The sequence below is a fragment of the Macaca fascicularis genome, chromosome 1 (assembly GCF_037993035.2).
Source record: "Macaca fascicularis isolate 582-1 chromosome 1, T2T-MFA8v1.1".
Taxonomy (NCBI): Eukaryota; Metazoa; Chordata; class Mammalia; order Primates; family Cercopithecidae; genus Macaca; species Macaca fascicularis.
This window is the reverse complement of record NC_088375.1, coordinates 128962513-129034601: the sequence shown is the minus strand read 5'-3', so window position 1 is coordinate 129034601 and position 72089 is coordinate 128962513. Positions and strand designations below refer to the sequence as shown.

At 33.9% G+C, this 72089-nt stretch overlaps 1 long non-coding RNA gene across 1 annotated transcript; it reads right to left on the bottom strand.

Annotated features, from left to right (window-relative positions):
- Positions 1-16294: 16294 nt before the first annotated feature.
- Positions 16295-43374, bottom strand: LOC135968681 (uncharacterized). Its single transcript, XR_010583622.1, has 4 exons — positions 43298-43374; positions 32067-32221; positions 30322-30429; positions 16295-16386 (listed from the first exon to the last, which is right to left on the bottom strand). It is a non-coding gene; the product is annotated as an uncharacterized lncRNA (long non-coding RNA).
- Positions 43375-72089: the final 28715 nt, after the last annotated feature.

The following is a 72089-nucleotide window of genomic DNA, read 5'->3' as shown; positions in this document are numbered from 1 at the left end:
GTTTATTCTAATTCTGATTTACTAGCTTACCTGCCGCATTGTTATATTCAACAAGGAAAACAAAATCCATAGAGCTCTACCTGCTACATTTCTATATTTTTTAAATAGCTTTTCGAATCCATTTGGTGATTAGAATTTCTAATTTTACAGCAAGAAAAAGCAATATAAAGTAGATAAAACATGCAACATTGCATTTAGGCCTAGAATGTTAATAATAGAGATAAGTAAATTAGAAAATATGTAGGTATGTGAACACAAAACGTTGTGTGTTTTTGTGTGCATTGGAATTGAAAGTTCTCCACAAATTAATCAGAGGTAAATTTACTTCCACTTCATCAAATGACCTGGAAGGAGAGTCATTATTCCTTCTTTACCCTGCAGAGCAATATATACTGGACTTCACAAAGGTGAGAGATATTTCTATAGGTGTTCCTTCTTTTAAATAACTTGTTGAATAAAACTTCACCAAAGACCAATTTTACACACTTTTAATAAAAATAATTTAATTATTGCATCATTTAGTCTGTAATACTAAATACGTTTATTTTATACATATAGAACTAGTTTATTCAATAAATATTTCCTAAGTATATACATTATCTTTTCATCTGATTGTAAACCAGTACGTTATAATAGTATTCACAGTCCATTTAATGTGCTGAGTGTATTTGGTTTTTGTTTTGAGATGGAGTTTTGCTCTTGTTGCCCAGGCTGAAGTGAAGTGGAGTGATCTCAGCTCACTGCAACCTCCACCTCCAGGGTTCAAGTGATTCTCCTATCACAGCCTCCCAAGTAGCTGGGATTACAGGATTGAGCCATCACACATGGCTAATTTTTGTATTTTTAGTGGAGACGAGGTTTCATCATATTGGTCAAGCTGGCCTTGATCTCCTGACCTCAGGTGATCTGCTCACCTTGGCTTCCCAAAGTGCTGGGATTACAGGCGTGAGCCTCTGCGCCCGGCCCAGTGTATTTGTTAAACAATGTTAACTTCTTTTATGTTTAACCTAGCAATGTGAATGGCAGTGCCTAAAGTAAGAAGAAAAGACATTGTCACTGTCACTGGATAGTTTAGTGATTTTTAATAGTGCAAACCAGTATAGCTAAATGATAGAGTTCTTTACATAATGAGTCTCTGGTTAACATTATGAGTTAGCCTTGGTTTGCTTTAAAATGAAACTTGCCCAAGCAAAAAGCATTCATTTGCATATAGGCTTGCACGCACACTTTTAAGTAACACACTGTATGAAGTGATGTAGATATGGGCCTATTTTCACATTCAGTCATTTGTGTAAAGAGATGACTACTATGGATAATGGCAAAGTTTCTTCAAATAGACGCAAGGGAAGAATGGAACATAGAGTTTAACCATAATTATCGTAGACATTTCAATGGACTGTCACTATATACAGATTTAAAGTTCATTAGGTTCAAGTGGCAGTAACAATCTAAAATTGTATATAATTCCAAATAATAATCTAAGAATGCTGAATTATGCCACTTGACATCAAGAATTGACTAAAATTTATTCGACAATTATAAGCTTAGTATAGAATATTTCCACCTAAATACTGCCTTGCAGCAACAATAAATTAACGTAGTGCTACCAGATGTCATCTTGTACTTAAATTAGGTTCACCATGCCTCTAAACAGCCTGTTCTTACAACAATCTTCAAATGTTATTTTAAACTCAAACTCCTGTGCACGATATCAACAAAATAATCACCTACTCTGCTGGTGAATCATGTTGGAAATTGTTTATTTTATTTCATTGAGCTTTGAAAGTGATCATAAATTCTGTTCAATAAAAGGAGAATGCTAAGAATTTAGATTCACATGCCAGGTGGATATAGTAATAAATTTGACAGCTAGAATGACTACAATAAAACAAATAGATTTTATTGGCAGGACAAGACTCTTGTATTAATATATAAAAGGCAAATGCCATAAAATACCTTATATTTCATGATATGGTATATAAATTTTTTGAAACATGTCATATTCTTTCAGAATCTTGCAATAATTGCTAATCATGAATGTTAACATAAAGTAATTGTATTTTAACACAAAATTACATGAAAATTACAAAGTTATGTAGCCTCATGGAAGAATACAGAGAATCTGAGTAACCAATCTATTGCTCTGAAATTCTTGATATTAAAATAGTCTAAATAAAGGAAAAGCTTATTTTTTTGTCAGCAATTAAAAGTTACTGAGAGCCTGAGTATTCTCTCTTGGCCTTTGTTTAACATGTTTTCCCTAGGAAATGAGTTAGACCTAGAGAATCAGACCTTAGATAATATCTTCCCTTGTTGGATGAAAGGCTAATCTTGGGCTTTCAGTTCATTTCTGGCATGTACAAAACTTCCAAATAAGCACGCAATATCATACTACAAGAAAAATTTGGACAACTTTAAAAGTAATTAATTATATTGTACCCATCAGAGAACTGCGGTTTCAGAGTAAACTACAATTCAGAAATTTGGAGAGACAGGTGAATATGAGTTTCAGCTGAACTTTGATTACTTGCAGCCCAGGCCACCAAGTCATAAACTGATATGAACACTTAAATACTAATTTTGATGAGTAACTGAAGGCTAAGGAAACAGCTGGCAGTCATAATATTACAGGGGACACTTCACTTTAATGACTTACTTTCAAGAATCCTCTCAGGTTCTTCAAGAATAACCTTGTCTTACTCTGTTTTCTATTGCATAAAACAGAGTATCTAAAACTGGATAATTTTTACAGAAAATGAATTTATTTCTTACAATTATGTAGACTGGGATGTCTCAGTTCAAGGAGATGCATCTTATGAGGGCCTTCTTGGTAGCAGGGAATCTTTGCAGAGTCCTAAGTTGACACGGCATCACACTGTAACAAGGCTGTCTGCTAGCTCCGATCTCTCTTACTCTTCTTGTAAAGCCACCTGTTTCATTCCCTTAATAAACTATTAATCCAATAACCCATTAATCCAGGAATGGGAGTATGAAAATTTAATTTTTTTTTTTTTTTTTTTTGTTGTTGTTGTTGTTGTTGTTGTTGTTGTTGAGACGGAGTCTCGCTCTGTCGCCCGGGCTGGAGTGCAGTGGCCGGATCTCGGCTCACTGCAAGCTCCGCCTCCCGGGTTTACGCCATTCTCCTGCCTCAGCCTCCCGTGTAGCTGGGACTACAGGCGCCCGTCACCTCGCCCGGCTAATTTTTTGTATTTTTAGTAGAGACGGGGTTTCACCGTGTTAGCCAGGATGGTCTCGATCTCCTGACCTCGTGATCTGCCCGTCTCGGCCTCCCAAAGTGCTAGGATTACAGGCTTGAGCCACCGCGACCGGCCTGAAAATTTAATTTCTATAATTTTCTTTGAATTAAAACTTTATGAATAGGTTGTGACCATTTTTATCTCCAATAACATATATGCCATACATTTTAATCTATTAATGTGGTTTAATTAGCATTCTTATGGAAACCATGTGTCTGGAACATTGTTAGTGTTTTGCAAATTTTTGTGTTAAGTTATTGTGATTAGATTTAATTGGAATTATTTTAATTGACTTTAAAACATTTTCTATTTTTATATATTCTTTTCAACAATTTATCCTTCTCTTGCCTTACTTAATGCAATGATTTTTTAAACTTTATGCTCATTCTCATCAGATTTGGGAGTTATACACCCTGTTACAAATAATTTTAATGGTGAGCATGGAATACAGTTCATATAACCTAAGCTTCATGTCTTACACAAAAATTAACTCAAAATGCCTAAGCTTCATGTCTTACACAAAAATTAACTTAAAATGGTTTATGGGCTTAAATGTAAAACACAAAACTATAAAACCTTTAAGAAAATAGAAAAATTTGGGGATCTATAGTGAGGCAAAGTTAGGTCTCTGCAGTTTGGCAAAGAGTCCTTAACTAAACAACAAAGCACAACAAAGAAAAGTTTAAAGTGAAATTCATCAAAATTTAAAAAAATTGTTCCACCAAGGACATTTTTAAGAGAGAATGAAAAGACAAGCTAAACAGAGAAAGTATTTTAAAAATATTCACTGAAGAACCAATGTCTAGAATATATAAAGAACACTGATAACAGTAAGAAAACAATCTCATTAGAAAATGGGCAAAAATAAAAGAACAGCTATTTCACCAGAGAATCTATAGTTAGCAAATCAGCTCACAAAAATATGTTCTTTATTATTAGTCCTTAGGGAAATGCAAATTAAAATCACAATGATATGTCATTACCTACATATCATACCGGCTAAAATAAGAACAAGTGCCAATATCAAACGCTAGGAAAGATATGGAGAAACTGAATCACTCAAATATTGCTAATAAGAATGTAAAATTCTACAACATTTATTGAAAACAGTTTGGATGGCAGAGCCTTAAAAGTAAACATGCAACCACTATACAATCCAGCAGCTGCACTCCTGAACATTAATATCAGAAGTAATAAGTAATGTTCATGAAAAATTTGTGTATGAATAATTATAACAGCATTAATCATTATTGCCAAAATCTGGATAAGTCCAGATGTTCATTAACGGGTCTGTGGTCAAACAATCATAAAACAAAATACTATTCAGGCCGGGCGCGGTGGCTCACGCCTGTAATCCCAGCACTTTGGGAGGTCGAGGTGGGCGGATCACGAGGTCAGGAAATCGAGACCATCCTGACTAACACGGTGAAACCCCGTCTCTACTAAAAAATACAAAAAACTAGCCGGGCGAGGTGGCGGGCGCCTGTAGTCCCAGCTACTCGGGAGGCTGAGGCAGGAGAATGGCGTGAACCCGGGAGGTGGAGCTTGCAGTCAGCAGAGATTGCGCCACTGCACTCCAGCCTGGGCGACAGAACGAGACTCTCACAAACAACAACAACAACAACAACAACAAAAAACTATTACTATTCAGCAATTTAAAAAGAAAAGAAAATAATAATCTATTAACACATACAACAATCTGGATGAATCTTGGGGAATTTGCAGAATCATAAAAGTTAATTCTGACAAGTTATATACTACATAAATCCATTCACAAGTTGAAATGCAAAATTACATAAATAAAGAACAGATCAGTGGTTTCCAGAATTTTAGAGTGGAGGAATAGGTGTTACTATAAAAAGACATCATGAGGGATCCTGTTGTGATGGCTCAGCTCTTGACAGTATCAATGTCACTATCTTGTTTATGATGTTGTATTACACATTTCAAGATGTAACCACTGGGGAAAACTAAGTAATGAGTATATGATAATTTATTTTTATTTTTATTTATTTTTATTTTTAAAACTGCATGTGAATTTCTAATTATTTCTATGTTAAAAAGTTTAACTTTTGGAGGAATCTGTTTATTTCTTTTATTTATTTATTTGCTTTGTATTTTCTTCAATTTTTATTTTAGACTCAGGCACCATATGTGCAGGTTTGTTACCTATGTATATTGCATTACAGGTTTAGGATATGAATGATCCCGTCACCCAGGAACTGAGCTCTGTACCCAAATAAATAGTTTTTCTACCCTTGTCTCCCTTCCTCCCTTCTTGTTCTAGTAGTGTCCAGTTTCTATTGTTGCTATCTTTATGTTCAGGAGTACCCAGTGTTTAACTCCCACTTACAAGTGAGAACATGTAATGTTTTGTTTTCTATGTTAATTTATACTTAGTTTTCTGTGTTAAATTGTTTAGGATTATGTCATCCAAGTGCATCCATGGTGCTGCAAAAGAACATGAGTTTGTTCTTTTTCATGTCTGCATATTAGTCCGTGGTATATACATACCAAATTTTCTTTATCCAATCCATCACTGATGGGCATCTGGGTTGATTCACTGTACGGATGTATGTATGTATGTATGTATGTATGTATGTATGTATGTATTTTTTGAAACAGAGTCTCATTCTGTCACCCATGCTGGAATACAGTGGTGAGATCTCCATTCACTGCCATCTCTGCCTCCTGGGTTTAAGCAATTTTCCTTCCTCAGCTTCCTGAGTCGCTGGGACTACAGGTGTGTGCCACCATGCCTAGCTACTTTTTTGTATTTTTAGTAGAGACAGGGTTTTGCCATGTTGGCCAGGCTGGTCTTGAACTCCTGACTTCAGGTGATCTGCTTGCATCGGCCTCTTAAAATGCTGGTATTACAGGTGTGAGCCACCGCACCTGGCCAATTATTTGTCTTTACTATTGAGAATAGTGCTGTGATGAACATGTCAGTGCACGTTGTGGACATTAATCCTAGAGAAGTAAGTAAGTAATGCTCATGCAAAAACTTGTGTATGAATAATTATATCAGCATTGCTCATTATTGCCAAAATCTGGATAAATGCATAATAATAAATTATAAATTATAAATCTGTGATAATAAATCCATAATCCATAAATTCAACTATTGACCCATTAATGGGTCTATGGTTGACCACCCATAAAACAACATATTCAATAATTTAAGAAGAAAAAGACAATCTTTCCATATGATATATATTATATATATGATATATATTGGGGGGTAAATACCTGGTAACGGATTGCTGAGTCAAATAGCAATACTAAGTGTTTTGAACAGTCTCCAAATTTCTTTCCTCAGTGGCTGAACTAATTTTCATTCCCACCAATAACATGTAAGTGTCCCCTTTTCTCCACAGCCTCACCAGCATCTGTTACTTTTTGACATTTAATAATAGCCATTTAGTATCTCATTGTGGTTTCTATTTGCATTTCTCTGATGAATAGAGATGTGGAGCACTATTGATATATTTGTTGGCAGTGTGCATGCATTCTTTTAAGAAGTGTTTGTTCATGTCTCTTTCCCATTATTTAATTGAGTTATTTGGTTTTTTACCCGTTCAATGGTTTAATTTCCTCATAGATTCTGTATATTAAATCTTTTCTGGAGGCCTAGTTTGCAAATATGTACTCCTATATTGTAGACTGTATGTTTTCTGTTTTGATAGTTTTTGTTGCTGTGAGGAAGAGCTCTGGTTTAACTAGGTCCTACTTGTCAATTTTTGTTTTCCTTGGAATTGCTTTTGAGGCCTTAGTCGTGTATGCTTCCCCATGACGAATGTCTATAATTATGTTTCCTAGGTTTTCTTCTAGGATTTTTATAGTTTGGAGTCTTACATTTAAGTCTTCAGTCCATCTTGAGTTGATTTTTGTATGTAATGAAAAGTGGGGGTCCATTTTCATTCTCCATGTGCCTAGCTGCTGTCTCAGCTTCATTTATTGAATAGGTAGTCATTTCTCCATTCCCTATTTTTGTTGACTTTGTCAAAAATCAGATGGCCATAGGCGTGTAGCTTTATTTATGGGTTCTCTATTCTGTTCCATTGGTCTGTGTATCTGTTTATGTACCACAAGTACCATGGTGTTTTTTGCTACTGTATCCTTCTAGTAGAGTTTGAAGTTGGGTAATGTGATGCTTCAATTTTTCTTTTTTTTCTTAGGACTGCTTTAACTATTCTGGCTATTTTGCCCTTTGATATGAATTTTACTATAGTTTTTTTTTTCTAATTCTGTGAAAAGTGATGTGGGTAGTTTGATTAAAAAAAAGTTCTGATTCTAGATTGCTTTGGGAGATATGACCATTTTAGCAGTATTGATTCTTCCAATCCATGAGCATGAAATGTTTTTCCATTTGTTTCTATTATCTATGATGTCCTTTAGTAGTGTTTTGTGGTACCTGTAGAGATCTTTCACCACCTTGGTTATATGTATTCCTAGGTATTTTAGTGTTTTGTTAATATCATAAATGGATTATGTTCTTAATTTTGTTCTCAGCATGAATATTTATGTATATCTACTTGGTATTCTGAAACATTACTGAAATCATTTATCAATTGCAAGAGCCTTTTGGCTTATTAGATTTATACCTAAGGATTTCATCTTTGGAGCGCTAATATAAAGGGTATTGTGTTTCTACTTGTAAATTCCAATTGTTCATTGCTAGTACATAAGAGAGAGTGATGTCATGTAAGACAGTGATAGACTTTGCATCCTGCAATCTCACTGTAATCATTCTATAATTTTTTGAGTTTTTTGTTGATTATTTTATATTCTGCATAGATGATCATGCCATCTATGAATGAAGGCAGCTTTATTTCTTCATTCCTAATGTATGGCTTTTGTTTATTTTTCTTGCATTGCATTAGCTATTTCTTTAAGTATAATGTTGAAAAGGAGTGATGAGAGAGGGCATTCTTGCCTTTTTTCTGGTCTTAGTGCGAAAACTTCGTTTCTCACAATTAACTATGAGGTTAGTATTATTTTAATGTTTGAATTTTTCTATTTTCTTGACAGATATTCATTATCAAGTTAAGGAATTTACTTTTAGTTTCTAGTTCATTAAGAGTTTTTTTTTTTTTTTCTTTTTTAAACCATGAGTAGATGTGGTTTTTCACATTAAAAAAAAAAAATATTCTTAAGTATTTTATATTTTTGATGCTAATTTAATTAGTATTACTTTTAAGTGTCAATTTCTAGTCTTTTTGGTAGTATATACAATATATAAAAATACAATTGATTATTGTCTATTGTTCTTGAATATTTTAACTTGATAAACATAGTTGTTAATTCTCATGGATTTTTGATACTATATCATATTTTTTCAATCCACAAATAAAAACAACGTTATTTCTACCTTTCATACTTGATGCCTGCTACTTATTTTCTTGATTACTGTACTAGCTAGTACCTCTACTATGAAGCTGAATAGAAATGCTGAGAAGCAAAAATCCTTATCTTAATTCTGATGTTAGGAAGAAAATATTTTATTTTTTATTTTTAAGTATATTTTTATCTGTAGGCCTTTCTTAGATGTTCATCATCAGATCAAGACAGTGCTCTTCTACTATTAATTTGCTAAGATTTTTATTAGAAACATATTCTGGATACTATATAATAATTATACACATTAAGACAAATAGTTGTTTTCTTTTTTTAGATTTTTATGAAAAAAAATGAAGCATATTATAATTTTGTAATGAAAAACCAATCTCACACTATTCAGATAAACCCATGTATCTCCTGATGTATCATTCTTTTAAAATATTCTGGCATTTTCCAATTAGCAAATACTAGCAGTCTTGATCTACCTGGATGCTCAGCTCTCTCTTTAACTCAGGCAGTTTGGCAGACTTGCTTGAATCTACCTTGTTGATCATGACTTGGAAACTGGGTCAATGCAGTGAGTTGATAAGGCTCAAGTCCTTTGCTTCCATACTTTAAAGTTTTCTCTCCTTTTTTGTCTCAAATTCTGTTTCTTGAGAACTGACATTTATTTTCTTTTTTTCCATATTTGGTTGTTTAAAATGGGAGGCCAAATATTGTCCCCATTATCTCATTCTAACCAGAAACACATTTTTTCACAATCCATTTTTTAATCTCAGAAATATATTTTTAAAAATTCCACTAGTGATTCTTAGTTGGAAATCAATATACTTTTGCTCCCCCTTGAATTGATAGTTTTGGTGGATATAGAATTCAATGTTGACATCTATTTCTCAAAGCATGTTGAGAATATTCTTTCCCTTTTTTAGACTTTCATTGCTGCTTTTATGAAGTATTCGGTAAGTCTATTTATTACTCTTTAAGTGAGCTATCTTATCATTTTGCTGCTTTGAAGTTGTTCTCATTTTTAGATGACCTGATTTTAATTTTATTGGTCTAATTTGTAGTCCTTTATGTTTATACTGTTTAGAATATAATCGTTTTCTTAACTATACGTATGTTTCAAATTCTGTAAGTTTTTTTAATGTTTCCATCTTTCTCTTCTTCACTTTTAAAAAAAGACCATTTCCAATTAACTGCTCATAAAAAAAGCAAATAGTTGTTTCAGTCTTGTATCATTGCCCTTCATCTTCCCTTATGTCGATATCACCTAGAATATTAGTTCCAGGTTATTTTATCTATTATTTCTATCTTACAAATGTACCTTCTGTTGAATGTTTTTCTTTCCATATGTAAAATACTTTATCAAGATGTGTGATCACATTGATTTCACGTACCCCTACAGAATTTATAAATTTGTTTCCCTTATTTGTTGATTTGAATTTTCAATCAAATCTACCCTATAGCCTCATTTTTATATTTTATACCCTAATTTTTTCCTGTCATAGTTTTCAATTCCTACTTTATTTCTTTATTTCTATTAAATATTGTGTGATATTTAATTTTATGTATAAATTTGACTGGGACAAGGGGTGCCCAGGGATGTGATGAGACATTATTCTGGCTGTAGCTGTGAAGGTGTTTCTTAATGAGAATAATATTTGAATCAAAAGACAGTAAAGCAGATTTCCTTCCCCAACATGGGTAGGTGTCATTTAATCTATTGATGGCTTTAACAATAGGTTGAGTAAGGAAGAATTCACTCTCTTTGCCTGACTCTCCTTGAGATGAGAGTCTTCTCTTGTCTTTGGACTAAGACAGACTGGAACTTATGCCTTCAGCACTCCTTAATCTCAGGGCATCAGACCCAGATAAAACTATACTGTTTTTTTGTTTGTTTGTTTTGGCTCTGCAGCTTTCTGACTCCACATCTTGAGAATTCTCAGCCTCCATAACTACAGGAGTTAATTTCTTATAATACATTTCTTTCTGTATATATGTGTGTATAAATATAGATCCATTTCTCCTGGGAACCTGGAGACATGTTGCTTTTATTTTATTTTTGTATCTGCTGTTCATGTGGGTCTGATTCTGCTATATTCATTTTTACTCTCATTCATGGTACTTTGTTTCTGTATGCTTCAGAGACTGATGTTTAGGAAATTTAATTCTAAATAAAATTATTAAATTTTTAAAAATAATTTTCTCTAAAAATATTTTTAAATTTTTGTTTGCTAGTTTTCTGAATGGTGACAAAGTAGTAGTTTTAAAATTTAAATTATAGAGCCATCGTGGAGCTGCTTAGAGCATAGTGATATTGTAAATTAGGTCCTCAAATCCATGTGAAGGTAAGATTGCTATTAGAATATTGTGTGTGTGAGTGTGTGTGTGCACACATACACTTAGAATTTAAATAAAAATGAATAAGAATTTTATTTTCTTCAGTAGAAGAATTGCATTTTCCTTACATTTGTTAATCCTGGTTTTATGCATATTCTCTGATAAGATCTACTATTCTGCATGGTCTCAAATTTTGTCTTCTGTTTTTAAGCTGTAGGTAATTTAGAGATTGACAGATGACCCGGAGGCATCATCATCTCTAATATTTGAAAATCATTTTTAATTTATGATTTCCCACAGTTTCTGGACTTGACTTTTCTTCATACTTTTCTGCTTAGGGATTCATATAAAAAGTTGTTATTATTATTTTAATTGTCAAGCATTTTCAGATATGTTGTACCAGGAGGTTGCTAATGAATATACTAGAAAACAAGTTACCAGAAAAGTAAGGCTAATAACATAAAATTCTTAAGAAATATAATAAAAGCCTTGCACTATCCTATTCATTTACTAAACATTGCAAAAAAATCAATAGCCTAAGAAAACATAATATGTCTACACATATTGAGCTCATTTTAACTTTTACATAAAGTTTAGAATTAACTGAAATCTTAATAGTTATTAAGAAACTGATTTTATGTGTTAAATATGTATTTTTTTGTATTACATTTTGTATAAGAAATTGTTATTGAAATACCTACATAATCTATGGCTCAGAATAGCTAGAAACAAACAGACAAATGAATAAATGTGATGGGTTCAAATAAAATATTTGGGAGGTTGCAGATAATTGAATTTTCTTTGAGAAAGGTTGAAAAAACTTAGTGAGATTTGAGAAGACAAATAAAAGTTACTGCAACAATAACAACATTATCTGACTGTGGATAAAGAAAATAATGCCTCTAATCTCTCTTCTACCAGTAGGGGAGGGGTGGTAAATGAAGAAAGGCCTGGAAAAGAAAGAATGAACTCTGAAAGAGTATAATGCATCTGGATGGTCCCTAAGGAGGTTTAAGAATCTTCCTTTATTCAATGATGTGTCTGTATTGCCTTTGATAGTAAATCACAGTTGCCTTTTAATAAAAGTTTATATTAAATTCTCTACTGAGCACTTCTTAAATGACAAAAGCAAATGGCAGCATATACTCTCTAGACAAGTGATGTCTTTATTTGTGGAAAAAAGTAATTTTTGTAATAATGGCTGTGTAACCACTCTTCACCAAGCTAAAAGCAGAAGTTTTACACGTGTGCCTCATCGTATTGCCTAGTAGCTGCCTAGTTTATTTTATGGTAGCAGCTCTTGGGTGTTCATCAGATCTGAAGTTCTCAGTGCCCCTAATACTGACAGTGGCCCATATTAGATACTTAAATATATTTATTGCAAGATTGGATAACTGAAGTGTCCTTTGGCTTAGACCTGAGAAACGACAGACAAATACGAAAAATAAAAACATCACTATGTTCAATTCTTCAAAGATAAGTGAGTAAATAAATTATAAGACCACTAAAATGCATTCCTATTATACAAAACCTAGCAGTTATTTAAAATTGCTCTTCCATTCTACATATACTATTTCTTAAGCATAAGAAAACTCGGTAATATCCTTTGAAAATTATTCACAGATGCTTAATATTAAATGTATAGAACACTTTCCTTCTGTGTAAATATAATGTTTAAATAATAAAGTCAAATATGATGTTATATATGAAAAACACTATACGCTTTTGCTTTTTTGGGTCCGCACTTTAAAACATACTGGAAAAACACTTACAAGGTCACTGCATTAAATGTTTTCATTTCCTTTTTTTTTTTTTTTACCACTGAATTGCTCACTTTATTTTTTTTCTTTTATTGACAGATAATATTTGTACATATTTATGGGTACATGTGAATACATTTTACCTGCATAGAATGTGTAATGATCAAGTCAGGGTATTTGGAGTGCCTATCACTTTGAATGTTCATTATTATTATTATTATTATTATTATACTTTTAAGTTCTAGGGTACTTGTGCATAATGTGCAGGTTTGTTACATATGTATACTTGTGCCATGTTGGTGTGCTGCACGCATCAACTCGTCAGCACCCATCAACTCATCCTTTACATCAGGTATAACTCCCAATGCAATCCCTCCCCACTCCCCCCTCCCCATAATAGGCCTCGGTGTGTGATGTTCCCCTTCCCGAGTCCAAGTGATCTCATTGTTCAGTTCCCACCTATGAGTGAGAACATGCAGTGTTTGGTTTTCTGTTCTTGCAATAGTTGGCTGAGAATGATGGTTTCCAGCTGCATCCATGTCCCTACAAAGGACACAAACTCATCCTTTTTGATGGCTGCATAGTATTCCATGGTGTATATGTGCCACATTTTCTTATCCAGTCTGTCACTGATGGACATTTGGGTTGATTCCAAGTCTTTGCTATTGTGAATAGTGCCACAATGAACATACATGTGCATGTATCTTTATAGCAGCATGATTTATAATCCTTTGGGTATATACCCAGTAATGGAATGGCTGGGTCAAATGGTACTTCTAGTTCTAGATCCTTGAGGAATCACTATACTGTTTTCCCTAATGGTTGAACTAGTTTACAATCCCATCAACAGTGTAAAAATGTTCCTGTTTCTCCACATCCTCTCCAGCACCTGTTGTTTCCTGACTTTTTAATGATTGCCATTCTAACTGGTGTGAGATGGTATCTCATTGTGGTTTTGATTTGCATTTCTCTGATGGCCAGTGATGATGAGCATTTTTTCATGTGTCTATTGTCTGTATGAATGTCTTCTTTTGAGAAATGTCTGTTCATATCCCTTGACCACTTTTTGATGGGGTTGTTTGATTTTTTCTTGTAAATTTGTTTGAGTTCTTTGTAGGATTAGCCCATTGTCAGATGAGTAGATTGCAAAATTTTTCTCCCATTCTGTAGGTTGCCCGTTCACTCTGATGGTAGTTTCTTTTGCTGTGCAGAAGCTCTTTAGTATAATTAGATCCCATTTGTCAATTTTGGCTTTTGTTGCCGTTGCTTTTGGTGTTTTAGACATGAAGTCCTTGCCCATGCCTATGTCCTGAGTGGTATTACCTAGGTTTTCTTCTAGGGATTTTATGGTATTAGGTCTAAAATTTAAGTCTCTAATCCATCTTGAATTAATTTTTGTGTAAAGAATAAGGAAAGGATCTAGTTTTAGCTTTCTACCATGGCTAGCCAATTTTCCCAGCACCATTTATTAAATAGGAAAACCTTTCCCCATTTCTTGTTTCTCTCAGGTTTGTCAAAGATCAGATGGCTGTAGATGTGTGGTATTATTTCTGAGGACTCTGTTCTGTTCCATTGGTCTATATCTCTGTTTTGGTACCAGTACCATGCTGTTTTGGTTACTGTAGCCTTGTAGTATAGTTTGAAGTCAGGTAGCGTGATGCCTCCAGCTTTGTTCTTTTGACTTAGGATTGTCTTGGCAATGCAGGCTCTTTTTTGGTTCCATGTGAACTTTAAAGCATTTTTTTCCAATTCTGTGAAGAAACCCATTGGTAGCTTGATGGGGATGGCAATGAATCTATAAATTACCTTGGGCAGTATGGCCATTTTCATGATATTGATTCTTCCTATCCATGAGCATGGTATGTTCTTCCATTTGTTTGTGTCCTCTTTTATTTCACTGAGCAGTGGTTTGTAGTTCTCCTTGAAGAGGTCCTTTACATCCCTTGTAAGTTGGATTCCTAGGTATTGTATTCTCTTTGAAGCAATCTTTCTTTTTTTTTTTTTTTTTTAAGATGGAGTCTCGCTCTGTTGCCCAGGCTGGAGTACAGTGGCACAATCTCGGCTTACTGCAAGCTCTGCCTCACAGTAAATAATAGTAAATCACAGTTGCCTTTTAATAAAAATTTATATTAAATTCTCTACTGAGTACTTCTTAAATGAAGTAAGATTTGAGAAGACAAATAAAAGTTACTGCAACAATAACAACATTATCTGACTGTGGATGAAAACACACCATTCTCCTGCCTCAGCCTCCCAAGTAGTTGGGACTACAGGCTCCTGCCACCATGCCCGGCTAATTTTTTATATTTTTAGTAGAGATGAAGTTTCACTGTTTTAGCCAGGATGGTCTCGATCTCATGACCTTGTGATCCACCCACCTTGGCCTCTCAAAGTGCTGGGATTACAGGTGTGAGCCACCACACCCGGCCTAATGTTTTCTTATTTATTAGAGGTGTGGTTTTGTACATAATTCAAAATGTTAATTAAATTTATTTTAATTTCTAGACAAATACATATTTAAATTGTTTGTATATCTTCTCATTTTTAATTATCACTGAAGATTGACTTAAAACAAGCTTAGTAACAACTTTGTCTGTAATAAATAATCCCAAATTTAAAAAATATCTACCCATGTATTTCTAATATAAATGACCCCTTTATGCCATAGTTTAAATAATTTTTTATCTCTAAGAACTGTTACATTCATAACTGTAGCATGCAAAGAAAAGGCCAATTTGTGTCTTTTGATAAAAGCAAAACAAATATTTAAATTATGAATATAATATTTTTCACATAAGAACTTTAACAGATACCATAGTTTGTTATTACTTCTCACTCAACATTCTACATGCTTTAAATTTGTTTAATCTTCACAAATGGCAGTATAAAATGTGCATAGCTGCACATGTACCTTATCTTACTGCCTAGTAGCTGCTTTAGTAGTAATTATTATTATTTGTTTTATTTTACTGCATAGCAGCTGCCTTAAAATTTATTACTATTTTTCACATGAAGAATCGCAGTGCCCATAAGCACTGTGTAGGCATAATCAGAAAAATGTGAATTTGAGGTGCCTTTCACACGTTTAACAATAGAAAGGTACAGTATTGCTTATTACATAGATATTGAACAACACCTTTTTTCAGGATAAGTTGATGTAATATGTTCACTATATGTTCCATGAGAAGCAATTTATAGTCCCAACTATTCTCTTAAAACCAAACTAGAGATACCATAATTAGTAGCTGCATTCAATGTCATCTACGAAGGTGGAGTTTCTTCTCCAGGTCTAGAATATGTGTTTGAATATCCAATGACCTGTTACATAAACTTTATAAATAAATATAAGTCAAATTTGTGGGCTGTTGCTCAACCCGTGGGATTCAAGTCAATTGTCTCTTATGACACATGGAGGCAAATAGCAATGTAATTGTTTTGCAGTTTTAAAAATGTGCTATAAATGTAGTGAACAAACACTTCAGTTTGCCCAGAAAAGTCTCAATTTATGCCTGCTGCAATGAAGTACCATAAGTGTTCCAGTTTGGGTGATAAACGAGGTGGTTAACGCTACCCATAAACTCACTTCTGATAGTTTAGTTGTGATCATACTGACTTTTAATTGGAGGAGAAAAATACTACAAGACCAATGCATGTTTCCTCAGATGTAGGAGGTGTCCTGAAATGGCAATCTGCAGAAAATGGAAGGGTAAAAACATAGAAGTTTGAAAATGGCGACCAAAATAAATAAAGGGATGTATGATCTCCTAAATACCCCATAAAATATTCCTGAAGTAAAATTTCACAGAATGGACCAACTATATAGGCAGACACTATTGTTTACAAATTGATTCACAAATTGTAAATGGCAATGGGTAAATGAGCTCTCAGCGCATTTCACAATGCTAAGATTAAAATACATACTCCTTCTCTGATTGCTGTAAACAGCAGTCTTTTTTATTTTATTGCAGATCTTTAACTCTACTATTCCAGAAATGACAGTTTTAAAAGTGTGATAAAAATGAAATTTCAATACCCTGTCATGCTGATTCCATATTGACTGAAGAATAATAAAATCCACTTCTCAAGAATTTGCTTATTGTATGCTCATGTCTTATAATTATTGTCTCATTGATTCTGCCAAAAGAGAGTTAATTGAATTTTAAGCATATTGAAATGATGTTTTTATTCTGACAACATCTTTATTCCTTACAAATAAATTTGGAGCATAAATAAGAATATATAAAATATTGGTTATTATACTTCCCATGAAATATAAGTATTTAATTACCTCTGTGACTTAGATGATTTATATAACATATGTATTGACTGAGATTAAAAATTAGACTGCTTAAATCTATTAGCTGTTTTCTTATTCCTTATCAACATTACTAATCATAATTTCTGGTGTTGAAATACTACTTAGAAAATTTTTTAAATGCAGTCATTTTAAAATCCTATTCTTAAGGATAGGAATATGTTCTGAGAAATTCATTGTTAAGAGAATTTTGTCACTGTTTGAACAACATAGGATGTACTTACACAAACCTAGATGGTGTAACCTACTGCACTCCTAAGGTATGTGAATAGCTTACTTCTCATAGTTTGTAACCCTGTACATTATGTTACTGTACTGAGTACTGTAGGCAGTTGTAGTAAAACAATGGTATTTACCATTGTGTATATAAGCATAGAAAAGGTCCAATAAAAACAAAGCAGTATAACTTTATGAAACCACAGTCATACATGCAGTCCATTATTGACTGAAACATTCTTATGCAGTGCATGACTGTACCATATTTATAATAAAAATATTGTGATTAATATTAAAATCATTTTTAAAATGTTTTTGGCTTTATTACAATATCACTTGACTTATTTTTCTATATACTCTTGTGTCAAGGCTAGCCTGTTAATTAAACTGTTTTAAGTTCCAGAAAAACTGCAAATGCAAATTCTATCATTTTATTCACTAAATTATCAAATAATTTATTCCAATAACCATTTACTTAACCTTCTCCTTAGATGACATTATAGTTATTAAGGTTAAGGTGTGCATTATGTTTCTATTTTATAATTACAAATATATTTAATCTACTGATGTATTTTAAACAATGCAAATTATAGTAGTATTAATTGCTTCTGAAAGACTCTAATAACATATTCTCATCATAAAATTTACAAGATACTTTGCTAAATTCATGTTTTAATTTTACATATACATACACACACACACACACACACACTGTGAAATTTTGGAAATGTGAAAGTATAAAGAGATAAAATGTCCTGTAATGCCATTTACTCATAAATAGCTAACATAAACATTTGCATGTTTTCTGTCATTGGTTTTTCATAACTGTTGATGTATTTTATATTGTAGACCTTTTATATGACAGCTTTTCTGTGATCATATCTTCCTTTTTTAAGTAGATGTCAATGTCTCTAGTGTCTTATAATTAGAAGCCTATGTCATAGACAATAAGGGTGGTATTTCTACACAGTTTTTCCTCTGCTATCAGTAAGCCTGACACTTATTGAACTTGAACCTGAGCTCGTTTTCCATTTTGACTTGCCAGTTATAAGCCTAAAACAAATAACTGTAAATAATACTATTTAACATTTAGAACAGTACAGAGTACAGCTCCCAAAATGAGTTCAGGGACGCTTAGAGCCAGACTTGGTTGTGACAATGTAAGCTGATACTACTGACATCTAGGATGTGGACTCAGAGGAGCTAAACATCCTACAATGTTCTGGTTATTTCTTACCAAAGAGGCATACCGCTAACATTGAGACACAGATGAGCATTTAAGAACAAATGTTTTTACTTAAAAACAAAACAAAAACTTGCCTTGATCAAGATATAAGAATATATTCTCAGGAAAATATATGTTGGCTCTAAGTATCTTTCCTCTTTTAGATGGTATTTCAAATTATTTCTCAGCTGTTCTTCATGGATCATCATTGGAGTTATGACATTTTTCCTAACCGCAACGAAGGAGAAACATTTCTCCTCCATTTTCTTATTGGCTTTGATGTTGTCAGTGGATTCAAGGAACAGATGTAAAACAACTGATACATATATATATACATATATATATTATATATATACATATATAATATATATCTATTTTTTTACCAGAAGCTTTCATCTCTACCAGAGAAATATTTTTAATACATGAGAAAAAGTCAGTGGAAAAAATGGCACAATAATTACTCTGAAGAGTGGGGATAGAATGCCAGGTATATTGGAAAGATTAGGCTATATTCAGGGAAGGGTCATGCCTTTCATTACAAAAGAAAGGAAAAGGATGGATGTTACTGCCAGTAAATGATGATAACAGGGAATTATATTACTCCTGCTTATTCATGATATTTTCTCAAACCCAAATCTCTCTACCACAATCTAGACTGTTATATTCAACTACATTATTAACTTTGCTATTTGAATGACTATTTTTTTACCTAAATATTAACAAATCAATAGCTGACATTTTGACCATCACCCCCAAACCTGCTCCATCCACAGTCCCCACCTCAGTATACTAAAACTGCCTTTACTGTTGTATAGATTAAGAACACTGGAGTCATTCTTGCCTCCTTTTGTAATCCATGTTCACTGCATCAGGAAGTTGTATTGAGTCTGTTTTTAAGAACATAAACAAAATATAACCGTTCTTTATCTCTTCCACTGCTATAATCCTGTAACAAACCACCATAAATTATTACTTGGATTACTGTAATAAGCTGCCAATTAATTAATGCTTTTTGTTTTAATTCTTACCCCAGAAAACTGGATTCTATTGCAGATAGTCTTTGCAAACCAAATGTGTTATTGTCATTCTGCTCAAAATGTTGCAATGTTTCTCCGTGTCATGCAGAGTAAATACCAGATCTTGTAATTGTCATCTCTGAGACCTATCTTAGTAATTTCCCCTTTCACTCTGTTCTGAGCACATAGGTATCCTTACTGCTCCCCCAGTACTCCAGGCACGCTTTCACCTTATAATATATGCACAAGAAATATTCCTGGAACACACTTAGACTTTATATTTTCATGAATCACTTTTTCAGCTCTTTCAAGTCTTTAGTTACATGTTACTGTTTCATTGAAGGTTATAACTAACCACATTATTTAATACATCTTTACTTATACTTCTGATTTATCTTACTTTTTCTCTCTTTTATTCATGTAGTTGTACTTCTTTCCTTTACTTATATACTTATCCTTTTTAACAAGATACTGTATTCAGTGATATAGCCTAAGTGCCTAGAAGAGGGTTCTACATAGGACAGGAGCTCAGGAAATAATCGTTGAATGGGTGAGTGAATATGAAGTTGAGAGGGAAAGTTATCCGCAGAGAGTGATTTAATGGTTGCTTTTCAATCTTCAACATATTTTTCACCTCAGAGCTTTTGACACAGTTAGTCTTGCCCTCTACTTGGAAATATTTCTCCAAATCATCAAGGTTTCTCTCCTAACACTTTGGAAACTCCACCTAAATATGTTTTCCTGCCTTTAAAATGTTGAAAAGCTTCACTCCTTATTACTGAACATGCTCTGCAATCATTCTGGATGCTTTTTAAAAAAATCATATGCATTTTAATATAACTTACAATTTATAAAGTAAGTATTCCCATATATACATCTCTATTGACACATGTGAAATTACAGAGTCTTGCAAGTCGCAGCTGGAACTGTAGCTGGATATCTTCACTTTAATTTTGTTGTCTTTTTAATCTCCATACTGCTAACTTGTTCTCTCTTTTTATTTTATCCTGTGCGGACAAACCATAATCATATATTTAACATGTACATTAACTTTTGTTACTTTCATCATACATATAAAACAAAGAACAGCTTTTATACTCAACTAAATCCTCCATGATTGGCCTATACCTACCTCTCTAAAGATATTTTCTACAAATCTGATTCTTACTAAATCTGCTTAAGCCACAGTGGCTTTCTCAATATCCTCCTCTCAGAGTTGTTTCAGTTATTGTTCTTACATCTTACTGTCACCGTATTTTATCCTAGTGCTTGTTCACATGCTACTTTCCTAAATATTTCCTCCCTACCTAAAATTGCATCAACTTCTATTTTTCTCAGCCAACACTAACCCAGTTGAAAATAATATCATATTTTTGTTAATGTGATTGTTTACCCCAATTTTCTGTTTTCTCATCAGGCTTCATGTGGGTAAGGATCATGGCTGTTTCATTTTTCTATAAAAAATATTTGGTGGAGGCCGGGCACGGTGGCTAATGCCTGTAATCCCAGCACTTTGGGAGGCCGAGGCGAGCAGATCACCTGAGGTTGGGAGTTCAAGACTACCAATGTGGAGAAATCCTGTCTCTACTAAAAATACAAAAATTAGCCGGGCTTGGTGGCACATGCCTGCAATCCCAGCTACTCGGTAGGTTGAGGCAGGAGAATCACTTGAACCCAGGAGACAGAGGTTATCATGAACCGAGATTGCACCATTGTACTCCAGCCTGGGCAACAAGAACAAAACTCCATCTCAAAAAAAAAAAAAGAAAAAAGAAAAGAAAAATTGGTGGCCATTATCCTAATTCACTTATAAGAGAGAACATGCAGTATTTGCTTTTCTTTTCTTATGAGTGACAGCTAAACTTGCATATGTTTGGAGACAAAGAGAAGAACAATAGATGCCAGAACCTACTTGAGTTTGCAGGGTGGGAGGAGAGTGAGAGTTAAAAACCTTCCTATCAGGCACAATGCTCACTACAAGGGTGATGACATCATTTGTGCACCAAACCCAGAGAAATGCAATTTACCTATGTAACAAACCTGCATACCTGCATATGTACCCTCAGAACCTACAATAAAAGTTGAAAAAGAAAAATATATATTTTACGTATACATATATACATATATATATATAGTCTCATATAAAATAAAGAATGCTTAAGAAGAGGATGGAATGTCGTAAGACAGAAGATACACAGGTATGTCAAGGGTCTCCAAGATCACCTTCAGGCTCAGCGATTCACTAGAGGGACTCAGGAAAGTTGTTATACTCATGTTTACAGTTTTAAGAGTGAAAGAATATAGATTGCGATCAGCAAAAGGAAGAAGTCTATGGGACAAGGTCCAAGTAAAACCAGACTCAATCTTCTAGGTGTCTTCTGTTGGTTGAATTTCAAGGACCTGTTTAGATCTCCCATCAACAACTTGTGACAACACATGGAAAGCTAAAGTGTTATCAATCAAAGAAACCCATGCAGCTATGGGTGTCCAGAGCTCAAATTAGGGTCTGACATGTTTTGACTGTGTTCCCACCCAAATTTCATCTTGAATTGTAATTCCCATAATCCCCACATATTGTGGGAGGGATCCAGTATGAGATAGTTGAATCATGGGGGCAGTTACCCCCATGCTGCTCTTCTCGTGATAGAGATTGAGGTGCTCTTATAAGGATACCCCAAAATTTAGAAGCAACTTTGAAACTGGTAACAGGCAGAGGTTAGAACAGTTTAGAGGGCTCAGAGGAAGACAGTGAAATATGGAAAAGTTTGAAACTTCCTAGAGGCTTAGTGAATAGCTTGGACCACAATGCTGATACTGATATGGACAATGAAGTCCAAACTGAGGTGGTTGCAGATGGAGATGAGGAATTTGTTAGGAACTGGAGTAAAGGTCATTCTTACTATGCATTTTATTCCTGCCCTAGCTCTCCATGGCACTTTGAACTTGAGAGAGATAATTTAGGGTATTTGGCAGAAGAAATTACTAAGTGTCAAAGCATTCAAGAGAAAACAGAGCATAAAAATTTGAAAATTTTGCAGCCTGACAATGGGATAGAAAAGAAAACCCACTTTCTGAGGAGAAATTCAAGCCTGCTGCAGAAATTTGCATAAGTAACAAGGGGCTGAATGTTAATCACCAAGACAATGGGGAAAATGTCCCCAGGGCATATCTGATACCTTCACAGTAGCCTCTCCCATCACAGTCTCAGAGGCCTTTGAGGAAAAATATGGTTTCCTGGGCTGGGCCCAGGGCACCCCTGCTGTGTGCAACCTAGAGACTTGTTGCCCAATGTCCCAGCCACTCTAGCCATGGCTAAAAGGGGTAAAGCCACAGCTCAGGCTGAGGCTTCAGAGGGTTCAAGTCCCAAGCCTTGGCAGCTTCCACGTGGTGTTGAGCGTGCAGATACACAGAAGTAAAGAATTGATGTTTGGGACCCCCTACCTAGATTTCAGAGGATGTATGGAAATGCCTGGATGTCAATGCAGATGTTTGCTACAGGTGTGAAGCCCTCACTGAGAACCTCTGTGAGAGCAGTGGACAAAGAAAATGTGGGGTCATAACCCCAGACAGAGTTAGGTCATAATCCCTGACATAGTCCCCACTGGCATGGCCTTGCGGAGCTGTGAGAAGAGGGACATCATCCTCCAGAACCCAGAATGGTAGATCCACCAACAGCTTGCCCTGTGTGCCTGGAAAAGCCTCATGCACTCAACACTAGCCTGTGAAAGTAACTGGGAGTGGGGCTATATCCTGCAAAGCCATAAGGGAGCCAAAGCTCAAAGCCATGGGAGCCCACCTCTGGCATCCGCCTAACCTGGATATGAGACATGGAATCAAAGAAGATTATTTTGGAACTTTAAGGTTGAATGACTGCTCTATTGGATTTTGGACTTGCTTGGGCCCTGTAGCCTCTTTGTTTTGACCAATTTCTTCCATTTGAAATGGGTGTATTTACCCAATGCCTGTAAACCCAGTGTATCTAGGAAGTGATGTACTTGCTTTTGATTTTACAGTCTCATAGGTGGAAGAGACTTGCCATGTCTCAGATGACATTTTGGACTTGGACTTTTGAGTTAATGCAGGCATGTGTTACTACTTTTGGGGACTGTTGGGAAGGCACAATTGTGTTTTAAATTATGAGGATATGAGATTTGGGAGGAGCCAGGGATAAAATGATATGGTGTGGCTATATCCTCACCCAAATCCCACCTTAAATTGGTAGTCCCATAGTCCCATGTGTGGAGGGAGTGACACAGTAAGAGGTAATTGAATCATGGGGATGGTTACCCTCATGCTTCTGCTCTTTTGATAGTGGTGAGTTCTCATGAGATCTAATGGTTTCATGAGGGGCATTTTTCTCTGTGCTCTTCACTTCCCCTTGCTGCTGCTATGTGAAAAAGGATGTGTTTGTTTGGCCTTTTGACATGATTATAAGTTTCCTGAGGCTCTCCAGCCATGCTAAACTGTAAGTCAATTAAAGCTCTTTTCTTTACAAATTACCCAGTTTGGGGTATGTCTTTATTAGCAGCATAAGAATGGACTAATATAGGGTCCTACCACATAGTCATCTAGTCCCTGCATGACTGACTTCAGCTACTCAGGTTCCAGTCCTTTAGGATGAATACATTCAGCCACCATAAATCACAGTATAAGCATAAACTACCTGATCACACTGGTCCTTCAGGACCAAAGCTTTAGGGATACATAAACACACTTATCAAACAAACAAAATATTCTAAGATCTCAGAGATCATCTTTCTTTCTAAACTGTCAAGCTACTCTGTTTTCCTGAATATGTAGAGTTTGAGCAACCTGCACATGCTGATTTAACCATTTCCTCCAGAAAAGTAAGTTTAAATAGAAGGAGCTACCATTTTTTTTTAGGCTTTGATGTTCTCGAACTACAGGTTTTAAATAAATAAAACCTCACTCTTCATGGAAATGATATGTGCAAATTTCAGTTTCCATGACTTAGAGAAAATAACACCAGCCCACAAACAACAAAGTGCAATTTTTAATTATCACAAAATGTAAACTGTAACTGCGTAAAGTATAAAGTTTGCTGCTGGTTCTGCAGCCCACAAATTACTATGTATACAGTGGACTCATGTCCTCATAAATGACTAATCACAGCTTTTCTTGTGATTCAGTTTACACACAGATAACAAATGTGTAGTGTTGCTTCCTTATCTCCTAGTGATAAACTTACATGACGTCTTAGAAAAATGAAACCATATATTATATATAATACCATTATATATTAATATAATATAGTATTTTAATAGAATATAGTATATATTAGTAGTATAATACCATTATTGTATTATATATACTATTGCCTGTGTAAACCAAAAAGTATCTGAAAAAAGTCTCAATCAATTTAGAACGTTTATTTAATATTTTGCCAAGGTTAAGGACATGCCTGTGACATGGCTGCAGGAGGTCCTGATGACATGGCCTGAAATGGGGGGAATACAGCTTGCTTTTATACATTTTGGGCAGACAAGAGACATTAATCAATATATATAAGATATATGCTCATTTGGACCAGTAAGGTGGGACAACTCTAAGTGGGGGCTTCCAAGTTATAATTAGATAAGAGTCAAAGGTTATATTATATTCAGTCCTTGATTAGCCTTCCACTGAATACACAATTTGAGTTCTTGATCAGCTTTCCACTGAACACACAATTTAGTCTGGCTCAAATCTGCATTTTTACATAAACAATAGGGCAGAGGTAGTAATCAGATATGTATTTGTCTCAGGTGAGCCTCAGAGGGATGACTTTGACTTCTGTCTGACCTTTGCCCACAAGGAATTTCCTTTTGGGCAAATTGTGAGGGAGATGCGTAGCTTTTTACATTTGCAGCAATCATATTTAGAAATATAATGGAAGGTATGTTTGTCTGACATAGCTCCCGGCTTGACTTTTGCTTTGGCTTAGTGATTTGGGAGTCCTGAGGTTTATTTTCCTTTCACATATATAATATATTATAATATATATAATCTCTATTTAATACATAGTATATAACACTACATAGATTTTACAGGTGAAATGGCAGATTGTGGCAATGTCGACGCTGCCACTGCCTGAAAGGCTCTAAATAGGCAGCCAGAGTTAATTTGGTGAAGGTGAACTTATCAACGTAAATAAAGAAGCTGATTATGGTGAAAGACTAGAGATGACATACAGGAAGCAAAAACAACGCAAAGCTTCACATTCCAATAACTCTCAAAGATATTTCTTAATGTTGGAAGTGTAAAGAATAAAATATTGGGGACTGATCCAAATTTAGAAAGGAATATAACAGTTCTCCAAGGCATACAAAAAGCTTCCTGCTTTGTGGTATAAGTTATACAACAAGAAGGCAATCAATATTCAAAATATTCTTGATAAGTTTTTTTACAAAGAAATAAAACACTTAATTTTTTTAAGTTTAAAAATTACAGTGTACTAAATAAATATTAGTTTTACTATTTTTTTATTTCCCTATATACTTTTGCACCCACAGTAAGAGCATTTTAAAATTTTTAATAAATATTTTATAGGTCATGGAACAATCATAATTTTCCCAATTGATTATTAAGGTTTATTTGCACAGTTTCAGCTTTCATGGTAATTTTTATGGTCTCACACTATTATGCAAAGTGAAGTCTGTTTGTATCTTAAAGTATCATAAAATTCTACTTGTGTCTTTCTTCTCCTTTACCTTATTGATTGCTGAAGGACAGGACTTCAATTTGCATATTCTATATAATAAATACCAGATAACAAAATTTAAATAAAAGTGAAATAATCCAATGAGCATAATTGATTTGACATAGACGAGTAGTTAACACTGAAATAAAATATGAGATAAGTGAATTAAAAATATAAATGTCTGTGCCATCCTGGACTTTTAAAATGTATTTATCCCACTAAAGCAAATATGTACCTAACAGGCTCAAACAGTTTAAGCATATTCACATGCCCCAATTCCCTAATTAATTTCCACCTGTGCTTGCCATTCTGCAGTTTCTCACTGTATCTCTATAAAACTGCATTTTTTTTCCTTAAGCTCCATATATCCTAACAATGGGTAGAAGATTATATCAGTTACCTGTTGCTACATAACAGTTTACTCCAAATTGATCCACTTAAAAGTTTCTAATGACTGAATGCTGACAGTGGCTCAGCTGAATACCTCTGGCTAAAGTTTCTTGTTTTTTTTTTTTTGAGACGGAGTCTCGCTCTGTCGCCCAGGCTGGAGTGCAGTGACCGGATCTCAGCTCACTGCAAGCTCCGCCTCCCGGGTTCATGCCATTCTCCTGCTTCAGCCTCCCGAGTAGCTGGGACTACAGGCGCCCGCCACCTCGCCCGGCTAGTTTTTTGTTATTTTTTTAGTAGAGACGGGGTTTCACCGTGTTAGCCAGGATGGTCTCGATCTCCCGACCTCGTGATCCGCCCGTCTCGGCCTCCCAAAGTGCTGGGATTACAGGCTTGAGCCACCACGCCCGGCCAGTTTCTTGTTTTTTTAATCACGCTGTTGGCCAGGGCTGGAGTTTTATCTGAAGGGCAACCTAGGGAGGGTGGAATGTCAAGTTCATTTATTTGGTTCATGGAAATATTTAGGTCCTCAAAGATTTTGAATGAAAAGCCTCAGTTTCTACCTGGCTATTGTCTGGAGCCTCTCACTTCTTGCAGTTTGAGATTTTTCACAGGGTATCTCACAGTATGACAAATATCTTCCCAGAAAGTGCGCAAGCCAGGGAGTGAGGAAGAGCACCTTAGATGAAAGTCAACAGTCAATTTTGTAAAGTAGTTTTCCAAGTAATGTCTCATTATATATGCAGTATTTTACTAATTAGTAGCATCTCAAAGAGTCCAGGTCACACTTAAAAAGAGAACATTTCATAAGGTACAAATACCAGAAATAGAGATATTTAGGAGCCAATTTAGAGACATCTTATCACAAAGGCTTTTCAGATCTCAATTTCAACTTATTGATATTTGGGACAGCATCTGTTTATTTATAGGATTTGGGATCTGAGGAATCAGTTCTGATTTTTTTTGGCAAGTCTCTTGCCTATCCATTTCCAATAGGCAAAGGGGAAAATATTGGACTCTGTATCATCTTCCATTGCCCACAGGCCCATGAAGAGTGTATTGGGAGACTGTGAGCTTGCCAGTGGTGGTATAGACAATTGAAAAATAAAATTTAATTGAAAATATAAATTCTATAAATTATCCAGATAAAAATTAGCTTATAATATGTAGAGGTTATCAGAGAATATTGTTTTTCAACTTCTTTTGATTTACTACACACACGCCTACATACAAACACATACATATATGGAAAGATAATCTACCAATTAATTTTATGATTAAAGTAAAAGTATTAAGGACTTCCCAAAGTAGGAGGTTATTCAGTCAAGAAAAAAAACATGATAAACTTTCAGGATATCAAAACTAGCCAAAGATATTTTTCTTTATTCCCTGATCAAAACAATATGAAAGAATCATGAAATGTAATGCATAGTAGATTCAGCAGTATTATGCTTATTCTTTTATATTAACAAACTAAGTATAATTTCAAAATGAATATGGAAGAGGAGGTCGTTTAAGTCATTTATTAAACTAGCAAAAGTTGCTGGAAAAATCACACCTCCATTATCTTATGTGATGCTACGTAGAAAAAGATTAACCTAAAAGAGTGAATAAATTATCTCAGTTAGACATTCCTGTAAAATCATAATGACCTCCTAATAATACCAAATATAAATACCATTGATAAAAATGTTAATGGTATAAACTAGGGAAAGTCCATTGTTTGGAGCAGGCAATAATATCATGGTCTAGATTTGTTATAATTTACAATAAAATCTATGAATTTAGGATGGCTGGCTGGCTTGAAAATAGGGAGAAGCTTGGTAGGGCGCAGTGGTTCAAGCCTGTAATCCCAGCACTTTTGGAGGCCGAGACGGGCGGATCATGAGGTCAGGAGATCGAGACCATCCTGGCTAACACGGTGAAACCCCGTCTCTACTAAAAAATACAAAAAAACTAGCCGGGCGAGGTGGCGGGCGCCTATAGTCCCAGCTACTCGGGAGACCAAGGCAGGAGAATGGCATAAACCCGGGAGAAGGAGCTTGCAGTGAGCTGAGATCCGGCCACTGCACTCCAGCCTGGGCGACAGAGTGAGACTCCCTTTCAAAAAAAAAAAAGAAAGAAAATAGGGAGAAGCCTATGAATAACATTTTTCTCTATGTAATCAACAGTATATAAAAGAAAAAAATCTCAAACCCATAATAGTTTCCTTTAGTGAATTGTGTTTCTGCATACATTGTCTTAATCCAAAATTGAAATACATTTTAACATAGGAGGGAAATGATAGCTTTGGTTGCTGCATCTGTTGGTTTTGGGATCCTCCTTGAAACGAATGCTTTATCTGTGCCCAATGCTTGCTTACGCCCTTTGAATGTGTTAATTTTGGTGCTGGGTTAAAATTATTATTTGCTTGAGGCTGCTTTTATAATTCAAAACTTTGTGTTTGATATTTTTCAATTAGAAGATATCTTTTTGTTTTACAGTAACAAAATTAATCAATATACAGCAAATCAAGCAAAGTTTTTGACAGAGGCTATTCTCACTGGAAACTTGTAAGCTTTTGTATTCGTAGCAATTTGTGAATTTTATATATTAAGAAATGTATATATACATTAATACAACTTGTTTGAATAGGGTGGAACCATTTCAGAATTCATCAAAATTCTATTTTTTTTCACTCTAACTGTGCATTCATCAACTATAGGTGAATATTGTTGCTTTAAAATGTAAACCTTTAATTTTGTTGTTTTGTTTTACAGAGCTTTTTCATAAAATCATATACATCTTCAAGCTATTTTAGGATATGATGAAAGGTAATAGATGTTGGATGAAATTTTAGGTGCATTCAAAGCTTTGAGCAGAACTGTAACTGATTGACTCACTTAAGAATTAAACTTGAGGCTGGGCGTAGTGACTCATGCCTGCAATCTCAGCACTTTGGGAGAATGAGGTGGACGGATCGACTCGACTGAGGTAAGGAGTTCGAGACCAGCCTGGCCAATATGGTGAAACCCTGTCTCTACTAAAATTACAAAAATAGCTGGGCATGGTGACAGACTTCTGTAATCCCGGCTAGAGAGACTGAGGCAGTGAAATATCTTGAACCTAGCAGGTGAATGTTGCAGTTAGCCAAGATTGAGCCATTGTACGCCAGCCTGGGAGGGAAACTGTCTCAAAATTAAAAAAATAAAATAAAATAAATAAACTTGAGGATTTAATGGTGCCCTACCCTGCTGCAATAGACTATTTAATATATTTCTCACCAAATAAATATATTCTTTAATATTTTGTTCTCATTTAAAAAATTACAAAAACTGTGCCTCCTGTGGCTATTATTTTTGTCAAATTTAATATAATTTCAATGTTTTAGAATAAATATATAAATTTACATTTATTTTTGATAGAAAACAATGAACTGTTTTCTAGATTTATTTAGGCATATTATTTAGTATGCTTCTATTATAATTTTAAAAAATTAAATATTTAGTTTCAAGCAACAATTATTAGAAAATGTTTTTGTACACTCTATTTGGAGATACGTTTTCTAAAAATTCTTCACGTTGTAAAAATTCTTCATGAATTTAATATGCTGATTATTCTTCCAGTATTTTTTATACTTATGGTTGCTTTGCAAAATATAAGATAATTTATCTTAGATTATCTTAATATATGATTAAGGACAGAGAAATCTGAACTTGATAAAAAAGGTAGGAACTGATTTATACGTTTTTAAGAATCGACTTTATTGGATCTTTGGAATCTCGCTTTTTTCCTCTACTCTGAGTGGTTTAGTTATTCAGACTTCTGCACTGCGTAGGCATTTTGTTCCCATATATTTTCTCGTTGTAACTTTTTTCTTCAGCATGTTCTATCCTTATTTAAAAAGGGGATTTTAGAATGTTAGCAGTTTGAATTTCAATAATGTGGTTGCTAGGAGAGGGGAAGGCATTCTAAGATACAGGGTCTCTCTTTTTTTGAATTTAAACTTTGAGTACAAAGGCTGAATAGGAAACCTACATGTCTTCATTATCACCTCTTTGGTAGGGTAAAAATCCATATCCTGAATATGACTTCACTATGTCACTAAGCAAAATTTGAGTTTTATTTCTGTATTCTATCAACAGGAAAATAAAATTTTTATAAAGAAATAACTTTTTAAATGGAGAGAGATTTCTGGACTTATTACCCTTTGAGTGTTTCATTGTCCTCTTACTGAGGTGCTTTGTGGTGCTAACATTTTAAAGTCAAAAGATTTTGCTGAACCCAAATAAAAACATATAAAGATTTATATTTAGTTGAAGAGATTGAAATGACCTATTTCTACCTAATCTTTTCATGTAGCCACCATAAACTATGTCTGTGTGTGTTCAAATGTGTACATACATATAAAGTTTATGAAAAGTATTCCATATCCATTTAATATTTCGATTCTTTCTATTATTTGCTTTTATTTAATTCAGGTGAATAATCTGTGTGTATGATACGGCTTGGCTGTGTCCCCACCCAAATCTCATCTTGAATTGTAGCTCCCATAATTCCCACGTGTTGTGGGAGGGACCTGGTGGGAAGTAATTGAAAAGACCTGGAGGCAGGTCTTTCCATTCAGTTCTTGCGATAGTGAATAAGTCTCACGAGATCTGATGGTTTTAAAAAGGGGGTTCCCCCAACACAAGCTTTCTTGCCTGCTGCCGTGTAAGAGGTGTCTTGCTTCCCCTTTACGTTCTGCCGTGATTGTGAAACTTCCCTAGCCCTGTGGAACTGTGAGTCAATTAAACCTCTTTCCTTTATAAATTACTCAGTCTTGGGCATGTCTTTATTAGCAGCATGATAACAGGACAATACAGCATATTTGCACGTCGAGATATATATATATGTGTGTGTGTGTGTATATATATATATTTAAATGTGTCTATAACTTTGTATAAAATTACACTTTACAGCCAGGTGCGGTGGTTCTTGCCTGTAATTCCAGCACTTTGGGAGGCTAAGATGGGCAGGTTATGAGGTCAGGAGTTCGAGACCTGCCTCGCCAACATGGTGAAACCTCGTCTCTACTAAAAATACAAAAATTAGCCAGTTGTGGTAGTGGGTGCCTGTAATCCAAGCTACTCGGGAGGTTGAGGCAGGAGAATTGCTTGAACTCTGGAGGTGGAGGTTGCAGTAAACCAAGATTGTGTCACAGCCTGGGCAATAGAGCAAGACTCCCTCTCAAAATAAAAAGAAAAATTACGTTTTATTATGCATTTGGAAAGATAGAATAATTCATAAATAAAAATACTAAAATTATTAATATATGCCAAATTATAACCTATCTTTCTTTTGTCACAGACAATACATACTGAACAATTGAGAAAATGATTTTATTCAGGCTATTGCAATAGAATGAACATTCATTAATGACAAACATCTTAAAAAAGGAAAGGAGGCTTACAGTAGTATAGCTTCAGGTACAAGGGAGTCGTCCCCAAGACGTGGGGGAGTCACGGGGCAGAGTGGACAGTAAGTCTTACCTGAAGAGTGGAGGTGGGTAGTTCTTGTCATATGTAAAAAGTAGGTGGTCCTTGGACACACAAAATGGTGAACAGATGTCTTAACTTTTGTTGTTTTCCAGAAGCACGGTGATCAGCTAAAGTCCAGCATTGCCATATGTTTGATAATTATTAACCTAAAATGGAAAAGAAGGTGAAATTGCATTAAAAGTTTCATTAATTAAATGAATCTTGATTATGGCACTTGGAAAAAATAGCAAACGTTTACCAAAGGTGTTTTATTGGACAAATGTTTCACTGAAGGTATTACAGTTTAGCTTGAGTATATCTTATTCACTTGATTTTCGACATACATAAATAAAAGAGTATTTGGTTATTGTGACTATATAATGTCTTCTTGGAAAAAATATTAATTTAAGAGCCAAGTAAGCTTACCATTTCAATGAAATGAGCCAAAAAACACAACTTAGGACCAAACTATCTCTTTAAAAAGAATTATTCTTTTTATGAATAAAAACTGAGTTACTTTTCATGTATTAATCTATGTAAATTTATAGACTTTGTATTAATATCTTTTAAAAATACATTGCCATTTTTACTGAATGTTTTATGAAACATTGAATACATCTAAAATCAACTAGTTTGCAGTTAAGGACTTCATTATATTCCTTCAACTATATTTAGAAATGTTACTAACGTATTCCAAAGAAGTACATAAAATGTTTATTATGTATTTAAAGTATTAGTATAAAATATAATGTATTTTGTAGCCTACTCGGTGTTAATCAAGGAGTAAAATGTAACAATATTAAAATACTAAAAGATTAATACTAATATAATAGGCATATTTTAAATTCATACAAGAAAGTTGAAGATTAAAAGTATATGCCAGGCAGTAATATCAACACACTAAATGAATATAATAAGATATTCAGGATTATGAGAATTATTCCCCATTTCATCAATTAATATATTAGACAGAATGGAGTACAGAAGTTATTGGCTTAGATGTTTAAAAGGATGAAAGCCCAGAAAGTATAGATTTACGATCAATTCTGAAAACAGCAATTTACTAGAAGATGGGAAATATATTTACTTTTATATTTTTATTTATTTATTTTGAGACGGAGTCTCTCTGTCACCCAGGTTGGAGTGCAGTGGCCTGATCTCAGCTCACCGTAAACTTTGCCTCCTGGGTTCAAACGGTTCTCCTGTCTCAGTCTCCCGAGTAGGTGGGATTACAGGTGTGTGCCACCACGCCGACTAATTTTGTATTTTTAGTAGAGACGGGGTTTCACCATGTTGACCAAGCTGGTCTCAAACATCTGACCTCAAATGATCTGCCTGCTGCCTGCCTGCCTTGGCTTCCCAAAGTGCTGGGATTACAGGCATGACCCACTGAGACAGGCCAGAAGATGGGAAAAGAACGTTTAGTGAATAAGAATTCAACAAATTGCTTACATATGTTAAAGTATAATCAGTGTAAGGCAGTATACAACGGTTCTAGTATAGGAATCCTAGCTCCGGGAATGTCTGTCTATGAAGCCTATGATGTTGTACAAAAGGAATATTAATAACTGCTAAACATAAGATTTGAATTAAATTAATACACTTACTGAATAAATACACAAAATATCTAAATGTGTATATGTAAGTTTTTTTTTTTTTTTTTTTTTTTTTTTGAGACGGAGTCTCGCTCTGTCACCCAGGCTGGAGTGCAGTGGCGCGACCTCGGCTCACTGCAAGCTCCGCCTCCCGGGTTTACGCCATTCTCCCGCCTCCGCTTCCGGAGTAGCTGGGACCACAGGCTCCCGCCACCTCGCCCGGCTAGTTTTTTGTATTTTTAGTAGAGACGGGGTTTCACCGTGGTCTCGATCTCCTGACCTTGCGATCCGCCCGCCTCGGCCTCCCAAAGTGCTGGGATTACAGGCGTGAGCCACCGCGCCCGGCCGTAAGTATTTTTATTAGAAGAGAAATTTTAGAGATATTTGCCTATATGCATAAACTTAAAAATATATAAATACAGTTTATTTGGTACAATAAAATCTGAGTAATAATTTTAAAAGAACAGAAGTAAAATTTCAGAAATGTATACTCCTGAAAAAACTAGTCTTCTAAACTCTAGGGAACAGCATTGCTTCATTTTGAATTTCTTCAAGATTTTATAAATTCTTACCTCACTGGCTGTGGGCCCTGGCTCATCTGCACTAGATTTAATTTCAGAACAATAAAATAGGATGCATTTTTTGTTTTTAAGGTTTAGTAAATTTTTAAATTAAATTTGGCCTCTGTGTTTTTTCTTCATGGAAACAATTTTAATTATTCTGTTTATATAAGGTTTTTGATTTATTCATTTTTATTCAAATATCTTTTTATTTGATGCCTACAATTTATCAAGCTCTATACTTAGACTATAATGATGAACAAGACTAACACAAGTGCTGTGCTAATGGAAAACTTCAATATCATAGAACATATATATTTATCATGTAATACATTTCAATTACAATAATTATAAGGAATTGATTTTCAGCATTCTATGTGAAGAATTAATAGAAGAATCTATATAGGTTTGTGTTCTCATGCAAATACACATATAAAGGAATAGTAAGACTTAAATATATCTTTTCAGGAACAGAAAAACTGACCTAGGGCTTGAAATAACCATGACAAATAAAGGAACCAAATGAAAGTCAATATAGCTAAGGTATGGAGAGTTAAAGGAATAGATATGTGAAAAGATCCTAGAAAGTTAGACAGAAAGAAACCTTTTCTGGATGGTATTATTGGCCAGATTTTGGGTCTGTTCAGATATCAGTAGGAAGCCCTTGAATTGTTCTATACATCAGATGACCATCAGTTTTACATTTACAAAAGGAGATCTTAAAGAATGAAGAACAAATAACAAAGTAGGAAGAGTTAATTTTGAAACATCACTTAAGAGAATATTACAATAATCCAGAGGAGAAATGATGGCCACTTGGCCATGAGGAAGAAGATGGTGGGTGGGTTTCAGAGGTATGTATGATATAGAATAAATTAGATTTGTGATAGAATTGATGACAAATAAGAGAATCAAGAATAATCCCAGATTTGGGGCTGAGGGAAAACCATTATGTAAACCATGGTGTAATCTCCTGACTTAGGGAACACAGAGAATATATATGTTTGGAGAGGAGATTTGTGTTAAACAGGCAGTGCCGGTGAGACAGTTCAAGGTGGTTGTCAGTAAGAAGCTCCATATTTAGGCCCTAGAGCAATCTCAGCTGGGTATATGAATATGAGAGCTCTCACAAAGAGATTGTAACTGAAATAACCAGAGTAGATGCCACTAAAATGTTTTAAACTTCCACTATAAATTTCAGGAAAACTTTAATCATTAATGAGTGTATAAATTAAGAGAATCTGACAAGATACTACAAAGGAATGTCCAGAAAAATAACAGGAAAACGTAAAATGGCATTTCATGGAAATAGAAATAGAAAATTCAAGACAGGTAATATTTTTAGAGAAAAACAAGGTCAACCCTATAAGGTGCTAAAGTCAGGGCAAGACAAATTAGGATTAAGGTATGTACATTGCATTCAAGATATGAGGTCTTTAATAACCTTACTCGAGGTAAGTTCTAGAAGAATTATTCAGGCAACCCCTTGAAGTGTTAAGGAATGGGTGGCTGATGAAGATTTGCAAGTAGTGTGTGTAAAGAACTTCATAGAAAAGTTTGCTTATATTAACCCCATAATTAAGCATTTTGTGTGCTGAGCATCTTTGTTGATTCTAGTGGTTTCAGTAGCAGTGTTCTTCCAAGTTAAGGAAACATTTTTTAAAAGGCAATTATATCTTTACAAGATACACAGAGCTGGGGGCTTTGTGGAAAGAAATGAGGTCAGGAATTCGAAACCGGCCTGACCAACATGGTGAAATTCCACCTCTACTGAAAACACAAAAATTTGCCGGGGGTGGTGGCAGGCGCCTGTAATCTCAGCTACTGGGAGGCTGAGGCAGGGGAATCGCTTGAACTCAGGAGGCGGAGGTTTCACTGAGCTGATATTGTTCCATTGCACTTCAGCCTGGGCAACAGAATGAGACTCCATGTTAAAAAAAAAAAAAAAAAAAATCACATTAATGTAGTTCTGTATGACAAAATGCACGCTATACACAGATAAAGACAGGTGCTGTGCTCTCTAGAGATAATAAAAAAAAAAAAAAAAAAAAGAACAGTATGTAATCCATCAATGAAGAAGCTGGAAAAATAACCACAAATGTCTAAAACACATGAAAAGAAGAACTAAAAGGCTTATTCCAGACCTGCAACGTGGTGTCAGGAAAATAGGAATAGAAAGGCCCAGAAATGTAGAAATACTTAAAAAGAACTGCTCATTTTCTGTTGTTCAAGGTTGTTCTCTCAACTAAGGCAGCATTTTATGTGCCGGTTTCATATACTGTGGATTATCCCTCTGATGTGTTTGAAGCACTTTAAACCTTGATAGATTTATGGATGTTTACTACTTTAATGTGTGTAACTCTATTTTGTCTTTTCACTTGTCTTAGTCTTCTGCACTCATATAAGAAGATAAAATTACACTTATATGAAATTGTAATGTTTCCTAATTAAATGCTTCCTTCATGAGATCAGGGCCAATGTCTGCTTGCTAACTAGTCTATGTTCAGTGTCCTTCTAGATAATTACCATGTTAGAAAACGTAATAAATGTTCATTGAGAAAATAAAAACTAAAATAATTATTACCCATTATTTATTATCAAATTATATTTACATATAAATAAGAATAAAAATGAAATTATATTAAAAATTAAATATTCTATAGCCTCTATAGGGTAAATCCCATGTGATTTTCTGACTGTAAACAAAATAGGTATAATCCCTAAGGAATAAATAATTGTGAAGGCAAATGTGAATGAATATATTTTACCAATGGAAACAATGTCTTTGAAATATCAATCATACCTGGAAATAATTGGTTTAATTTAGTTTTAAATTATCAGTTATGTAACACAGGGTGCAAGCACGTCTCTGTGTCTCTGTTGATATTTCTCAGAGAGAAAAAAAGAGAAACATCTATTCTAACTTAAATCTGATCTGATCTTTTGTTCTTCAAATTAAGTCCTTCCAAGAAAAAATAAATATAAAAGTCCCTAGGGTTAACAGAATAACTCAAAACATAATCCCAAAGATACAGTACCTTCAAAGCTATTCTTTACTGAAAACTTATACCAGTTGCCATGGAAGTAATCCCTATTAAGTTCATGTGTAGAAATAACATTTAGTGTAATTTAACCAGAAGTGGTATAGAATAACACAGAAGAAAAATAAAAATTGAATTCTGATGTGAAAATTTAACTAAGATGTTTGATATTCTAATATGTATTATCCATTGTCAGTGTATGGTGATCAGATTATTTCTTCATCAGAAAGAGTTCATAAAATTGAAAGAAGCTTAGAGTAATATTGTAAGTTCACTATGTTCTTGAAAACAACAGACTTACAAGGGAAAATATTCAACAACTTACTGAAGACCATCAGTTATCCTTCCATAATAACTGGGTCACCAACTCGCGTAGAATGTCATAGAATTTTATTTAGAATGTTTCATTTTATAATTTGTTGTATCCAATATATTGCAAGAGATTAAAATATTAACAAATTTAGATGGTTTAGATGAATACCAGCATACATTTTCAATTTGCAAATTATAATTCATTTAGGGGTTATTTTCTATGGGTAAATAGTATCATTTATAGTAAGGTTTCCAATTGTTTTTCTCAGAATGGTTGAAGTAACTTTTTGTTAATTAACTGTTATCAGAAATGATTTATAAACCACTCATAATTTATTAATGTCACAAATAATTATGATTTATGTGATTTACAATTATGAATCTCTTATAATTTATTCTATATTTTCAATTTATGTCATTCTTAGGTACTTTCTTAATTATGAATCAAAACATATAGAGAAAGCATTAAAATATTTTTGTTACATTCCTAGGCATTAACTATCTTCCTTATATATTCCTTGATATAATTTATGACTTAAATAAAACATATAATTCTATTTAAATAAAAAATGTAAAATTATATTTTAAAACATGGATATTGTTTTGAAATTATGTATATATCATTTTAGATATAATATTTAATTGTATTAATTTCAATACATTATTTGATTTTGATTTTCTCTAGAGTCTTTTGTGGTCACACATTTAATCACAAAAATCCTGTGAATTACATAATCTTATTCATAGAAGTTATAGACAGGAACCTGAGAAGAAGATGCCAATTGAACTATGGATGCTTTGTTGTATGACTGTATTTACAAATTTATTTGACCTCCTTTAGATTTGGCCTTATGTTGAACACACACAGCTTATCTTAAAATAGCCTTCTTTACATTTGTTTTCTAATCAGCACAAAACCATCAACTTCTACCTGGAGAATTGCTGTGAATTTAGAATTTGCAGTAAGTGTTGAGTTCTTCATAGTGAGAGAAACAATTTATATTCATTTAGCCTATTTACGCAGAAAATGTTTGGTCTTGATCATACTCTAGATGATTCAGTAAAATTATTCAGAATGATTTATAAAATATTTTCAAATTTTAGCCTTTTAGTTTGTCTTGGATGAAATTTGAGAACATACTTTAACTTTGTTCAAAATTATTTTATTTCACTGTCTAGGAAGATAAAATAATTACAATTTTTATGTGGATCTTGATGATTACACATGGCTTAAAAATTATTAGCACAATTATTCTTTGAAGGAATGTTACTAACCTTAAATTATCAGACAACATTATACTATGAAAATCAGTTTAAAGCTTTTTTCTGAAAAAAAATGGGCATGTTATCAACTCTAATTTTGGAAATCGTGACAAAGTTTAAATGTATATTATTTAAACATAAAGTTTTGTAGCTTTCTCAGCCTTCTATGAATGAATGTACACATTTTTAACCTTTCATTCTATTACTATATATATATATTTGAAAGAGTAAGTATAACTTATTTTTTTCTTAATCCTTATATTTTTAATAAATCTTTATATCACTAATTTAACATTGTTATTAGTTGTCCTAGCATATCTAAAACAGTTTTTTTGTATAAACATTATCTCAGCTCTCGAGGATATTTGATTTTTGAACATTTTATTTTATAAAAGCAGTCTTATGTGACAAATGTTCATTTTATATTAGTGTTTCCTTGATGATGACTCTGTCTATTTCATAAGTAAAGTTCATCTCCCATGTAAAGCAGAATATTTGTATACAATTTTAGTTACTGGCATTTTTTTTCTATTTTTTTTTTTTTTGCTTCTGATTTTATGAAAAAGAAGTCCAAATTTGAAAAATACAACTAAAATAACCCAACCTAACATCAACACAGGAATACCTACTAAATTCACTTTTAAATATATGCATAAATTGCTATCTAGTTTTTAATTTAAGACTATAAACTTGAATGATGGCAGAGTACGAATATATAGCCTGATAATTGTCAACTTACAAGACACAATATTACATTTATTTAAATGAACTAAATTTTCCATATTCTTTCTCTTATTTGTAATCATCTGAATAAATACTTAATGCTGAAACTATGTTTTCACGATGTAATTAAGACAGGGAAATCCTAGAACAAACTCTAGGAAGGTATTTATGACTAAGTCTTCAAAACTAATTGTAGCAAAAATAAAACTGGAAAAGTTTTAATCTAGTTAAACTAAAGAGCTCCTGCAAGGCAGGAGAAACTATGAACAGAGTAAACACACCACTTACAGAATGGGAGAAAATATTAGCAAACTATGCATCGGACGACGGCCTAGTAGAATCTGCAAGGAATTTAAAAGACCAATCAAGAAACAAATAATCCCATTAAAAAGTAGGCAAAGGCCATGAACAGACACTTCTCAAAAGAAGATATATAAGCGACCAAGAAACATATGGAAAAATGCTCATTATCACTAATCATCAAATAAATTAAAAATCAAAACAGGAGATACCATTTCATGCCAGTCAGAATGGCTTTTGTTAAAAAGTCAAAAAATAACAGATGTTGACTGGATTGCAGAAAAAAAGGGAGGCTTATACACTGTTGGTAGGAATGTAAATTAGTTCAGCCACTGTGAAGGGCAGTTTGGAGATTTCTCAAAGAACTGAGGGTTGAACTACCATTCAACCCAGCAATCACACTACTGAATACGCTAAGATAAATGAATATTCTACCAAAAGACACATGCACCTGTATGTGTATCACATCAGTATTCACAACAGCAAAGACACGGAATCAACCTACATGTTCATCAACTGTGGAATGAATAAAGCAAATGTGGTCCATATACACTATGGAATACTGTGCAGCCACAATAAGAAAAAAATCATGTCCTTTGCAGCAATTTGGATGCAGCTGCAGGCCATTACCCTAAGCAAATTAATGCAGAAACAGAAAACCAAACATTGCATGTTCTCACTTATAAGTGGGAGCTAATCACTGAATACACATTGACACAAAGAGGGGAGCAATGGATGCTGGGGAGTACTTGACGGTGGAGTGTGAAAGGAGGAAGAGAATAGAAAAAGTACCTATCAGGTACTATGGTTATTATCTGGGTGACAAAATAACCTGTACACCAAACCCCTGTGACACACAATTTATCTATATAATAAACTTGTACATGTACTCCTGAAACTAAAATAAAAGTTAAAAAAAGAAAAATACAGCATTTCAGATCCCACCCTGGAACTACTGAAACAGAGACTCTGGAGCTGTGGTCCAGCAACTTACATGTGAAGTAATAATTGATGATATATTTTTTCCATCCTTTTAACTTTAAATCTATGCATGTTGTAGAATTTGAAGTAAATTTTCCAGGAAACATCATATGGATAGGCTGTGTGTTTTATCCTCTCTGTCAATTGCGTCTTTAAATTGACATGTCTAACCAAGTACAATTAAAAAAACGATACTGCTATATCAGAGAAACATTTCCCATTTTATTATTTATCTTCTGCTTGTTCCCTCTGCTTCTTATTCCATTGTTTCTCTCTCTCTTTTTTTTTTTTTTTTGCCTTCTTGGATACTTGAAATTTTTTTTTTTAGAATTCTATCTTAATTTTTTCATAATGCTTTGAGTGTATGTCTTAGTATATTTGCTCTGTGTATTACTTTATTCATATGACTCTTAACACAGTCTAATGGTATCTACATTTTAACATTTCAAGTGCAGTGTAGAAGACTTTCATTCAAATCTTTTACTTTCTGACTTTTAATTATCATTTTCTTTTTTATCTGATGATGTCATTATTTAGTTTCAATCATCAATATGAATTATACAACTCTTGAAGATAGCCTATTGCATGAATTATACAATGAATGAATTATCCAACTTGTGAAGGTAGTCTATTGCATGTGTCCACATATCTATTCTTTCAGTTGAATTTTCTTCCTGGTGATCCATGATTTGTTCTTTTATAATTTCTTTGCTTTATGAAGAATTTCCTTCGGCCATTTTTCAATGATGTCCTCAAGGTATGCTACCCAAATTATTTTACTATTTCTTCGACATGGAATGTCTTTGAGTCCCCTTCATTCATGATAAAAATTTCACTGGATATAGAGTTCATAGTTAATAGTTATCTTATTTCTGCACTTAAAAATATTGTGCAATTTTTTTCTAGACACCATCATGTCAGTTGAGACATGGATATTGTTTTGAAATTATGTATATATTTTAAACATATTTAAAACATGGATATGGTTTTGAAATTATGTATATATCATTTTAGATATAATATTTGTATTGGTAGGTAATGAATAATTTCTCTCTAGCTATTTTCAAGGTTTTGCTTTGTCTTCAATGTTCAGAAATTTCACTGTGACATGTCTTGTTGGGTTTTAAGGGGTCTTCATAATATGTGGGGTTTCTTTGAATTTATCCTATTTACAGTTCAGTTTCCTAGCTCTGTATATTATGTATTTTACCACATTTACAACGTTTCTAGTCATTATTTCACTGAATTATTCTGCAGTTCTATTCTCACTTCCCCATTCTTTGATTTTAATGATACAAATGTTGGATCATTTTTTCTGCCCCATTTATGTAAATACTGCAAGATATATAGATGGACCCTGACTTATGATGTTTCAATTTAACATATTTTTGACTTTATACCTGTGCAATAAAGATATGCATTCATTTAAAATCACACATTGAGAGCCAACACGACGATTGTGTTTTTCATTCTCACTACAGTATTTAATAAATTACATGAGATATTTAACACTTTAGTATAAAATAGACTATTTGTTAGTTGCTTTTGCCCAACTGTAGGCTAATGTAAGTTTCTGAGCACATTTAAGCTAGGCTAGGCTAAGCTATGACTTTCTGTAGGATAGGTGCATTATATGCCTTTTTTTACTTATAATGTTTTCAATTTATAACAGATTTATTGAATTGTAACTCCATTGTAAGTCAAGCTGCATCTGAATTTATAATTTTAATGGAGCTTAATAAGTGTAAAAATTAATAAAATGGGGAAAACATTTGAGTTGTGATTCAAAGTCTATTTTTAAATAAAAGTTGTTAATTTACTAAACTATATATCTCTCTCTATATATATATACACATAGATATATATATATATCTTAAAATTAACCAAGAATACATTACTTGTGGTTTATTAGTAGGGTCATAAATAGCATAATAACATAAATATAAAATATTTAATATAAAATAATATTAAAACTAACAGTCTAAAATGTATCTAACATATTTTGAGAACATGTATAATTGGAAATATATTTATTATTTTACATTTGAAGTATTTTGTTTAGAGACTATATATCAATAGAATACTCCCACTTATGATTCTTTATATCATTACTCCAATTTTGCCAAATAATTGATAATATTCATAATAAAATATTTTTAAGATAATGATTCTTGGGGAACTCTTAAGGAACTCTAAAGTCACTGCTGAAACTATTCATTACAATAAAAATTTCTCAAAATTATCATAAAAGATTCAATGTTCACTTTATACTGGTATAGTATAAACTAAAATAATAAAGTTATTATAAAATTTAGCAAATGCATTCTCATTATTTCTCTGTTTGTACTATTTACATTCCATGCTATACAGAGAATGATACTTAGAGTAGAAAAATTAGATCATATATCCCTTTTATTAAAAAGCTTCTAAAGCTATCCCATTTCACTGAGAATAGAATACAAGTCTACCTCATGTCTTGCTCCCCTTGCTGTCAATCACTCAGCTCCTCAATGTGTCTCAACCCAAACATAAACACTCCTGTCTTAGGATTCTTGTTAGCTGCTCCTAGAAGATTGTTTCACCAGATTCTGAATGCCTATGTTGTCACATTCAGTGTAATAATAAAGTGGCCTCAAGTCAAACAAGTCTGTCCTGGATCTCTTGTCTGAAATAGCCCATCTTTTAACCTTATTCTGCTTTCATTTTTGAAAGACTATAAATGGGTAAAAAAGGGTATAAATCCTATGACACAGCACTAAATGTGGGTAACCAGAAAGCATTATGACAATAAAATGTGTAATTAAGATATTTTAGGGGCAAAGTCCTCAATTTTATCATTAACATTAGCTTGCATACATATATGTATACCTAGGGCCTACCTTCATGCAGGCAGTTGACTACTAGAGTATAACTTGAAAAACACTAAAACATTTTCCATTTTTACTACAATGTTTGCCGAGTACATTGTTTTGTTTTAAAGATATGCTCTTTATTTTTCTGACTTCATGCAGTTCACATAAGGAGTATAGTCTAGTCAATATCATCTCTTATTGCCCTTGAGAGAGACTGAAAATTGGGAAAGGGTTATTTCTTTATTATTGTGTAAAATTGTTTCTAGAGAGGACTAAATTAATTATGCATAGGCTAGAAAAGGATTATAAGTATTTTAAAACCATCTTTATTGTTGTGAGTGACGTATTTAGAATATTGATCTGAATGAAAGTCATTGTTAAAACACATTTGTTGAGCCAGTAACTGCCGGAAACGATACAATATGAATAAACATGTACATAAATTTACAAAAGAAAAGTCAAGTTTGGCATTCTGGGAATGGATTAAGCAAATATATTTGAAGAAAGAGTAGAGATGTTTGAGAGGAGACTGCTAGATATACAGACTGGAGTAATAGAGGAAGTAAAAAAGGATTGAACATAAAGAAATAAATATACCAGTACCAGCTTTCAAATGTTCTACATAAAGGCCTAGATCCCAAATAAAGTCATTTAAAATGAGCCTATGAGCGTATATAAATGCCTGGACTAACATGATTCATTTTTGTTTCCCCAAAGCTGATTTCTTTATTCTCAGCTTTATTGGGGTTATACTGATAAATATAAACTTTATATAGTTAAAGTGAACAATTTGATTTTTTGATATACTATATATTGTGAGTCACTACATCATCCTAGTTAACCTATCCGTCACCTCACATGTTAAGCTTTGGGTTAGAGGACTTAAGATCTATACTTAACCAATTTCAAATATACAATACAAGAATGATTACCTATAGTCACCATTTTGTATATTGGATCTCCAGAACTTATTCATAGTGCATAACTGGAGAAATTCTACAGCATCAATCTGAAAAATATAGCCATACATATTGATTTTCTATGTTTGTGTGAGCACAGATCAAACATAAAAGAGTAAAATATTTAAAAATCTCTATCATTAGTAATCTTGGGACATAGTGACACTAATTAAGTATTCTTACTAATACCTAGTTGAATACTACTTCAATAAATGAAACATTAAGTGAATGTGGCACACCACTGTAGAAAGGACCTCACAGAGACGAAATTATTTCTTTCTTATATAATTATTTTTCCCAGATTTATTGAAGTATCATTGACAAATAAAAGGCTGAATATATTCAATTTGTGATATATTTGATATTGGGTACATATATATTTATCATTGCTATATCTGCGTATTCCATTGACAATTTATCATCATATAATGACCTGCTTTGTTTCTTGAGACAAGTTATCACTTAAAGTCTATTTTGTGTATGATAATCCCTGTCCTCTTTTTGTGACTGTTTTTTATGAAATATCTTTATCTATCTTTTCTATTTCAGCCTGTTTGTACCATAATCTAGAAAATATCTTATAGATAACATACATATATATGTAATATATTTTTATATATACATAAATTTATTCAGCCACTCTGTTTCATTTGGTTGGTAAGTTTAATTCATATACATTTACATTTTATTAAATTGATTTTATTTATAATAGATTACATGGATCATATTAAGTGTAACCATTTAATCCATATACATTTAAAATAATTATTGATAGGTAAGAAATTACTTTTGCCATTTCGTTAATTGTTTTCTGTCTCTTTGTAATTTTTTTAATCTTCTCTTCTTTTTCTTTTTGTAGTTTGGTAATTTTTTGTATGATGTGCTTTGATTCTTTCCCCTTTACCTGTTGTGTATCTACTCTGCAATTTGTTGTCCAATGGGCTCAAATTGAACGTTTTCTAGATAAATAAGTCTGCTTTAGCTGATAACATAACTTCAATTGGATACAGATACTCTACACTTCATGTTTTTTCTTGCATATGCAGTTTATGTAAATGATGTTACATTTTCTTTTTACAGTGTATTGGTATTAAAATAATCCTGTGGTAATGGTTGTTCTGACTACTTTTTTCTTCTAATTTATATACTGCTTTTAATAATGATTTATGTTCTACTATTACACTATTAAAATATTCTGTTTCTTTGCTTACCTTTTAAATTACATTTATACTTTTATACATTTTAATGTTGTTGTTTAGCATCTGTACTTTAAAATGTGAAAATCTTCCTTTAGCACTCCTTGTAACACAGGTTTAGTGGTTAAACATCTTCTTTATTTTTTTGTTTGTCTTGGAAAGTCTTTTCTTTATTCTTAATGTACAGTTTCACCCTGTAAAGTATTCTTTGTTGGCAAGTTTTTTTTTTTTTTTCTTTTTTTCTTTTAGTACTTTTTATGTATCATTTCATTCCTGGCCTGCAAAATTTCTGCTGACAAACAGACTGGTAGTCTTAAGTGGGCTCTATTGTATGTGGCATGTCTTTTTACTCTTGCTGCTTAGAAAATTATCTCATTGTCTTTGACTTTTTTCAGTTTAATTATTTCTATTTGGAAATTTGGGTTTTATGAATCAAGATGTTCATTTCCCCTTCTAGATATAGAAAGTTTTCAGCTGTCATTTCTTTAAATGTACTTTCTGCTGTTTCTCTCCCTTTTTTCCTTCACAGATTCTTGTAATGACTACATTGTTATTCTTGATGGTGTCCCATAAATCCTTTATGCTTTCTTTTTTCTTTTATTACCTCTCTAATTGGATAATTTCAAATGATTTACTTTATAGTTAGCTGATTCTTACTTCTGAATTATTGAGTCTGTTTTTGAAGCTACCTGTTAAATTTTTAAGTTAAGTCATTGTATTATTTAGTTCCAGGATTTCTTTCTTTTGTATGGTTTCATTTCTTTGTTACACATTTAATATTACTTATGTATTGATTTTCTGATTTTTGTTCAGTTAGCTACATGTTTTTTTTTTTTTTTTTTTTTTTTTTTTTTTTTTTTTGGTAGCTCATTGAGTTCCCTTCAGATGATTATTTTGAGTTCTCTGTCAAGCAGTTTATGAAACTCCATTTTTTTAGAGTCAATTACTGGGCCTTTATTAGTGTGTCATGTTTGTCTGATTCTTGGTGATCCTTGTAGACTTGCATTAGTGTCTGTACATTGAAGGAGCAAATACATTTATCTGTGTTTACAGACTGATTTTGGCAGATATAGACCTTCTTCTGCTGGATACCCAGACTGGCGGGACTAACTCTGTGACTGCAGGTGAGCAGGAATAAAAATGGGTTGTGGGGCCACTTTTGGGTCTACAGTTGACTCTGAATATGATAGTCCTTTTATTAGTGTCTTATATAGGTACAGCTCTTGCCAAAAAGACTCATTGATAAGGTCCCCAGTGGACCCCTGGGTGGGCAGGACTGCCTTCAGGAACCCAGTAGAGCAAGACTGCATCCAGAACATTAGGCTATTTCAGGGTCTACAGGCAAGTCTGAGGTCAGCAGGCTTCTACTGGGAATGCCAATTTTCATGGCTCCTGCCAGGTTTTTGAGTGGGTAACACTGCCTCTAGACCATGATAGCATGGGGATAGAGTGGGCCATTGAGCTTCTTCAAGGGGCTGTTGTCCAGTCAAATGTCAGTGAGCCTGTTAACATGGGCATAAAGAGGCATAGCGCTCATTAGGTACCAAAGCAGGCAAGACTGTCCATGGACTGTGATAGTGTGGAGATGGAGCCAAATTACAGGGCTGCTGGAGGATCTGTAGTCAGGTTCAATGTCAGAGGGCCTTTTATCCAGGGTAGATATGGGCATGAATCCACCCAGGTGCCTGAGCTAATGAGGCTGGTGTGAAAACCATGGCAGAGCTAATCTTCCAGAAGTATATGGCTGCTTAGTCTAAAGCTAGGACTATGGTTGGTAAGCCTGCCATTGAGGCACAAGCCTGCCCTCTTACAGTGGACCTTTTTGGTTTTAAACTCCACTGGGGATTCACAATCTCCTATCTGGACTCCAATGCTCCTGAAAATGCACTTTTGACTGTGAATTGCTGCTAATATTTGTTTCCATTGGGGAATGTGAACTGTGAAATTTCTGTTCTGACGTCTTGCTGACCTAGGCTAACATAATTTGTATCTTTCTGGATATCATTTTTTCAGGTATCAAATTATATTTTTCATAATTACATATCTTTATAAGAATTAATAACACTATTAATAATTGATAAAATCAGACAACTTTAGTAATTTATGTTTCCAATGATTGTAAAATAGGTACTTTAAAAAGTTTTATTAATATAGTTGGGGGTTGTAAAAAGTGAGTTAGACAATGAGAGAGTTTAATACTTTGACTAAAGAGTCTCTATTAAATCAAACGCTTCTACGTTGATAGAATTGGCAGTTGTCATAATAAAGCCTCCTATACTTTTATGCTGCTTTGAAAATATATAATGTAAAACTAATTTTTGTAAAAATGTTTTTTAACATAAACTATGCATTTTTTAATTCAGTTTTTTTAACTTTATCCAGTGAATGTTAATATATGTTCTTTGAATAAATATTCATTGTGTTCATAGTTCTATCTGAATGAAGGTTATATCTAGCTATGACAGAAGAATCTCTTGGTATCATTATAGGTTTTGATATACATTGATATGCTGAAGATTACGTAAAAAAAAGAATCATGATGCTATGAAAGAAAAAAACAGAAGAATTTAGACTCCAAAATTGTTTTAGCTCAAATATGTGTTATCTCTGTTCAAAGAGATGAGAGTCTACCATTTGAAAATTCCAAAATCACCTTCGTCATTGGCATCCAGTTAGTGAAAGAGGAGAACATACAAATTATCACTTTGTGGGATATACTTATGAACTGGGCCAGAGAGAGACAAACATTACTTCTGCCCACATCCCATTGACTATAACATTATTATTATGATCACCTAACACTAAGGGATGCTTGGAATATAATCTATCTCCATCCGCACAAAATATTACAGATGCATATTCTGCAGATATATATTTTTTATATATATATCTGCAAAAGGGAAAATAAACTGTGATAATCAAGTATCAACATCTTACACATCCCGTTTTTTTTCTTACCTCACACTCATGCTTTACACTACATAAATATCATAACTACTCTTGCTATCACTATTAGCACTAAATAATAGCAATAATGATTATGAGAACAACTGCCATTAAGCATTATGTGCTAAACACTGTTTTATATAACATTATCTATTCCTTCTGGCAATCCTATTTTTAGATCATATTATCATCACTAACTTGCAAATGTAAAAACAGCACAGAATGACCGGGCGCGGTGGCTCACGCCTGTAATCCCAGCACTTTGGGAGGCCGAGGCGGGCGGATCACAAGGTCAGGAGATCGAGACCACGGTGAAACCCCGTCTCTACTAAAAATACAAAAAATTAGCCGGGCGCGGTTGTGGGCGCCTGTAGTCCCAGCTACTCGGGAGGCTGAGGCAGGAGAATGGCGTGAACCCGGGAGGCGGAGCTTGCAGTGAGCCGAGATCGCGCCACTGCACTCCAGCCTGGGCTGGGCGACAGAGCGAGACTCCGTCTCAAAAAAAAAAAAAAAAAAAAAAAAAAAAAAAAAAAAAAAAAAAAAAACAGCACAGAAAAGGAGGTAGATTGCTCATTTTTACACAAATACTAACAGAGCCTACATTTACATGGAGGAAATTTAGGGCAAGATCATCTATTCTTAGGTATGTACAATCTGAGATTATTTAACATAGTGCTTTGGGGAAACAGCTTAAACTTTCCAAATCTGGTTTTCTCATCAAAAAAATACAAGTAATACGTGTATTCTAGTATTGGTGGAAAATATATATTATACCATGTCTAAAAATGGCCCCAGCTACTTGGGAGGCCGAGGCAGGAGAATCACTTGAACCCAGGAGGCAGAGGTTGCAGTGAGCCAACAACACTGCATGCCAGCCTGGGTGACAGAGTGAGACTCTATATCAAAAAAAAAAAAAAAAAAAAAAAAAAGGCAAAGTCAGTTCCTGATACAGACTTTCAAGCTAAAAACTAAAATTTTAACCACAATGTCATCATTTTTTAAATTCATCATGCAAGAGAGGATATGCTCGTACTGGATTAACCTCAACTTCTACTTTTGTGAAAAAAAAGTGACTGTGAAATTCTTTCCTATCATAATTACCACCACCAACATTTTGATATTATAAACTCATTTATAATCATGAAATATTGATTTTAGGGAGGCCAAGGCGGGCGGACCACGAGGTCAGGAGATCAAGACCATCCTGGCCAACACGGTGAAACCCCGTCTCTACTAAAAATACAAAAAATTAGCTGGGCGCGGTGGTGGGCGCCTGTAGTCCCAGCTACTCGGGAGGCTGAGGCAGGAGAATGGCGTGAACCTGGGAGGCGGAGCTTGCAGTGAGCCGAGATCGCGCCACTGCACTCCAGCCTGGGCAACACAGCGAGACTCCGCCTCAAAAAAAAAAAGAAATATTGATTTTAATAGGCAAAGTTTTAACATGTGGAATTTGAAATAGCATGATTAATTTTAAGAGATTATTATTTAATTATGTTTGTTGTAAATACAGTTAAAAGATTAGCTCTCCTCATAGTTAGCTGTGACTCTCATTCTGAAAATACAAAAACTTTAATTGATATTCAGAATAAGAAATTATCTTAGCAGATATGAAAATACAAAAACTTTAATTGATATTCAGAATAAGAAATTATCTTAGCAGATATGGACCTTGCTTAGGATGAGTAAATATATATAAACTAAAATGTCACACGAGAAATAAGAAAAAGGGACATATTAGGAAACTGATGAAGTGTCCAGGAAGATTGGTCTTTTTAAACTTTATTCAACCCCCTGTTAAAAAAAAAAAAAATGTATAAGGAGTAAGGAAAGGATCCAGTTTCAGCTTTCTACTTATGGCTAGCCAATTTTCCCAGCACCATTTATTAAATAGGGAATCCTTTCCCCATTTCTTGTTTTTGTCAGGTTTGTCAAAGATCAGATGGCTGTAGATGTGTGGTATTATTTCTGAGGACTCTGTTCTGTTCCATTGGTCTATATCTCTGTTTTGGTACCAGTACCATGCTGTTTTGGTTACTGTAGCCTTGTAGTATAGTTTGAAGTCAGGTAGCGTGATGCCTCCAGCTTTGTTCTTTTGACTTAGGATTGTCTTGGAGATGCGGTCTCTTTTTGGGTTCCATATGAACTTTAAAGCAGTTTTTTCCAATTCTGTGAAGAAACTCAGCACAGCAACATGGCACAAGTATACATATGTAACAAACCTGCACGTTATGCACATGTACCCTAGAACTTAAAGTATAATAATAATAAATTTAAAAAAAATTGAATTGGTTACCATTACTTTTCAGGTAAATATCTAAATCTTCAATTCGATTGTATGTCCTACTTTAGCTCTACTCTATCTATCTCTAGAGTGATATGCTGTTATTACAATTTCACTTGTTCCCTATGCTACATTCATGTGAACTTTCATTTCTTATTGTTCCAAGCTCATTTCAGTATAAGAAATTTATGGAATATTTGTCAAAAGCAACCCCACATACATGTTTCCATTAACTGATTTATTCTATTTTCAGCTCAACTGCCACTTTATAAAAAGAAGTTTTCATTTATTAATCATTTTTAAAATTTCCATTATACATATATTTTCTGTAATTCTTCTCTTTAGAAATTATTAAAGCAGAAAGTTATATATGTTTAATATTAATTAACTCTTTAATTCTATAAGTTAATTCCATAAAGTTCCATGAAAGTAAAAATTATGTATGATTTTCTCAAAATTAATCTCTAGCACATACCACAAATTGTATGTGGTAGAGTTTGGTAAATAATTGCTGAGTAGATAAATGGTTCTCAAAAATATTTATGATATAAATTGAATTACATTTCATTTTTACATAGTTTTTTCCATTGTATTATAATGCCCTTTTCCAACAATACTCACAAAAACAAAGACACTATTATTGTAGTTACACTGTATTTATTTTCATTTACTTATTTATTTGTTATTTTTTATTTATTTATTTGGAGAAGGTCTCTCTCTGTCACCCAGGCTAGAGTGCAGTGGAGCAATTGGCTCACTGCACCCTCCATTTTCCATGTTTAAGCGATTCTCCTGCCTCAGCCTCTGAAGTAGCTGGGATTACAGGTGTGCAATCACCATGCTCAGCTAATTTTTGTATTTTTAGTAGACCCAGGGTTTCACCAGGTAGGCCAGCCTGGTCAGGAACTCCTGACCTCAGGTGATCCCCCACCTCGGCCCCCCAAAGTGCTGGGATTACAGGTGTCAGGCACCACGCCAGGCTTTATTATTGTAGTTATGCCTTAGGATGCTATTCACATTAGACCATAGACTAATGTTGCCCCTGAGAGTTGGGCAGCATGATGCAACTGAGTGAACAGTATGAAAACTACCAAGAATATTAAATTATAATTTGTATTGACATAAAAATGTAGAAATGTGAGATGTAAGGAAAGCTGGAATAATTCTATATTTTTAAAACATAAGGATTCTAACAGACCAAAACAAATTACGTACAAAACAGAAATATTTACTGGCTAACTCTAATTTCCAAAATAATGGTAAAGAAAAAAACCAAAAACAAATCTCATAAACCAACTCTTACTTAGGCTAATGATTTCTAAAATGTAATTCAAGTTACATAAAACTTCTGAAATATTTCCATAGTCATAAAATGCTTCTGTGGGTTAACTTGAAATCAATTCTCTAGCTAATTGATATAAAAGCCAATGAAAGCTGCTACTGATTTTTGAGAAGACTCAAATAGAAAACAGTCATTTGCCAAATCTTCTGATAGTGAGATTCACAAGCATAATTATGTGCCAGGTTTTCATCTCTAATCTAAACCCCAGTGAATATTTATTTTGAAAGAATCAATAATAAATTCAAAGAGAGGACAGAATCCATAGGGTGAGAATGAAAGATCAACATCTGGCTTCAAGTCTTCTAGCATGCATGTATCCAAGCAATTACAGACTGAGCAACTGAGAATTGAGTTTACAATCTTATTGCAAATTTTTAAAGAACTTCAAACTTTAGTCCTTTCATTTTCATGGGACTTAATCTATGTTCATGTTCCAACCTGTCCTCTGAATTCCTCAGAGCTGATTTATTTTTTTAATGTCATATGTGCCTTAGGCAGCATCCAGCTATCAGGTCTCTGCACACCTAGGAGCTAATTGGTGGAACTGCTTTCCATAAAATATTCATACCAGTAACTATTTTTAAAGTTAATTTAAAAACTATTTCTTTTTTCATTTTAATCTCAAATATTGCTAGTGAAATTTTATGTGATATCTTTACTTACAGACAATCCCAAAAGGTATTGAAAGTTATGAACATTCCTTAGAGGAAAAGATGGTATGACTTCATACTCAGTGCCTCATTACCCTATACTGCAGTTTGGCTTTGAACCACCAATCCCAGAAGACACTACCATAAGTTATATATTCATTTTCTTGAAAGAAATATGATATTTTCAAGTAAAATATATTTAATTCTCTGTAAGTTCCTTGGCTCTGAAAATGATAAAACAAATTGTAATACCGTTATACAAAAATTAGCACATCTCCATTCCTTACTTTTGTTTCATTTTGTATTTTTAAGTAATTATACCTGTTTATATTTCTAAGAATTATTCCACAAAGATAACATGGCATTTCAGAGGGCCCTGGAATTTACTGTAAATAATTTCTTTTACTTGAGAATGAATGTAAGCATACACCCAAATTCTAGCTCTAACAGAATTTTCTTAATATTTTAATGTTCAATTTTCATCAACAGAATTAGAATAATAATACTAATATCATAATATTAATAGAATGATTAAATTTGGTAATATAGTTAAAATTCCTCCAAAACTTGAAAATTAAATAAATACTACCAATTGCAACATTAATTTCTAGTGATTATGAGCCCCTGTGATTATATGTGTGCCTATATTGGAATTATTTTTACTGCAATAAGGGAATATATTATGAAAGAACTGTTCAAGTCTTATGTGTTTATTGGCACCTATTAAAAAAGTAATTAATAAAATTTAATATAAATGTATTCCAAACATTTGGTTTTCTAACTATTGCTTAAAGTCCTCTTTCATAGAAAAAGCATAAAGCATGTTGTTTTTATGAAAATTAAAAAAAGTAGAAACTGAGAGGAAATATATGTATGATCAAATATAACTTGTAAAGCCAAATATTGGCTCTAACTGGCAGTGATTTAAGTCCTGAAAGTAGATATTTCATGCCATGTTGATGAGCATAGTATCAAGAAATAATGTTTCCTGTATAGTTTTTTACTGTTTATGTTCTACACCTTGTATGAAAAGAACATATGAACTATAAACAAAATTATGTTGTCTCCAAAGAGATCAGGGAATACACATTAGACACCACTCTCCGTAAACCTACTTAAACTGAACTAAAAATATTTAACCTGTGAGGCTATTGACTTTGACTAATAATTCTAATAACAGTTAGAATCACCCATATTTTTAGATATATAAATTTCAAAACTGAAATGGATTCACTAATGATAATATTGTCTTTATACCACAGCTATCATTTGCAGCAACAATAAATGTCGATGGTTTCTTACAATACATTAGATAGATAGATAGACAGACAGATAGATAGACAGATAATATTAACACCCCACCCACACATATATATATACACACACAGACATATATACACACACACATGAAATTATGAAATTCTGAAATTGAGCTCAGAAATTTGCATTTTAGCAAGCCCTATTTTAACAAGATGTTTCTGATGCATGTCAAAATTTGAGATGTACTGGTTTAAACAGGTAAGTCTTTTATATTTACTCATTTATTTACCTTTTTGAAGATCTTAATTCTTCCTATACCTTCTTTAGACCATCTGAGATAATTTTTATTCAGCCTGAAGAACTTCCTATAGTATTTTGGCAGCGTTGCTCTACAGGGGACTAACACTATTAGCAATTGTTTGTCTAAGAACATCTTTATTATGACTTTTATATTGAAGGTTATTTTTAGTTGGGTATAAAATTCTAGATTTGCATATTTGGGGTAGGAAGGCTTCAAGCCAGTTCCCAAATGGAATTAGCAAATTCTGTAGATAAGAAGGCAATCAGTGATCAAATTATAAATGAAACCACTCTCATATATATATATATAATTTTGTTCCCACAAATGTGATTCTTGTTATTTTTTAAATTTTTTAAATTATTTCAACAGTTATAAAACAAGTATTCTGTTTCTTAACCATTCCAACCAACAAATTGCATTTCATTTATAGTGATAAAAATAACTGAGGTAAATTCTCTTCTATTATAAGCCAGTATTTTGAGAATGAAAGTAACAGTTCATAAACAAAATTTTTAAGCCTCCTATAGTTTCCACTATGGAAGGATGCAACTATCATGCCTCATTCATTGCACTAAGGAGGAGAATTTAAGAAGATGCAAAATCTATAAAATAAAGACAATTTAAGTACTAAACCAAGTAAACAACAACAAATAATAATTCAGAAATTCAGAAAAAACTTATTTGATGGAAGATAAACTGGAGTCTACACATCAAAATGCCTCTTCAAGAGCCAGAATAATTAACATATTTAAATATCTATGAAAACATTAGTTTGTGTTATAATTACAAAACAACAAAACAGAAACCATCAAAAGCACGCATTAGCTAAGTTTGCTAAAATACGAAAATAGCAAATTGCCATTATAACTATTTGTAATACAAAGAAATAAAGAAAAGGCCAAAAGAAAAGAGAGGAATGGAGGGCAGAAAAGAAGTCATGCTTTACAGAAAAGAAGAGGAAAACGAAGGACAGGAGGGGAGACATGGGAGCCTTCCAGCCATTGCACCGCGAAGGGTTAATTCCCCACCACCCTCATTTTTCTCCTGCCAGGGAAAGCCTCAGCACTCCAGACAAATCCCTCCCACCTCTGCAAGTCACCAGTCAAGGTGAACTGTTTTCAGGCAGAGGGAGCTTTTGGCTAAATTGGAAAAAGGGGAAAGAGAGAGACATACAGAGAGAGACAGAATGAAGTAAGGTCCACGTACAAAAGGCACATATTCACACTCACATGTACGAATAAATGGCGCACCTCCAAATACATATCCATTTAAGAGGCTGGGTAGAGTCTCAAATCCCTCACCTCAATTTCAAACGCCTTCCCTCCCCACCTTCGCCACAGACGACTAAGTCCAAACCGAGCAAAGCCCCAAGGGTGCCGCAAATGCAAACGCATAAAATGCTCAAATGGTTTCACTATCGGCCAAGTCTAAACAGAGTAGAGCCCCAGCAACAGTCCAAAGTGGGCACAGGGTGTTCGGATGCACTCCAACTCACTCAGTTCCAAAGTTCAGAGTTCCAAAATTCTAGTTTCAAAGTTTGCCGACTTCTCTAAAAGTCACTTCGTTTGCACCAACGAAACAGTGAAGGCAACAGACACTGCAACAGGAAAAGAAGGAGAGGATTCCCCCTAAGACAGCCGCAAGGAAACTCCCCACCGTTCCAGTTCAGGGGTCAGCTAGCCACAAGCAGCTGTATTTCACAGGCATCAGGCAGCCTCATGCTTTGTCTGATGGAAACCAGACCCTTGGGCTCAGCCCCCGGAGCACATGGGGTGTGTCACCAACTGAACAAATCAGGTCCGCATGCTCATTGCTTGCAGAGCCCGATTACCACGAGTGAGGTCTGGTGGTAGGAAGTGACTTATTGTTAACCAAAACTAGCAAAGGGGAAGCAGTTGGATTCCCATCCAAAGTAACTACTTTGATTTTTTGGAGTGTGGGGGGAAAGGCAGGGGTTTCAAAAGGAAAACTTGATAAGGAAGGCATGTAAGAATGGGTATGAGTATAATGGCTGTGTGTCTTGTTCAGGTGGCTATCTTGGGTTGCAGTCCACCTGGACCTCAGGCTGACAGCATGTCGACAATGGCTGCGTTGTTAATTAGTCATCTTGAAGCAATCTCTGGAACTCTGCAGCTGGGTCTGCAGAATTGGTCTACCTGTCTCAAGATTAGCCCCTGGAACATTTAAGAAGACATGTAATTAGATACTAGCACACAGTTAGATAAATGTAAAGGGAGTATATATGATGAAAAGAGGAGGGATATGAGTCTATTTTAATGTTCATAAAAAAAAGCTTTTCCATTTTGCCTCAAGGTTATATCTTTAAATGCAAGAGAAGGAAAAAATAAATAAATTCATTTTGAAATCAAGTAGCTGGGCTGCAAGCAAAGAGCCCCATGTTTTTAGTTCCATATTACAGTTGCAAAGACCCACTTAAAATGGCATATGATAACCCGGGCAGCCCATATTCAATGACTAATTGAGGTGGAGGCACAAAGGTCCTTATATTTTGGCCAATGTGGGATTATTCTAACTGGCTGTTTGTGTTTCAGATCTCCCAACATAAGGTTGACCGAGGCTTTGTTGAGCTTGCATCATAGTTTAACTTCTTTCTTTGCCCAACCACACACCTTCATCCCCATCTTTTTCCCAAATACTTATCACTTATAAACATTATGCATGCCAAATTCCATCTCAGTGTCTACTTGCAAAAAACACAACCTGTGGCATATAGAGCCCACTGCGACACTGTAGAAATGAAAAGACAGAAGGGAAGAGTCCAGGTAGAGATGCATGCTAGAGACTGAAATATCCTGTGTATAATACTTATATAGAAAACAATGTGATATTTTATCTACTTGCATTATTACAAAACTTAATAGAGAATTTCTTATACAGCAAAAAACCTGGAGAGTGTTTATAAATACCCACAATTGTCTTATTTATATACTTGCTAATTTACTTGTTACAAATTGTGTGCTCTAGGAGAGAAGGGAAACTTTCAATTATTTGAATGACTGTATCTTCAAATAGCAATAAATAAAAGTGTCAAGCACACAGTAGATTGCAGATCCTTCAGTATAATGAAGACAGAGAAAATCTTAAAAGACCAACAGAAGACTGAAGAAAAAACACGAATGACTGTACACATATCAAAAGACACTCAATTTTATTAATAATCAAGAACGTTTAATTGTAAATGTTAAACCTTACTGTTAAGGAAAAGAATGCATCAGTAGAAATGCTCATATTCTGATGATGTGAGCATACACTGACACACTTCATTAGAAGGCAGTTTGGCATTATCAGAACAATTGAAAATGTGCTTATTTTGTGATCCTGGGATCTCCCTTTTAGGCCTAAACCCTAAATACATTGTTGCATATTTGCTCAAAGAGACACCTAAAATTATATCCATAAAAACAATGTATGTAAGTTTAATAATGTAAGGAACTCAGATGATCATCAACAGGATAATGGACAATTTTTGTACATTCATTTATGCAATAACTGACAGAAGTAAGAATCAATGACAAATAATTTTATGCATAAGCAAGAATTATTCTGACAAATATAACACTGAGTGTAAAAAAAGTCAGAGAAGGATATATACTGTATTATTAAAAATATACATTGTTGTCTGGGCATAGTGGCTCACTCCTATAATCCTAGCACTTCGGGAGGCTGAGGGAGATGGATCACGAGGTCAGGAGATCAAGACCATCCTGGCTAACACTGTGAAACCCTATCTCTACTAAAAATACAAAAAATTTGCTGAGCGTGGTGGCGGGCACCTGTAGTCCCAGTTACTCGGGAGACTGAGGCAGGAGAATGGTGTGAGCCCGGGAGGCGGAGCTTGCAGTGAGCTGAGATTAAGCCCCTGCACTCCAGCCTGGGCGACAGAGCAAGACTCTGTCTCAATAAATAAATAAATAAATAAACATACACATATATATGGTTTAAAACTGTAAAAATTACCTTGAGCTTTTGCTGATAAGCAGATCTCCAAAGAGAAGTGTTTGGGCACATAGGCATAGCAGCATGGCCAGGTAGGGGAATACTAGTTTTTGACAGCAACTCGCTTCAGAGACTGAAATGCACTGGCCGTGCACTAAGTCTGACGTAGGGCAGACAACCTGTACCCTCCCACCTGCCAGGAAAGCCTTTAATTGCCTGTGGTCAGGCCTGAAAAACTAATCATAGAGTTTGGACTAAAACTGAAGTTCTCAACATTAATTTTAGCAAATTCTAGCCATTATTTTTCCAAATATGTATTTTCCCTCTTTCTCTCTTTCTGCTCCTCCAATTACAATTATATATGTTAGAACATTTGCTATTGTTTCACAGCTGTTGGGTATCCTCCTTTTCTTCCCTCACTAGATTTTTTTCTTTGTGTTTCAACTTGGGTATTTCCCATTGAATACACATTAAGTTCACTGAGACTTTCTTTTGCTGTGTTGATTATATTGAGGAGCCTAGAGAAGGGGCTCTTTCCCATTATGTATTTTAATTTCCATAAATTTCATTTAATTCTTTTTTATGATTTCCAATGGTTTGCTAAAATAACCAATTGGATCATGCACACTATCCTCCTATTTTTGAAAGTTTTAGAATTTTACGTGTATTAATTATTATTCTAAATTCCCTGCTTGATAGTCACATAGTTTCAACATTTGTGTCACATCTGAATCTGGTTATAATAATTGTTCTTTCTCTTGAAGATATTTTTCATTTGTTTGTTTTTATTTGACTGTGGATTTTTCTTTGCCTTTTTAAGCTCCCTTTTAAAACTCAGATGACCATCAACAGGCTAATGGACAATTTTTGTGCATTCATTCAGTTAAAAACTGACATGTTGTGTAGAGCAATAAATAATAGTAAAACTGAGGTAATAATTGCATACTGCAAAATCATCACATTTCTTTTGCTTAAGTCTTTAGTTCAGAAGTTTTTAACCTTGTATCTAGGGTGGTTGGTACTTTGTAGGAGCACAATTCACTAATATAAGATTCAGAATTTTAGGTTTTCCTTTCTACTGTAACTCAGAGACAGTATTGTGTTATGTTCTTTCCTTTTTGGCCATCTCCTAAAAGTGTGCTGCTGCCATTGTAACTCAAGTAATCTGGTTTGATTGTACTGTGAGGGTAATATAGTATCTGTTCTTCTGTTTAAGACTCAGCCTCAGGCATGCACAAGGTCTCTGACCTTGTGCATATGTATAGCTTTCTCAGTTCTCCTTTCCTCTACTGCTTAAAGTTCTGAGCTCAGTGCTTAATGCTTACTCTCTTCCAGATGTAAACTTTGTCTCTCCCTCCTCCTTGCTGTCCCTCAGCTGAAATGAGTGTTCACCAATGCATTTGGTCTAGCTGCTAGCAGCATTACTCTTCCTTCTACGCATTGTTTTTTGTGTAGAGTTAGAAGGGTAGCTTCTTGGAGGAGCTGTTTGTCCTTTCTGTGTGGCCACTGTTCCTCTCCTCCAGGTCTGCACCACAATCAACACAGCTCAGAGCTTTTTTGTTCTGTTCTGTGAAGTGTGTTAGGGTTTGTGGAGAAATGGCAGATAAGAGGGTATAAACTCTGCCACATTTCTGCAGCCCACAAAAGTTCCACAATGTCTCTACAACTTCTTATTGGCGTGTGATTGCGTCTAACACTGTTGACTGCGTGAGCACCTCCTCTTTCCTGTAGGCAGTGTCTTTCTTTACAATTTGGATCCGTTCACTTGGTGACCACAACTTTTTAATGAGCTCACAAAGTCATGAAGTTAGTTCAGCTTTTTTATTGCTGTTGTAAAAGCAGGAATTCCTTCTAGCTTTCTACATTCTGGAGAGGAAACTAGATGTGCAATAGTTAATTTTAGGTCAATAAAAGTTATCGTGTTTCTATGAATGTGTAGGATTGCATATTATATATGCTGCAGATGGAAATTGAATTCAGTTATTAGAGGCATTTTCTAAAATCTTTCATAAAATGGTTAACATTGCTGAATTTCCTTTGGGAAAAAGCAATTCTTAGTGTCATTTGTATGATCAATTATTGATCTGACAAGTTAAATAATTAAGAACTCAGAAAGTGTCTGAAATGCAAAGCTAATGCAAATCACTTACTGATAACAATTTAGAAAATATCAGTGGTTTTCCATCAACAATTAAATAGATTATACTGCATTCCGAGGCCACTGTGAAATAATTTGAGAAATTTTAATTTGATCCAGGATGTAATCAATATTAATTGGTTAGAAATAGCAATGTAAATTTGATCAATAATAATATTTCAATTTTGTGATTCCTTTCACTTTAATGAGTACAACTCTGTCATTAGTAAGTGAAACCTTGGCTATAGAAATTACAGGATAATAAAAATTAACTCAAAAGAGTTCAAATATATTGCAGGATAATGACATTTACTCAAAAAAGGTCCAAATTCATTAACCCTACAACTCAAATGATATTAACCTATGTCAGGTGAAAATAGCAGGCTAGTGTCACAACGAATTACTTTAGGAAGCTATATAGAAATCAGAGAACAACTCACGCTGAGAACTCTCTTTCCTATTCTCAATTACTTTAAAATATTTTATCTGTTTTCAAAGAACCCCGGTAAACACAGTAAGCACATACACATCAATTTAACCAATATTTAATATTCTATTTTTCATATATCTCAATTTGAAGCACTAGTTTTGTGTTGACTATTAAGTAATTATATATAGAAACTGATTTATTCCTTTGTAGAAACTATAGCATGGCTAACTTCACACTGTGATATTGGCCATATGACAAGAAGGATGAATCATCATTCTAGAGATCAAAGAACTAATTAATAGGAGAAATATAGGGGATAAAATAGGATTCAGTGGATTACGCCATAATAGAAGAATGGCCAATTTAATTTGGGTATGTCTTATAAGAATTATTGAACTCTGCCTAATAATGGCTAAAGAAAGACCAAGGTGGAGAGGTAAAGGAGTCAGACTGCATAATCCTCATAGTTTAATAGCAAATGTGAGAGGTTAAGGAAGCCCCTTGACTGAGATTTGGGAAGCATAAATTAAATTTTCCCACATTTGGGGTAATACTTCTTTAAAGCAAATAGCAATTCAGTCATATGAAATATTCATGGAAGTATTCCACATGCAATACAACATAACAGCCCCAAGTAAGTTATGGTTTTGACATAAAAACGGGGTGTCAGTCTAAGATTTGTCTGCTACTAGCCCAGACCACGTACTCACCTTAGAAATTCTTGGCTACCCACTACATTGTTTCACAATTTTTTTCTTTATATTTATTCAACACCCATTGTTTAATCACTTTGATACTCTTCACAAATATATTCATCTGACTAAAAATATGTATTGTTATATAATTATTGAATAATGGGTAAATGTTTGATTAACACTATTGTGGGAGGCAGAATAATAATCTAAAGAAAGATGACCATGTCTTAATCCCTGGAAACTGTGGCTACATTAAGTTACGTGACAAAGGAGAATTAATGTAGCAAATGAAAATAAGCAACTACAAAAATAACCTTAAATCAAGGAGATTATCCTGAATTATTCAGGTAGGACCAGTGTAAACACTAAGGCCCTTAATGAGAAAGTGTGAGACAAAGAAATTCAGAGTAAGACAAGGAGATATGATGATGGGAAACAAGGTCAGAAGGAAAACAATTTCTGGGTTTAAAGATGAACAAGAGGGCCATGAACCTCAGCTTACCGACTTTATAAAAGACAGTGGAATAGATTCTCCCCACAGAGCATCCAGAAAGAAACACAGCACTTCAGAGACCTTGATTTTAGCCTAGTGAGACCCATCTTCAATGCTAAAATACAGAACTGTAATATAATACATTTGTGTTGTTTTAAGCTACTAGATTTTTGGTAATTAGATTTCAAGCACAAAACTGATAAAAACAATTAAAAAAAATGAATACAACTGCTCAACATATTTAAGAAATAAAATAACGTAATCCCGTTTTAAAGCAGACTTTCCTGGTTGGGTACCATGACATGGAAATGTTCGTTGAGTACGGAAGTATCTCATAAGAATAGAAGTCAACAAAAGCCACATAACTGAGAGACAAAATAGCTGACTACATGATACACAAAACTGTCTGATTCCCAGGATCTTTGGCAGTATTTAATTAATCATGGGATCCTTGGGACAAAAATAAACAAAAAGCTCTATAATATCCTGCTTAATTTTCATAGTATAAACAACCCAATTCAGATATGTTGACTTGATCTCTAAAGAATAGGGCTTGACTTGATATCTGTAGAATGAATAATTTAATACCCATATTTGGCTGATTTTATACCCCCAGAATCCTTTAAATGAAGTGAAGCCTGGAGGATCTTAAGGAAATGTAATTCAATACTTATTATGCATTTGTCCATTTAGCATTCCCCACACAGATTAATTACTGATTACCAGAGTAATTGTGAACTACAAAAACAAAGGTATTCATACCTTGCAGGAATTACTCAACAATAGCCCTGAGCTATGACTTTTTCATGAAGACACTATTTCACATTGACTACCATTCAGAGTATCAGTTTTAAGGATAAGGTGGTACAATTTTTGATCCAGACATACTTGTATATGGATTCTAACATCTGCCTATGATTTTTCATTTTTCATTGTATAGTGGAAATATGTATCCTTTGCATTGAAATAAACTCCACATTGTACCCTTGAAAATATTATGAGAACCATCAAACGGTAGTCACTAGAGCTTGGCTAACAAAATAATAAATGAAATGAATGCTATATTCCTCAGGATACTTCAGATAGTAAACCGATTACAAAAATCTTGAAAGATGTGCAGATGAAACCACTGGCATTCTCTTGTTGGACACTGCCATGAATAGGTGCTTCCAGTAGGACAGCAAAGGATTACAATGTACTGCACCAAATGTAATCTTCTTCTTAGAATAAATAAATACAGACCCTAGCACCTGTTGTGAACATATTAGTCTACCAGATGCTGTTTATATGCATATATGTAAACAGAAACACACATGAACATCTCCATCACTTAAGCCTACAGTTTCATTGGACCCGATATTCTTGGAATATCAATAGCATATTTATATAATGTCTTAATCTTGTCCCATTTCTTAGTGAGAGTCACAGTGGCTCCTAGGATATTGTGAACATTGCAATTCCCTCTTCAGGAAGTAAAATTTTCTTCTGAGAAGAAACTACAACTATGCTCTTTGTACTGATAAAAACTAACTGCCTGACTGTTAGACACTAACAATAAAACCTATGTTACCCTTTATTAACTTATCTCTATCCATATACTTAGGCATGCTCATCAAAATTTCACCATCTAAAATAAGTGATATTTCTAGGCCTAGACTTAGGCATCTCCTCCTTCCTAGTATATCTCCTGCTTCTGCATTACAAACTGTCTCTTAAACCAGATGTATAGCACCATGTTTATTATTATTATTATTATTATTATTATTATTATTATTATTAGAAGCCTGAGAAAAATGCATGTGGATTTAGATGATAGTGAGCATTTTGCTATTACTGGCCAAAATCAAAATACTTGAGCCTAATAGTCCCAGTAAGGGGAGAGATGGAAAGAAAATAATCATCTAAGATTTTTTCCCAAATGACCACATTGACATCTACTTTTAGTAATAGAGATGTAGGAAATTATGGGTTGTGAATATAGAGAGCAAGGAGAATTGGTTTTCTAAGTCAATTGCAAAGTAATTTTCTTAGATGAAGGAGTTATAGCATCCTGAGATAAGGCAGCAAGATCTGTTTCTAAGTTCAAGAAATGCTCAGTGAGACTTGTTGTTTTGCATGGTATTCATTTTTTTATTTATTAATTTATTACAAGTCTTTGAAACTCTCTTTCCTATACAATTCCCAAACTTTTACCTAGAAAGTCTGTAGAAAATATGAATTTATGATATTTTAATTCAGTGATCAGAATGAAAACTTTGGATTTTACTGTCATCTACTTCATTCCTATAGCTCTAGAGATAAACAGTACTTTTCTATTTGTTTAGAAATTTATATACTTGAGTCCATGCTTTCAACCAGTAAACTGGCATTTGAGCTTGTGACACTTTTAAAAGCCAATTCAGAAATCTTAGAAGGAGCCACCTTATCATGGCTCAAAATATATAATTGACCATAGAAGAAAAATAAGCAAAAAATACATACTTTATGAAACATAAACAAAATATGTAAATGCTCAGAGGTGGAGCAAGGTGGCAGAATAGAAACTCCACTGATTGTCTCCCATCCCCTGCAAGGACACCAAGTTAACAAATGGCTATACAGATAAGACACTTTCATAAGAACTAAAAATCAGGTACCTGCACAGCCATGGGGGATAGCTAGGGAATGGGGAAAAGAATCAAGTGGGCTCTTGGGGTTCTAGATTCTAGGACATGACTATTGGACAGCATTCCTAGACTTGTCCTGGGCCAGAAGGGAGCCCATTGTCCTGAAGCATGAGTCCCAGGCCAGGCAGCATTCATCACAGCTGACTTAAGAGCCCCTGGGCTTTAAGGCAACATTGGCAGGAAGTCTGGCAGTACTCTTCATGACCTGGGGTGGCAGTGGCTAAAGGATGAAATTGGAAGGAAGAGTGAAAAGGACTACATGTTGTGGCCTGAGTGTCAGCTAAGTCACAATACAATAGAACATCGGATAGACTTCTAATGTTTTTGACTCTAGTCGTTGACTCCCAGATAGCAACTCTGTAGTCACCTAGGGCCTAGGGAAACTCATTGACCTGAAGGAAAGTACACAGGCCTAGCTGGTTGTGACACCTGCTCACTGTGGAGCCCCAGGACCTTGAGAAAACATAAACGTTAGCCAGGTGGTAGTTACAGAAAGCCTTGGGCAAGACCCAACACTGTGCTTGCTTCAGGTATGTCAGGTAGGACCCCAGAGCAGTCACAGTGGAGGTGGCTACAGGGACTTTTGTGTAATTCCACCCCCAGTTTTAGGTAACTCAGAACAGAGCAAGAGAGACTCTGTATGTTTGGGAGAAAGAAAGGGAAGAGAACAAGAGTATCCACATGGTAATCCAGAGAAATATTCTGAATCTTGTCCATGACCATGAAACTGGTACCAACACAAGTCCACAAGAACCACAGTATTACTAGGCTTGGGGTGCCCCCAAAGTAGATATAGCTTAGATCACAATACCCAAGTCTGTTCATATATATGCAAAGTCTTCACAAGAAGGACAGCTACAAATAAGACCAGACAGCAAAGTCTACAATAGATACCTAACTCTTCAATGCCTCAAACCTGAAAAACATATACTAGCATCAACATCCACCTGGAAAAATACCAACCTCACCAAATGAACTAAATAAGCCACTGAGGATGAATCCTAGAGAAACAGAGGTATATGATCTTGCAGACAGATAATTCAAAATGGCTTTGTTGAAGAAACTCAAAGAAATTCAAAATAACACAGAGAAGAAATTCAGAATTCTATCAGATAAATTTAACAAAGAGATTGAAATAATTAGAAATATCAAGTATAAATTCTGGAGCTGAAAAATAAGAATACATTGGAGTCCTTTAATAGTAGAATTGATCAAGCAGAAGAAAGATATAGTGAGCTGGAAGGCAGGCTATTTTAAAATACACAGTCAGAGGAAACAAAAGAAAAAACAGTAAAGCAAACCTACAGAATCTAGAAAATAGCCTCAAAGGGAAAATCTAAGAGTTATTGGCATTAAAAGGGAGACAAAGAGATAAAAGTACAGCATTTATAAAAAATGATAATAGATGAGAACATCCCAAACCTAGAAAAAGATATCAATATCCATGTACAAAAAGGTTATGGAACACCAAGAAGATTTAACCCAAAGAAGACTACCTCATGACACTGAAGAATCAAACTCCCAAAAGTCAAAGATAAAGAAAGGATCCTAAAAGCAGCAACAAAAAAAGAAAAAAACAATGTATAATGGAACTCCAGTACATTGGCAAGAGACTCTTCAATGGAAAATGTGTAGGCCAGGAGAGAGTGGCATTATATATTTAAAGTGCTGAAGGAAAAAAGTAAATATGCTGGGATACCCAGGGAAAGTATCCTTTAAAAATGAGAAAGAAAGTTTTTTCCAGATAAACAAAAACTGAAAAATAGAAAAAAATATACTTCAAATAGAAAAGGACATTGGTGTGTAATAAATAATTATCTGAAGGTACAAAACTCACTGGTAATACTAAGTACACAGAAAAATGCAAAATATTATATAACACTGTAACTCTGGTGTGTAAAGTACATTTTTCCTAAATAGAAAAACTAAACAATGAACCAATCAAAATAGTAAATACAACAACATTTAAAGACATAGTCAGTACAATAAGATATAAAAACAAACAACAAAAATTAAAAAGCAGGGGGACAAATTTAAGGCATAGAGTTTTTATTAGTTTTCTTTTTGCTTGTTTGTCTATTTGTTTATGTAAATAAACTTATATTGTTATCAGGTAAAATTAATGGTTTATAAGATACTATTTATAATCCTCATGGTAACCTCAAACATAAAACATACAATAGACACACAGAAAATAAAAAGCAAGAAACTAAATCATATTACCAGAAAAAAACAAAACACACATACACACAAAAAATTCTGCATAGAGGAAGATAGAAAGGGAAGAAAGAAGGAAGAGAAACATCACAAAACAACCTGAAAACAAATAACAAAATGACAGGAGTAAGTTATTGCTCATCAGTAACAACAGTGAACATAAATGGACTAAACTCTCCAATCAAAAGACATACATTGGCTAAATGGATGAAAACACAAGACCTATTGATCTGTTGCCTACAAGAAACACACTTCATTTGTAAAGACACACATAGGCTGAAAATAAAGGAATGAAAAAAGATATTTCATGCACATAGAAACCAAAATGATCAGGATTTACTATACTAATAATAGACAAAACTGTTTTCAAGACGAAAATCACAAAAAAAATGGCAAAGAAGGTCATTATATAATGATAAAAGAGTCAACTCAGCAAGAGGATATAATAATTTTAAATATATATGCATCTAACACTGGAGCACCCAGATTTATAAAGGAAATATTATTACAACTAAAAAGAGAGATAGGCCATAATACAAAAATAGCTGGAGACTGCACCCCACTTTCAGCATTGGACAGATATTCCAGGCAACAAAATCACCAAAGAAATACTGGATTTAATCTGCACTATAGACCAAATGAATCTAATAGATATTTATAGAACATTTCATCCAATGGCAGCAGAATGCAATCATTTTCCTCAGCATGTTGATTATTCTTAAAGAAAAACCATATACTAAGTCATAAAACAAGTCTTAAACCATTAAGACAATTTGAAATAATATAAAGCATCTTCTCTGACAACAATGGAATAAAACTAGAAATTAATAATGAGGAATTTTGAAAACTATACAGGTACATGGAAATTAAACAGTATATTCCTGAATGACCACTGGGTCAATGAAGAAACTAAAAAGAACATTGAAAAATATCTTGAAACAAATGATAACGGCAGCATAACATACCAAAAGTTTTGGGATACAGAAAAAGCAGTACTAAGAGGAAATTATATAGCTATACTTGCCTGCATCAAAAAAGAGGATAAACTTTAAATGAACAATCTAATGATGTATTATAAAGAACTGGAAAACCAAGAGCAAACCAAACCCATCATTAATATGAAATATAAGAAAAAACTAAGATCAGAAGAAATAAAAAGGAAGATCAGAATATAAATAAGTAAATTTAAATGAAAACAATAAAAAGATCAATTAAACAAAACGTTGGTTTCTTGAAAAGTTAAACAAAATTCACAAACCTTTAATCACCATAAGAAAAAAACATAATATCCAAATAAATGAAATCAAAAATGAAGAAGGAGACATTAAAATTGATATTACAAAAATTCAAAGGATCATTAGTGGCTACTACATGCAACTATATGCTAATAAACTGGAAAATCTAGAAAAAAATGGACAAATTTCTAGACACATGCAACCTACACAAACTGAACTATTAAGAAATCTAACATCTCAACAGACCAATAACAAGCGATGAGATTGAAGCCATAATAAAAAGTATCCCAGTAAAGAAAATCTCAATACTTGATAGCTTCCCTGCAGTATTCTACCAAATATTTAAAGAATTAATACCACTTCTATTTAAACTATTCTAAAAAAAATAGAGGAAGAAGGAATACTTCCAACTAATTCTACACGGCCAGAATTTCCCTGATACCAAACCAGACAAACATGCATCAAAACAAGAAAACTATATCTCTGATACATATGTATCCAAAAATTCTCAACCAAATACTAGCAAACCAAATTCTACAATACATTAGAAAGATTATTCATTATGACTATGTTGGATTTATCACTGAGGTGCAAGAATGGTTCAACATATGTTGATCAATTAATTTGATACATCATATCAACAACATGTAAAATAAGAACCATATAATCATTTCAACTGACGCTGAAGAAGCATTTGATAAAATTCAACATTATTTCATGATTTAAAAAATTCCAAAATTCATGACAGAAAGAATATATCTCAATATAATAAAATCCATAGATAACAGAGCTACAGTTACTATCATACTGTATGGGGAAAAACTGAAAGCCTTTCCTCTGAGATCAGGTACATGACAAAGATGCCCATTGTCACCACTGTTATTTAGCACAGTACTGGAAGTTCTAGCTAGAGCAATCAAAAAAGAGAAAGATATAATGGGCATCTGAATTGGAAAGGAAGAAGTCAAATTATTTTTGTTTGCAGATAATATGATTCTATATTTGGAAAAATGTAAAGAGTCCATCACAAGAAAACTATTAGAATTATAAACAAATTCAGTAAAGTTGCAGGTGACAAAATCAGCACACAAAAATCAGTGGTATTTCTATATGCCAACAGTGAGCAATTTGAAAAAGAAATTTAAAAAGTAGTCCCATTTACAATAGCCACACATAAAATCAGCTTCCTAGGAAATAACCCAAATAAGTCGAAGATCTTTATAATAAAAATTATAAGACATCAATGACGGAAAACACCAAAAATGAAAAATTATTTCACGTTCATGGATTGAAAGAATCAATATTGTTAAAATGTCCATACAACCCCAAACACTTTACAGATTTAACGCCATCCCTATCAAAATGCTGATGATGATCTTCACAAAAATATTTTAGAAATCCTAAAATTTATAAAACCACAAAAGACTCAGAATACCCAAAACTATCCTAAACAAATTTAACAAAACTGGAGGAATCATTTTACCTGACTGCAAATTATACTACAGAGCTGTAGTAACCCAAACATCATGGTACTGACATGAAAACAGACCCACAGACTAACCGAACACAATAGAGTACACAGAAGCAAATCTACACACCTACAGTAATAATTGGTTTTGACAAAGCTAACAAGAACATACAGTGGGGAAAAAGACAGTCTCTTTAATAAATAGTACTGGGAAAACTGGATATCCATATGCAGAAGAATGAAACTAAACCCCTGTCTATCGCTATATACAAAAATCAAATCAAAATGAGTTAAAGACTTGAATTGAAGACTTCAAGCGATGAAACTACTTCAAGAAACCATTTGGGACAATTTGACTTCTTCTTTTCCTAACTGAATACCCTTGATTTCTTTCTCTTGCCTAATTGCCCTAGCCAGAACTTCCAACACTATGTTGAATAGGAGTGGTGAGAGAGGGCATCCCTGTCTTGTGCCAGTTTTCAAAGGGAATTTTTCCAGTTTTTGCCCATTCCGTATGATATTGGCTGTGGGTTTGTCATAAATAGCTCTTATGATTTTGAGGTATGTTCCATCAATACCGAATTTATTGAGTGTTTTTAGCATGAAGGGCTGTTGAATTTTGTCAAAAGCCTTTTCTGCATCTATTGAGATAATCATGTGGTTCTTGTCTTTGCTTCTGTTTATATGCTGGATTATGTTTATTGATTTGCGAATGTTGAACCAGCCTTGCATCCCAGGGATGAAGCCCACTTGATCATGGTGGATAAGCTTTTTGATGTGTTGCTGAATCCAGTTTGCCAGTATTTTATTGAGGATTTTTGCATCGATGTTCATCAGGGATATTGGTCTAAAATTCTCTTTTTTTGTTGTGTCTCTGCCAGGCTTTGGTATCAGGATGATGCAGATGACATGATTGTATATTTAGAAAACCCCATTGTCTCAGCCCAAAATCTCCTTAAGCTGATAAGCAACTTCAGCAAAGTCTCAGGATACAAAATTAATGTGCAAAAATCACAAGCATTCTTATACACCAGTAACAGACAAACAGAGAGCCAAATCAGGAATGAACTTCCATTCACAATTGCTTCAAAGAGAATCAAATACCTAGGAATCCAACTGACAAGGGATGTAAAGGACCTCTTCAAGGAGAACTACAAACCACTGCTCAGTGAAATAAAAGAGGACACAAACAAATGGAAGAACATACCATGCTCATGGATAGGAAGAATCAATATCGTGAAAATGGCCATACTGCCCAAGGTAATTTATAGATTCAATGCCATCCCCATCAAGCTACCAATGAGTTTCTTCACAGAATTGGAAAAAACTGCTTTAAAGTTCATATGGAACCAAAAAAGAGCCCGCATCTCCAAGACAATCCTAAGTCAAAAGAACAAAGCTGGAGGCATCATGCTACCTGACTTCAAACTATACTACAAGGCTACAGTAACCAAAACAGCATGGTACTGGTACCAAAACAGAGATATAGACCAATGGAACAGAACAGAGTTCTCAGAAATAATACCACACATCTACAGCCATCTGATCTTTGACAAACCTGAGAGAAACAAGAAATGGGGAAAGGATTCCCTATTTAATAAATGGTGCTGGGAAAATTGGCTAGCCATAAGTAGAAAGCTGAAACTGGATCCTTTCCTTACTCCTTATATGAAAATTAATTCAAGATGGATTAGAGACTTAAATGTTAGACCTAATACCATAAAAATCCTAGAGGAAAACCTAGGTAGTACCATTCAGGACATAGGCATGGGCAAAGACTTCATGTCTAAAACACCAAAAGCAACGACAGCAAAAGCCAAAATTGACAAATGGGATCTCATTAAACTAAAGAGCTTCTGCACAGCAAAAGAAACTACCATCAGAGTGAACAGGCAACCTACAGAATGGGAGAAAATTTTTGCAATCTACTCATCTGACAAAGGGCTAATATCCAGAACCTACAAAGAACTCAAACAAATTTACAAGAAAAAAACAAACAACCCCATCAAAAAGTGGGCAAAGGATATGAACAGACATTTCTCAAAAGAAGACATTCATACAGCCAACAGACACATGAAAAAATGCTCATCATCACTGGCCATCAGAGAAATGCAAATCAAAACCACAATGAGATACCATCTCACACCAGTTAGAATGGCAGTCATTAAAAAGTCA